Below are 68,945 nucleotides of genomic sequence, written 5' to 3'. Positions count from 1 at the left end.
GGACGGGCTGCGACAACGCTCAAGGAAAGAGCTGTCCCTGGCAAAGAGCTTTCTGCCCTCTGAGTCTTAAAGCAAACACAGACTCAGCTTTCTCTGCTTCGGAGACAACCCTGCCTCTGGGGATACAGCAGGCCTCAAAGGTGTCTCCTTCTCCTAGAGTTCTCCTCAATGAAACATCACTTGGGGTACTAATAATGGCAACAGTAATGACAACCATCTACTGCGTGCAGCTGATAGGTCAAGTTCCGTGCTAAGAGAATTGATTCATCCCATTGCACTCCTCCAAACGGTGGCTCCCACCATTATGCCCACTTTAAAGGTGAAGACTATGGGGCCTGGAGAGAGAAAGTAACTTGGCCAAGGCTAGAAAGTGGAAAGAGAGGGATTTCTAACACAGGTAGGCAGGGGGACTCCAGAGCCTGTGTTTGAACCCTCTTCCCATGCCAATCCTCCTCCGGGAAGCCTTCCTTGACACTCCCTCCACCCCTCCCCCACACAGCAGTCCTCTCTGTCCTCTTCACCTTGGTATCGAACAGAAAGTGCTGGTCCACCCGGCACTGACAGAGCCCAACACCGAGAACTGCAGTGGAGAATACGGGCTGTTTTGTTATGAATGGTGCCACCCAGGAAAGTGGAGGCTAACGCTCAAAAGCCCAAACCCCTGTAGGCATGTAGGTCGCAGATGATGTAGGGCTAAATCACAAGACACCGCGGGTGAGGCGTTTGGGGTTGTGCCGGGAGCGATGGTGAGGTGAGGGTGATGAATCCTTTCCTCGGGTCTTGAGGACAGTACTAAGGTCTGTTCCAGCATCTCTCCATCTGGTTTCATGGGAAAGTAGCCAGTGGGCCATTCCACCTGAGGGCTCAGGAGCTGAAGCCTAAGGTCAGGGAAAGGTGTTATCCCCAGCCTGCCAGAGGTCCCGACCATGTGACCCTTAGTCAGGCCCAAGCTACTGTCTTCTGCTGTCTCGTTGCCTGCTGATTGTCCAGGAAAAAGGCTAATTCTCTAAGAGCTATATATAAAGACACACGATCTCTCGAGCTAGGATTTCATGCTATATTTAATCAAAGTCATGAAGATCCTTAGTTTCGGTCTCACAGCATACCTTTTTATACCATTCTTTGGACATCTGGCTTCTACGACCCTCCTGGTGTCTCCCTGCCAGCCTTCCTGTGAGAGCTTAGTTGTTGTGATTAGGTGTGAGGGAAATGACCTACACTAAACAAACTCACAAGAGACTGACTGATAAACCTGGAATGCAATTTATTATTGACAATGAGAAATACCACCCAGCAGACAAGAATCCTGAGGTTGACTGGTCAGCACAATCTCTTTCAGGAACAATAGACTTTTGGGAAAGGAAATCAATACCAGAAGGTTCTTGGTTGAGCACAAAGTCAGAGTGAAGGAAGTTGATGGATTGACACTTAGGTGAAGCCTGACACGTCCTTCCAAAGCCTCCTACCTGCCAACAGGCCAACACGTCCAAGGCAGGGAGTTCTATGGGCGTCTTCCTCTCTGCATGGTGCTGGATTCTTCTGGATCCTGTGGAGAGCCCACCTTTCCGGCTGCTGGCGTTGCAACCACGGCTGACTAGTCGGTTGCTTATCTGTTTAGATTAATTTCTGCATATTTGATAAGACTGAAAGGCAATTTCCTATTGAGACCCGATAAAGAAGAGTCAATACGTACCAGCTGTACTGCCCTGTGTAAGGCCTTCACTCCCACGTTATCATGTCATTCTCACGCTCCTTGGCACAGGAGGAGTGGCAGGCAGAGGACACCAGGGAAGCCAGGCAGCCTGGGTTTCAGTCCCAGTGAGCAGTGCCCCCATCTCCAAATTAGAGATGACATTAACACCCACCTCATCATTGGTTGAGAGAATTCAATGAGTTAATACACACACAGTGCTTAGAACAGTGTCTGGCATCTGGTAAGCACACACTGCTTGTTAGCAGTGATTAATAATTCATTTTATAGATGAAAAAACTGGAGCCCACAAAGATGAAAAGTCAACTAAGATCACACAGCCAGTAAGCGGTGAAGATATAATCCCAAATCATCCTGCAAGTGCCAAGGTCTTTCCCTGAACCAGCTCCTTATCCTGGATCCTCCAGAGAAATCCAAAGGAGAGCTTGCTGAAGAATGGAGCTACCCCACCCCCGCTCCCGGGATGGCTAAAATTTTAAAGGATAAAAATAGGTAGATCTGGCAAGGATGCAGAACAACTGGAGGCAGTAAGTAGGAATAGCCACTTCGGAAATGTGCTTGGCTGCTTCTAATTGATTTACACAAACACCTACAATGTCAGCCAGGTTCACCCCGGGGGAAGCAGATTCACTGTGCCTGTGGGTTCGCCGTGGGGATTGGGCCTACCCGAGGTGGGAGCTGATTCGGCAGACGTGCAAGGGCGTCGTCTCCGCATCTCATACTGGAGCCTGAACTCCACAGGTCAGGCCATTCGTACAGAAGACGGACGGAACATGGGGCGCACAGAGAACAGGCTTGACCCTCGCTGTGTGGCTCAGTGGGTTGGGGCACTTTCCATGCACCGAAGGGTTGCCGGTGCAAATCCCGGTCAGAGAACATGTCTAGGTTGCGGCTTCCATCCCTGGTTAGGGTGTTGCGGGAAGCACCCAATCGGTGTTTCTCTCTCACATTGATGTTCCCCCCTACCCCTCTCTCTCCCATCAGTGGAAACATGTCATTGGGTGAGAATTAAAAGAACAGGCTGGACCCCACAAGCAGTAACTGGAGCGTCGCAAGGATAAACTGAATCCCTGAAATTCGCATCCGGGTTGGTTTGTTTGTTCAGGTGTTTTGTTGTTTTGTTTTGTTGGCCTCTGCCATTGACAATGTGGATGTTTGGCAGGACCCAGGATTTTTTACCTTAAAGACAAACAAACACACACCTGGCTCATCAGGAAAAGAAGCCAAGGAATGACCCAGCTGCTGCTTCCTGCCAATGGGGGGGGGGGGTCAGCCGATCAGCCACGCCCCGTAGGAGCCACAGCACGGCTTCTTGCTTCCCTTCTGCCCTCGAATCCCACAGAATCTCCCACGTGGCCAGCCCTAACCAGAAACAGGCCAGCCATGGAATTCAGCCTAGCGAAGTGGGCACATTCCTACAACCACACCTGCCCTGTGATCCGGCGATTCTGCCCTAGATAATGCCCCGAGGGAAATCAGTGCCTCTCTTAACCAGCACCTTGTACAAACATACTCACAGCAGCTCTACTCAGAACAGCCAAACACTGGAAGCAGCTCAAATTCCACCAGTAAGAATATGGATAAGCAAATTCTCCCGTGTTGACAGTGGAAAACTGCTCCACAATAAAAAGAACAAACCAGTGCCACACACAGCATAGTTAACTTCACAGACGTGAGGTGGAGAAAAATAACCGAACAAACAACAAAACAAAACACACGTGCCGAACATACTCAGAAAGAGTCAGGAGGCTTTAGGTGGGAATGAATGATAAAGATTGACTCAAGGGTCTTAGGGCTGCAAACCAGGAATGCAATTGGGCAATACCCAGAGTTCCAAAGAAGATAGGAAAGCGGAGCGTTCTTAGAGTAACAAGCACATTCTTGAGAAATTACCAGTCTTGGCCTCTGGGTGGGTCTGAGATGTTTCTTCTACATAACTGATGGTCTGGATAACGCCTGTCCGGCAGGCTGGCCGTGTACATTCTTTCCTCATTCCCTCAGGGGGCAACCAGAAGGTTATCTGCAGGTCTGATCTGTATCCAGGCATCAGCTCAGCACTGGAAAGTTCAAAGGCTGCAGTTCTCGGCTAGTGAAAACTAGAATAGAATTGGTGGGCGGGGAAGATAGAATTGTTTCCTCCCACCTCAACCGACTTGATTTTGGTAATTTGGCAGTTTGGCTAAAATGACTCCATTTTATTTCCTCGCTCTATTTCTCACAAGACACAAAGATTATATATACACACACACGCACACATATATACACACATACATATATTTGTATACATATATGTATGTACATATATATAAAACACAAATCCATTTGTGTGAAGTCCAAGAACAGCCAAAAAGAACTGATGAAAACCAGACCAGTGGCTGATGACCACCCGAAGGGAAGAGGAGAGTCCATCACCTCTATGGAGAAGAGGTCGGGCGGGGCCTCTGGGGCCCTGGGACGTGGCCTCTGTCTGGATCCCAGTGGTGGCTGTGCACCTCCATTCACGTGTGAAAACGCACTGACTGTTCACTCTTAAGGTTTAAGCCTCTTTCTGCAGGTGCGAGGCAGCTCCCCGGGTCCCAGCCCCAGACACACCTGATGGGGCTCTGGGGAAGACTCTGCCCTGCACCCAAGTTCTTCTTGGTCGGGCTCCCCATCTGTACAGGCAGGTATGTCTGAATTCCCCCCAAACCAACATTTGCTAGGACAGAGAACATCCAGCTTTAAGCCTACTTCTCTGGGATTTGAAAAAAGCAAATTCCTGGTGAAAATGTCACCTCAGCGTGGGACTTGAGACAAAGTTCCTTCCTGGTAATGGTGTTGGGGGTGTGTTAAAAATCTCTGAAGCTGGCCCTGGCTGGTGTAGCTCAGTGGATTGAGTGTGGACCTGAGAACTGAAGGATTGCAGTTCGATTCCCCAGTCAGGGCACATGCCTGGGTTGAAAGCCAGTTCCCAGCAGGGGATGCATGAGAGGCAACCATACATTGATATTTCTCTCCCTCTCTCCTTCCCTTCCCCTCTAAAGATAAATAAAAGTGTTTTTTTTTAAATCTCTGAAGTTGGATCACCCTTGGTTTGAAGACACCAAGTGGCTTCCTGGTTTCCCGCTTTCGTGGGCCATTCCTCTAGGAACTACTAGGAATTGGAGCTTCTTTGTTTTCATAATTCTGTCCCACATCCCAGACACCACTCAGCCACCCTCTCCTGTGTGAACAGGGCCAGGGCAGCACCCTCCTCGGGAGAGGCTGGGTCTGTTAGGCACTGGAGTCCCTTGCTCTCTAAGCCAAGGGAGGCCTATGAAAAGCTCTTGAAGGTCAGAAGGCTCCCGAACACACATGGCCCGAGTTTCTAAACAGCTCAACAGGAGCATCGCTCTCTTTCCTCCCACTGAGGACCCAGATGTACCTGGGGAGGAGATGACGGCACCAGTGTGACCCAAAGACCCTGCCCCTCTGTCTCCTTCCGCAGCCTGTTTCCACCCTCGTTAGCTGAGCAAGGGCCCTGGGATGCTGCTTGCTGATGGAGGAAAGGGCAGAATAATTATGCACTCACACAATTTGCCAAACAAAGCACTTCTCCAGGCCCTCCCTGAGCACCTGCCCCACCAGCCAGAAGGGATACAGGCAGAAACCTTGGGGAAGGGTTTGGTTTCACAGTCCCCAGTGAGAAGAGGATACCTCCCAGAGGTAACTGCGCACATGCTGTCATCTGTTCATCAGCGCACACCTGATAGGTATCGGAGCTCAGATTAAGTGATTGCGCTTAGGCCAAGGATCGGAGTAGGTGAGAGAGGCGGGGGGGTGGGGTGGTGATGCCCAGACTGCGTTTTGCAGCTGGTGGCCTGAGGCGTCTGCAAGAGCAGACCAGGCTAAGTTTGCTTTCTCTGCAATCTCCCCCTGCCGCCCACAGGTCAGCCACGGAACCTCCCTTCCACCTTCCCAAGCCAGGGCAGCCACGGCAGCCGGGGAGCTGAGATGGAGGCAGGAAGGGTGCCTCTCACACTCTCACCTCACCCACCTGTCTTCCTCCAGCTCACATTGCTCGCCATCTACTGGGGCTGCTGGGGCCGGCTGTAGCTGACCTGCCCCACCCTACAACTCATGTACCTCCAAGTCAGGGATCATCAAAGTGCCCCATATAGGGTCAGTCTTTAAGTCATATCGAGCTACAAAGGAGAGACCTCAGGTCAAACCTGAAAACAGGTCCAAAGTAAGTGATGGGCCTGGAGGAATGCAGATAAATGGGACCCGAGAGACCGGGCTGGCAGATCGATCCAGGAAGGGCAACTGGAGGGGACTGATCCCCACTGAGCTCTGCGCGTGGCCCGGTCTAGACCTGGTCGTGCTGACCCATTGGGTCCGGTCAGGGCCTGGGGTGTCCGCGGGGTTCCTGTGACTAGGGACCGGATGGGCCCAGAGCTGAGAAGAATCCAGGTCAGGCCCCAAGGCTGTGTGGAGTTAAAATGATCCTAAGGACGATGGAACCAAGGCTGACCAAGTGTGTTTGGCAGGGCCTTGCCCCGGGGGAGTTCGGGACAGGCCTCCCCAGGTTGTGCCAACCTGGCACGTGGATTATTTCGAGCCCAAAGCCCTCAAGACCCTGCAGCCCCACAGAAACGTTTACTTCTCCCTTCATGAATTTAAATTTGGCGCCTTGCCCATAATGAGTTATGACCAGGAATAACTTTTTACGACCTGTCTAAACAGCAGGGCAAGCATCTAATTACTGAATCTCTGTGCTTCTTATTGTCCTGCAATGCGCTTCCTTCTGTCTGAAGCGCCGAGGCGCCTTACCCATCCTTAGGGCAGAATTTTTAGATTGGTGTCTCTGAACCTCTCGTGTGAGAAGGGTTCCTGGATATACGTCGGTAATTCAGTTTGGTCATTTTTCTCTTGTGAATCTGCCTCATGTGAATTTAATTAGGAGGCCAGCCAGAAGGACCTCGAAGGGCACATAAAAACGCCTTCCTCCCCCACAGTCCCCACTAATTCTACAGAATCGAGGCTTAAGAGTCAGAGGTCACCGTGATGTGTCCAAGCCCCCGATGGCCGCCCCTCATCCGCAAGCCCTCCGTGGGCTCTGAGACACTCCCCCTGTGTATCCCTGAATGAGTCTTCCTCCTCGGAGCACCCTCCTCAAGCAGAGAAGAGGGCTGAGATTGCACTGAGCTCCCTCCCAGCGCTGGGCAAGCGTTGCCCACGACCTGGAAACCCTTGCTCCCCCAGGCCCTCCATCACCACCGTCATCCATCGTCAACGTCACGGCTGTGGGAGGCAGGTCCGAGAACAGCAGCCCTGAGCGAGGCTGCTGGCTGGGAGCAGCCGGGGTCTGAGACCCTGGGGCGCAGAGAGGGCCGGGAAGCGGCCACGGCCAGGGAGAGCCACCTGGCCCGGAGACAGGCTGCTGGGGCCCAGCACCCCACAGCTGCCTGGGCGTCATGGCGGAGCTCCCATGGCCCCATTCACTCTCCCTTCATTTAAGGGATCTGAAACCTCGGGGTGGGGGGGAGCAGTGCTCCTGGGCCCCCTTCTCCTCACCACTCTGCAGGAGAATCCCCTGGGCTCTCCGTGTACAGCCACCTCCTGCACGACGCCCCCTGCTCTGTCCTTCACTGCCTCACTCCCGGCCAACTCCTACTCACCCCTCAGAGCCTGACTCAAATGTCCCTTTCTGGAGAACACTGTCCCCGATCCCCAGGGTTGGTGTAAGTTCTCTCATCATGGCCCACACTCTCCCATCATAGAATTTATCCCTGCCTGTACCTACATATTTGTGTTTGGGATTCCTTGATGTCTGAGTTCTCTCCCTTCCTACCACACACATGGAAACACTCAAAGGCGCAGGGTGGGGACAGGGACTTTTGTAGTTACTTACCCAACAACCATTTATTGAGTGACTGCTGGGGGCTGGAAACTGCTCCCGGGGCTGCGTGGGTACATCTGTGAATAAAATGACAAAAATCCCTGTTCTCTTGGAATCTACATTTTATCTGGTAGGGAGAGACAGACAATCAACAATAAACAGAATAAATAAGTAACTCACATAGGGTGTTGGAAGATGGTGAGTGCTTTGGGGGAAAAGATAAAATAGAACCGAGTGTGGGAAGACATGAGAGCAAATGAGATCATGAGACACAGGGCAGCAGGTAGGCCCCGAGGAAATGGGGAGCATAGCAACACGCCGAAGGAAGCGAGCGCTTGGCCGAGAGCTGCAGTCGCCGCTAAACCTCCAGCCCCGGCCCCGTGCATGGCGCCCAGTGGTCATTTAATAAATTACCAAAGAGTCCTGGCTGGTGCAGCTCAGTGGATTTAGCACCAGCCTGCAAACTGAAAGGTCGCCAGTTACATTCCCAGTCAGGGCACATGTCTGAGTTGCAGGCCAGGTCCCCAGCAGGGGGCGTGTGAGAGGCAACCCATCAATATATCCCTGCACAATGATGTGTCCCTTTCTTTCTCCTTCCCTTCCCCTCTCTAATAGTAAATAAGTAAAATCTTAAAAAAATAAATTACTAAAGAGATAAATGGGTAAATGAATGGGTGGGTGGACGGTCTTCTTTTAGCTATGTTTAATGTACAGCTAAGATACCATTACCTAGACCTGGGGCGCTGGGGGGGGGCCATTGTGGTTGGCCCCGCCCCCCCGTTCAGCAGCAATGCGGCTCCCGTCTGATCTGATCCCATCCGCAGGGCTGCCCTGATGAGTCCGATAGAATCAGGGAGCTATCACGGTCTTGCCAGACTGACTTGGGAACCCCCCACTTAAGGCGATCGGGGTATGTTTTCCTCTGGGTGGCAGTGATTTGTCTCAAGTGGGGTCTGACCTCAGATTTCCCAGAGGGAAGGAAAAAACTTTTTTACCCCGTGGCTGGGGAGGCCAGCTTTCTCCTGAAGATAGACAAAGAGGCATGCTTAGGCCAGTCTGGGTGAGGGTGTCTATAACTTGCACCCCAAAATGCTGTAACTGCTGGGGGCGTCCCTCCCACTCTCACTGCGTGCTGGTTTGGCCTCTCATGGGTCAACTTCTCCCTTTTCCCCAAGGCCCTAGAGGCGCCCCTGCCCCAGCCTCTCCTATCTCTGTGCACCACCTACCACCGGCTCCTCCGCTGTCACAGCCTCCTGGGAGGTCCCTGCCTCCCCATCTCACGGACAAGGAAACACAGTCCTAGAGCAGAACGCCACTCAGGTTCAGTGAGGCTACTGAACCACACCTCGACCAAAAACCTGCCTCTGAAGCCATCACCAGCCACGGCTGGGGAAAGGAGAGGATAAAAGCTTCCGCCGAAAAGAGACCAAGAAACGAGAGAGGGTCCCCACAGGAGAGGCCGTCAGGCCCTGACATCTCAGCACCTCCACCTGGGTCCAGCTGCAGCCCAGACAGCCCCCACTCTTTAGGCGGGTTTTGCCTCAGGCAGGACATTCTTCTGTTTTTAAATTTTAAATATTAAATTATTAAAGAGGTAATGCATGCACGGGGCTTTAGTTTTTAAATAAACAGTACAAAAGGTTACAGAGTAAAAAATAAGTCTCCCAAGGTCTGGGGCAGAGTCTGGGGTGGCTGTTAGGGTACAGAGGTGGGAAAATCTCTGTAACTCACACCCCCAAACCCCTCACATTACCCTGAGACTGGAGTACAGTCTGCTGGATGGACAAACACTGTGGCAGAGCCAGCCGCCCCCTGTCATCTCAACCAGAGTCTTTCCAACCCAAAATTCTGCACAGCTACTACCGCCTGTTTGGCTTATGCCCTTTCAGAGAGTCTATATGCATGTTATCTGTGTGTGTGATTATATATATATATATATATGTGTGTGTGTGTGTGTGTGTGACCCCACAGGTTTTTGACCCAAATGGTAACGTACTATTACCCTGTTCTGTGTCTTGCTTTGCTTTCTTGGTGGCTTTGAGATTGTCCATGTAAGAACACATAGACCTGCACTCTTTCCATGGTTGTGCGTGGCTATGCTAACACTCACGTGACCACCACCCCCCCCCCCGACGATGTCTCGGTCATGTGTACCCTATCATGTGCTGCCACCAACAAGGCAACTTTGACCACCCATCGAACAACGTCTTTGTGTACAGGGACGATCGCAGACCATGTCCTAGAGAGGGGGCTAACCTGGCAGGGTCTCAGATCCCTAATCCGAAAAATGAGTGCGGTGCGAGTTTTCCCTCCCAGCGTCGTTTGTCACGAAGACCTAGTGAAATCGCGTCTGTACGTGACCCACCTCGCTGCGTGGAAAGCAACGAACACTTACAAATGCAGTCACCTAACTATCTAGCGAACTCAGGCTGGGGAGGTTTGACTATATCCCACAGACAATAAAAGAAGCTTTGTTTTTATAGAACTCGTTCTATCATGAAAATAATACTTCAACAGCACTAACAAGGAAGATTCTTGAACAAAAAGGGGACCCACTCATCATTCTCCCAACTTTCAGTACTTTTCATTTTTGCATATTCTCCTCCAGACTCTGTCAACGCGAATACTTTACTGTTCGTGGTTGCAATCACAGTATTCACGCAGATTTTGTGTTCTGCCTTTTCTCAACCAACGTGGTGCAATACACAGTTTGCATGCTTTTCCACAGTCTCTGTAATTGTTATTTTTGTGGCTGCATAATTATTATTTTTGTGACTGCGCTGACTAGATCAGCCCTGGATGCCGTAGCCACCTCGCTGCCCGGACACGTGTGTAGAAGGAACACACCAGCAGCACCCCTGAGGCTTTTCCCGTATTGAATTATGTTCTTGCGATCAATTCCTGGAAGTGAGATTAAGAGATCAAAAGGTAATATTTTCAAGGCTCTTGTTACTCCGCCCCGGACGGTTTGCACATCGCTTCCAGAGACGTGCCGAGCGCAGATTCCCTCCCGCCTTGCCAGTGCGGGGTGATGGTGTTCACGGGTCCTGCTAACGCAGTAAGTATGAAACGCTAGTCCCATGCTGCTGACACGTGTATCTCCTTGACCATGCGTGGGGAGGACTGTTTTCCAAGTGTTTGTTGACCCTCTGCTTACCCTCCCAGGCCGAGTCACTGCCCACATCTCTTACCTGGCTTTCTGTTGAGCCGTTTTCCAGGGGTGCGCTGACTCCCTGCTCATCCTGCTGAGTGAGGTACCCGTCCATGGCCTGCGCCTGTGTGTCTGTGGACGTCCTAAGGCTCCTCTTCAGTTTGAGTGAGCACTTCAGAGCCGACAGATACTGATCAGGGGCCGGCCAGATTCGGCCATTGGAGCCTTGTGAGCCAGAAGGTGCGTGATGAAAACTACACCTTGGGAAGATTAATTTCGAGATTAACTAAGGAAAATGGGCTGAGAGACAGAGAAATCTGTCATAGGCCACTGTGACTGGTCCCCTGGTGGGGTCTGAGTCGTACAGTGGAGGTGGGAGCGGGCAGGAGGGTCCATGTCCCCCGAAACAGAGCTTGTGATTCTCCACCTTACCCCTCACGGAAGTTCTCACTCGCCCTCGAAGACTCAGTGGCTTCATTCAGTCCATGGACTTTGAGGGGAGAGGGATTGTTTTCTCCTGTTCATTCACTATATGCACGAAAGGAATGCTGCCCTAAAGCCATAAAGGGTCATGCCACGAGGGGCTGCCACAGGTACCCCCTCTTCCCCTGAGGGACTTTACCTGGGCACTTCTTCATCTGGGGGTTGGAGAATTAGTGCGGCGGCAAAGCGGGAGTCGTCGGTCTTTCACTGTGTGGGAGAGGGAGAAACTTGCCTCCTCGTCTAATAACAATGTACATGAGACCGATCGCCAGGGGACAATGACAAGTTCAGTCACATATGCACATATGGGAACTCCACCTCCAGGAGGGCTTCAGAAACAGGAGTTGTTTAGCCCTGGCTGGGTGGCTCCGTTGGTGGGAACATCATCCCCTACACAAAAGGGTTGTGTGTTCCATTCCTGGTCGGGACACATGCCTGGGCTGTGGGGTCCATCCCCAGCTGGGGCGTGTGCAGGAGGCAACCGATCGATGTTTCTCTCCTCTCCCTTCCTCTCTCTCGGAAATTCATAAGTATGCCCTCAGGTGAGGATTTTCAAATAATGATAATAATCTACATGCCACTGAGGCACATCTTGGGGTGACTCATTCTGCATCTTTACAGCCCCATAAAATGGGTTCCCAAATGAATACGGTCAAAGGCAGCTCCTTTCATAGGCACCCACGGGCAATGCTCCCCAATACTTCTGCACACCCACCCCTCCGTTCAGACTTTCCATATCTGTTGGACATCCACACGACCCCAGCACCGGGTGCCACGATTGTTTGAGTAGCATCTTTCTTTCTAGATCATGGGTCCAGCAAGTCAGCATCGTTTGCCAAATGCCTACTCTGGGTCAAGGCTGGACCAGGTGCGTAAAACAAAAAAAAAGTCAAAGAAAATATGGGCTCTGTACTCAGTGAACTCACAGTCTAGGGAGAAACGGAAGCTCTCTTCTCTGGGAAGGAAATCCAAGCACCCCCAGCGTGACCCAGCTTTCTCACCAACAGACGTCCAGGGAGTCACAGTGCTGACCTTTGGCCAACACTGTCATGGACCCTCATAAAAGAAAGAAATATTCACAGAGACCTGGACTCAGAGCCTGGCTCTGCAGCCTCCTGGTCATGTCCCCTGTGATGAAGTCCCATGCATGGCTGGAGTGCAGACAGAGGGGCTGGTACCATGGGCTGGGAGGTTCCCCTCACCCCATCAGTTCACAGGGGGCCTCTCACTGCCTACTGCCCCTGCATTGCTCTCTTGTGTTCCTCAAAGAAACCTGACATTGAAAAGGTAGGTTCTGTTGTACTGTGGTCATACTCCTTGGAGTTCTCTACAGAAATACAGCCACCTCCTCTTCTCTTAACAAACGCAGCTCCATTCCAAACAACAAGGGGTCTCATGCAGATGCACGGGAATAGCTCACCGCCATGTCCAAACTTCAACGACACCCTCTCCAAACAGCTGCCCCTCCTCCACCCTTTGGCAAGGGGTGCACACACTGGCTGATGATGTCCACACAGGTCCTGGGTGTAGACCTGGACCATTTGAGCTGGAGAGTTCCATGACCTGGCTGCCCAAACTGCGGTCTTGAAAGAGAATGCACATTCCTGGAGAGCACATCCCCTTGGTCTCGGGGACCTCTCACCCGCCACGGGGTGGGGTGGGTGCTGGCCAAGACCCAGGCCAAGACCCAGGCCAAGACCCTCCCTGTCCAAATCTAACCATAGAAACACCTCTCCGAGTTTGCCTCTCCATCTATAAAAAGGGGATATGAATAGACCTTCCTCCACGGAGCCGTTCTGTTAAACGAGTCAACACGTAAGTTCATGACACGAAGTAAGTAGTTAATAAATGCCAGTTATTATTGTAAAGAATATAAATGGACAGAGACTAGAAACCAGGCCAGGAGGAGAAAACGTTTCTGACACCCTTGACCTTTAAACTAATCTAGGTTTAGGTTTGCTTCCCTGTTTTAGAAACAACCTGGAAAGGATCCAAGTCCCCATCAGGCTGGGCAAAGGAGGACACGGAACTCACTGAGGGAAGGGTTCTGGGTGCCAAGTACAGACCTTTCCCGAGTAGGGGCCACTGACAAGCTCGGGGCAGGCCTGCGGTGGGCACTGGGGGGGCTGTGGAACCCAGAGGGGGGTCTAGGAGATCCCTAGAAATTCTGACCTCCCCGAAGAACTCTCAGCACACCGTTAGAGCCGGGAGGGTAGGGACGTGGGGTCCGGCTGGGAGGCTCCATTTGGGGGCCCCCCAGTTCTGGACTGACAGAGAAACAAGGATATCACAACGTCACAGTTTTAGGAGACTTTCAAGAGCATCTAGTCCAAGGTCGTCCTTTCAATTAGGGGGAGGCTGAAACCCAGAGAAGGCAGGGTTCTGCCCCAGGTTACCCAGCCATTCAAAGGCAGAGTCCAGGCTAGAACGCGAGACTTCTAATTCAGGCAGAGAGTGCTTTCATCACACTGGGCAGCCTGGCCCGAGCCAGGGGAAGGCAGAGAAGTGGAGTCCAGCGAAGGGGTCAGACGCACAGAGGGTGGGAGGTTACAACTAGGAACTGACTCCCAGACCAGGCTCCGCCACTCACAGCTCACGAACTCTCAGGTCGTAACTGCACTTTCTTTCCCCAAACTGCAACATCTATTTCCATGGGTGCTGTTGGGCTAAAGGAGAAAATTAGTCATATTTTGATTAGTGTCTGTTGGGCACAGGGTCAGGCATTCTGTTGGGTTCTCTCATGCTTTACCTCGTTTCATCCTCAAGCAACTCTGTGGGGTGGGAACTAGTGTGGCCTGCCTCCCATTTTCTGGATGAGAAAGTTGGGCCTCAGAAAAGTTGAACACCTGGCCAGGCACGGAGCCATCAAAGCCTCTGCTCTTGACCTTTGAGCCACCCCACCTCATACACTACCTGCCAAGTGTCCTGCACAGTGAGGTTTCCAAATAGGTGTAGAAAAGGGCCAGGAGAGTCCTGTGGACTCACTGGATGGGGTCCCCAGAGGGAAGAGGGGCCTCGGGTGTCTCGCTGAGAGCAGGGTTCCTGTTAATAAGTGGACACTCAAGGGAGGACGAGACTCTTCTACTTTTTGCCAATATCCTGCTTCTCCTACATGACTTTCTTTCCACCGCTCTCCACGCAGCAGGTCCTCCCCCTTCTCAGGGAAAATCTGCCCATCAGCCAGCCCACTTCTGGAGATCCTTGGCTTTCCGTGGGGCTGCAGATCCACCTACCGCCACCAGAGGGCGGGCCAGCTCTGTGACCACGTCGTCAGGACCCAGTACTCCTCAGGAGGTAGCAAAGCGTCCAGCCGGGGATGGACCTAGATGCCCTATGGCACGGCCTTTCGTTACACTTTGCCATCAGCTTACTCCCTCAGGTCTCAGAACGTCTAACTGAAGTTCATGTTCATACATGGTGTCTGGTTCTACAGGGATAAGGATCTTAAGAGCCAACACCAAAAAAGTAATGACAACAGCCACCACCACGGACACTGGTCAGAACTTCATTTTACTGAGCACTTTCTCCTATTTTGAGTGACTGGAGATTCATCAAAGCCTTATGAGTGAGTGGCATATTCGCACTAACAGAAAAGGGAACTGAGGAACTCATCAGGAAGGGGAGTGACTTGTTTGGGAACCCTGGTCTTCAGACTCCAGGGAGAGCTGGTTCCAATCCCCTTGCCTGTCTGGAGGTGAGGGGGGGGGGCTGCAAATGTGGGTAGAAAGAGGAATGAGGGGTCAGAATATTCTACCCGGAAGACAAAATGCATTGTGGTATTTCGTGTGGACAGACCAGCCAGCCAGCCACCCAACCACCATCAGCCGGTCCCCCCCAAGTAGGCATTGAGCCCCGGCTGGGGACACAAAGATGGATGAGAGGAGGCTCCTGCCCTCAGAAAGCTGGCAGTCTAGTGGGGGAAAGTGGCGAGTCAGCAGATAACTACAGAAAACTGATGCCTGTATAATGGCATACGAGCAGGGGGGGTGACAAATGTCAGCAGCACACTCGAGTTGGGGGTGTCCCCAGGGGCACCCAGGCCCGAAGGAGAGGCCTAGAGTCAAGGACTGTTAGCGGGTGCACCCCTATCCCTGAAGATAACCGGGGATGGGGGCTCCCCTCCAGGCTTCTTGTTTCCACTTGTGTTGGGTACCCGGGGTCCCCTCACTCCTCTCTTAGGAGAGCGGGCCGGGGGGGGGGGGGGNCCTTCGGGGGGGGGGGGGGGGGGGGGGGGTGCTGATGACAGCGCACCTGAGTCAGCCCTCCGCCCACCCGCCCCTCAGCGTCTGTCTACGCATCTTGTGATATTTCGCTACCCGGGAGCCAGCCCCACTGCGCTCCGGAGGCAGCTCGGCAAACAAACCCAGCGACAGATTGTGCCGCGGCTCATAACGGGGAAGGACGCCAAATCCCACCCTGCTACCCCCAACACTCCCTCCCCGCCTCCCCCTCCGGGCCCTCTTCCCTGGCGCGGGCCCTCCGCTGGGTGGGTCCCGGGAAACGCAGGAGCCTATTCCTTCTAGAGGTGGGAGGGGGAGTAGAGCCCCAGAGATCCCCCCCCCCTTTCTGCTCCTACTCGACCTGATCGAGGGAGGGTGGGAGAGGAAATTAGGTGCCCAGAGGGCTGGGAGCCCGGGAAGAGCAAAGGATGGAGCCAGCAGGGGGCGCCAGAGCATCAAGGTGCAAGTGGGCCGGGAACCTGCTGGAGAACTGGGGTGGGAAGGAGATCGAAGGCCGAGACGGGGCACACGAGACACGGGGATGGAGGGACAGAGAGGCAGAAAGCCGCAAGGACCGGAGGGAAGCGACAGAGACACGGAGAGACGACGAGAGAGACAGGACAACAGAGAGACGGATGCATAAAGGGAGGAAATGACACGGAGGGCGGGGAGGAGGGAACAGAAAGACGGAGACCATAAAATAGAAATAAGAGTGGGGGGGGAATGGAATGAGAACGAGGGAAGAATGAGACCGTGGATGGAGAAGAGCATGAATGGGGGCACGAGACCAGCATTTACACAGCGCCGACTGTTTGCCGGGCGCGGCGTGGCAGTCGGACACGGACAGGACAGGAGGGGCAGGGCGAGGGGCTCCTTTCTCCGCCGCCGGGAGGGGCCGCCGGGGTTCCCGCGCGCAATGGCTCCGGCCCCGGCCGTGCGCGCCGCTCCGGCAGCCCCAGCCCCGCCAGCGCCGTTTGGCCACGATCCCCGAAGCGATTCTCCCCACGCCCCCACGCCTATCCCGTACCGGGAAGGCATCCAAGGGCCGGATGCCGGGCCCTCTGGGCCGGGTCAGAGCCCGGACGGTGGACAACGCCGCCTTTGTCAGGAAATGTTAGGTTAGGTCACTGGCTGGCTGGTATCGCCCGGAACGCGGCCTCCGAAGGCATAAGCGACCCCCATGAGATCAGAACGCACCTCTCTCTAAAAGGAAGCAGGAGCAGCTTGCGTGAAGCCAGCGCTCCCCTCCCCACCCCTGAGCCCTCTCCTATTTCCCCGCGGGAAATGAGATACCCCCTTCCATACACACTAACATACACAAACAATGCACACAGTCACACGCGCACCCAAACTTGCACCGGCTCGCGAAATGCATCGAGACGCACCCACTCCCGCACACACGCACCCCAGCCACCCATCCCCAAGTTCGCTCCGCCAAACTCTCGCACAGCCTCACGTTTCCTACCAGCGCGGACACGCTCGCGGGCGGGCACCCAACGGCTCACCCGTTGGCACACTCTCGTGCCCCCCGCTTCCCTGAGCCCATAAAAAATGTAGCGTGCAAGCACTCAAGAATCACACCTGCACCAGCGTCTGCGTGCGCGCCTGCACGTTCCTCTGCGCTCGATCGAGCAGCCCACAAACTCTTGCCTATACTGTTCTTACACACAGTTGCACACTCCCAGGGCTCGGGGTCCGAGAAACGAAGGGAATAGGGAGCCTTGACGCGCTCCCAGGGAAGAGGGATTTTGGAGGCCTGGACCTCGGCACCAGGGACGCCGCGAGGAGGTGGGGGTGACCAGGGAGCCCAGCCCATCTCCTCCGGGATAACTGGGAGGGGGGAACCGGGCAAGTCCACGGGGTTCCCATACACTACCGCACCCCCTCGGTAAGGGATGTCCCTGGAAGCTCGGCGCCGCGAAGGCGATCGAACACGCTCCTCCGGATCCTCCAAGGAGGGGAGGGGTCCGGGAGGGAGGGGGCTGAAGAGCCGCTCCCGCCTCCTAGTGGCCAGGAAAGGGTTAAATCGGCAAGCTCAGAAGCGAGGGAGGAGCCAGCGAGTGCGGGAAGGAGTGGGGGTGGTTGGGAAGAGCATCCTTGCCGTCCCCACTCTCCCTCGGCTCGCAGCCGGGGCGCGCGGACCCGAGGACTGACGGACCCGCACGCCGCCCGCGCTGCTGGGGGGCGCGGGCGCCCGGCGTCGACGGCCAGCTCCAGCCCTCCCCGCCCAGTCGCGCCCCGCCCCGTCCCGTCGGGGCCGATGGCTCCTCCCGAGGCCCGCAGCCCGGGGGGCGCAGGGTAGAGTGCTGCGGCCTGGCCTCGCCGCCCCGGGACTCCCGGGCCCTCCCGGAGCCCCGCGGAGTCCCCGCCGTCCGTCTGGCGGGCTCAGGGAGCGAGTGGGAGCGCCCCCCACCGCCGCCCCCTCCCCCGAGCGTCGAGACAAGATGCTGCCCGGGCTCAGGTGCTTGCTGCAAGGTAGGGACCCCAGCCCGCTGGGGAGCGGAGGCCACCCGGAGGAGGGGAGCTGGGCGCCCCCGCCCTCAGGGCTCGAGGGTGGGGCAGTTGCGGGAGGTGGGGGCAGCCTGGCGAGGAGGAAAGGGCCCCGCCCCCGCCCCCAGGGCTGCCGGCTGGAGGAGCGCACCCGACTGGGAGACTGCCCGGCTGTGTGGGGACCTCGTGACCGTAGGGGGACGCAGGGGCCAGGCGGACCGGCCTGCGGGGGGGGCGGGAGGGAGGCTCAGGTTCCGCTGTCCCAGCTCCACCTGCTCCTGGGGACGCTGAGGACTCGGGCCGGCTGGGGAAGCGCCGACTCAGCAACTTCTCGTGCCCAGTGCCTCAGCACTTTCCGGTCACCCGAGAGGACGAGGGATGTGGGTAGGGGGCAGTCGGTGAGGGTGGGGGTGCAGAGGGAAATCCAAGTGCCTCCCCCACCCCCACGTAGGGCAGATGGAGGGCGCTGGAGAGGGGATAGTTCCAAGGATTGAGTGACAGCCAAGGGTGTGGGCCAGAGACTGGGGGCGGGCGGGGGAGGGGGAGGGTGGGGGCGGGAGGATACGAGGGGGCTGTTATCGACGGGAGAAAGTGGTTAGGGGAGGAGGGAGACAAGCAGGAGGAAGAGGAGGACTAGGAGGAATAAAGGTTAGACGGGGAAAGCATGGCGGGAAGTGGGACCCAGGTTAGGACCGAGGAAGAGGGAAGGAGAAAAAACACCAAATGAAGGGAAGGGGGAAGAGAAGACTCGGATGAGCACCCAGAGTCTGGGGGCGGACGTCACGGGAAAGAGCCCGGGGCCTTCGGGGCCTGGAAGGAAGGGGAGTGGGAAGATCAGAAACCTGAAGATGAGGCTGGGGGGTGGAGATGGAGTCTCAGGAACCGGGGAGAGGGTCAAGGATGAGCACTAGGGTTGGAGACAGGAGCCATAGATGGAAGAGGGCTAGGAGTTGACGCCAGGGTGGGGAGGAGGGCTGGAAAGGAAGGAGGGGGAGGAGGAAGAGAAAGGGATGGAAGAGAGGGATGGGGTGGGGGTGGGGAAAGTTGCCAGAGATGAGACAAAGACGCTTCTGGTAACCACTTCCACGTGGGAAGCCCTCCCTTCCCAACGGGCCTGCCTGTCACATCTCTTCTTTCCGGGAGTGGTCGGCCGGGCAGACCCTGCTCTCAGGGCTTGGAGGGACGGCTGTGAGGAAGAGCAGGGAGGACATTTTAATGGAGTGGCGGCCTCCGAGGGTGGGCTTCCCGGCTGCCATTTATATCTGCAGGCCTCACGTCGGATCCTGCAGCCGCCGCCACTGCCGCGGTGACTGCTTATTTTGGGGTGTCACACTCTGGCAGAGTGAGAAGCTGCTTGCAGCAGTCTAAACCTCCGTGACCGTCAGTGCCTCCCCAGGCCCCTGCGTCACTGGCATTGCCACCACCTCCTCCGCCCCTGCACTCTTGAGCCCCCAGCCTTTTGGGGGTGGAGTTGTTGCTTCTCACCTGGGACCTTGGGACCTTCCTTCAGAGTCAAGGACCTTGACTCCAGAGAGCACCTTTGCTGGGGCCACTGTGCTCTGTGGGTCGGCACCCTGGCTCCAGCCCTTTAGTCTAGGGGTCCATCAGCCTCCTCTTCAAGTGTGTCCTTTCACTGGGGCCTCCGAACCACACAGTGGCTCCGGGGGGTGAGAACTTTGTTTCTGAGCTTGGTGCTCCAGGGTGATAGCCCAGAGTCCTTGACAGTGGTCCCTCAGTGAATGGATACTTTTGGCTCTGGGCACCTCCGCCTTCCAGGATCCATACCATGTTCTGGCCTCTCTCCATCCCTCCCCTGGTCAGTTCTGGCCATATCTCCTAGACACTGGTCATGTCTCCTTGACTCCCAATAGCGTCCCCCTGGAGTAGCCCCAAACTGGAGCCCAGGAGAGGAAAGTTGCAGAGAGAGCCTGGGCTCCTTCTTTGCCTGGACCCTGAACAGCCAAACAGACCCAGGATCATGGCTGGCCCAGCCCTGTGCACCTGGGCACAACTTCTTCCCTCCCTTTACCCGGAGGGCAGTGTCTCTCTCACTCAGGGGTGCTTTCTTTAGATGCCTCGAAATCTCCGGAAGAAAGACCAGAAATCCCTTTGGACATGTGCTTGTCCATTCTGGGTCCTTCCTGTACTCGCTGCGTGACCTGAGGCTACTCATTTCACGTTTCTGAGCCTCCTGCCCCTTTCCCGGGGCAAACCCGGGGCTGTAATATGGATCTCACGGGGTCGTGTTGCATGCTGTGTAAATAAAGACATGTACAGACCCATGGCCTGGCACACAGTAGGTGCTTAATAACATATGCTTTCTGCCCACCCCTGCTCTACACTCACCTGCAACTCTCGCCACTACTTGCTAACTTCAGAAAAAAAAGGAAAAGAGGAAAGAGAAAGGATGGGGTGGAGAGGGTGGGGACACTGCAGAAAGGGCCCTTATCAGAGGAGGGAGATGACATGAAGCCTTCGGGAAAGGTGCAGGAGGCAGGCTGTCGGAGACTCCGGTCAGGAGCCCCGGGCTGCTCACTCAGAAACCGAGCCTTCTCCTCTTCAGCCTTCAGTCCTGTGACCTGGGAAATAAGGGCTTTGCTCGGTGGTGTCTGAGGTGCCTCTTTCCAGCTCTGACACCCTGTGCCTCTGGCCCATCTTTGCCAGGGATTCACCAAACAAGGGCCGGAAGTGGGACTGTGGTCCCGGAGACAGAGGAGGACCCAGGCCAGGAGGGAAGGAGTGACAGTGAAGAGCCATGAGAAGCGGAGGGTAGGAAGGGGACTGTGGGGAGAAGGAAGAGGGCACACGCTGGGCAGGGACCGGAGCGGAGGGCGAGGGTGGAGGAGGGAGAGAGAGGCATGGCTCTCCAGCCCCCACTGCCTCAGCCCGGGAGCATCCAGCCAGGCCTGGGGGCAGAGAAACCCAGTGCCCCCCACCTTCCCCTCCTCCTAGCCTCCAGTGAGAGCTGCAGCCTGAATTATGGATGAGGCTCCTTGGGTTACAGCTGCTTTGCATGGCTGTGAGGGCCAGAAATGGCAACAGAGTCACTGCTACCCAGCAGCTGTCATGGAGGGGCCTGTGCTCAGGGCCCCTCCTCAGAGAGCCTGCCAGGACCAGGTCTCGGGCTTGGGGAGGTGGGCCAGGATGGGGGCGATATGGGGACAAGAGGGAGGGGGTGTAGGGAAAGAGGAGAGGAGCCCCTCAGGTGGACGGGTAGGGGGCCAGTTGTGAGTAGAGGGAGGCAGGCCCTGCTGAGCCGCTGAGCAGCCTCCAGGGAGGAAGAGACCCTGGAAACCAGGGAGTGGCCCCCTGACTCTGGGGTGCTCTGGGACGGCACATCCTTCCCTCCGTCTCCCCTGGGGTACCAGTCAGCCCTAGAGGCCGGGGGGAAGAGCTCTCGTCCTCCCCAGGAGTGTTGGCCTTCAAAGCTCACATTCCTGTGAGTTTGTAGATAAGGGGTGGGATTAAGAGACCAGAGAAGGATTTGGCTTTCGCTGGTGTCAAGTCCTTGGGGCAGCGAGCTTCGAAGGTGACTCTGTCAGGAAGGGAAGCGCCCTGGCCAGGCGTCAGGAGACTCCTTTCTGGCTCTTACCCTGCCAACCACTTTGCTGTGTGACCTTGGGCAAGTCGCTTGCCTTCCCTGAACCCGGATTGATTGTGACCTCAGTCGAACAAGAACTTGAACCAGATGAACCTAGAAAAATCTTTCTGACTCTGTAATCTCCTGTTCTAAGCCCCAAACCTCAGCCCTGGCTGAGAGACCTACCCAAGGTTCCCTGCAGGGTTCGGATGAGGGGTGAGAGACGTGCTCCTCCATCCCACGTGGCTCTGAAAAACTCAGGAGGAGAAAGTAATCGTGAAACGCCGCTCGGGGGAGGGGTGAGAAGGGCCGAGAAACGCGGAGGTGGTGTGAACGAATGGCACAGCAGCGCTGTGTCACTGAGTATTACATCACACCCAGCCTACACACGCAGGGGGCTGGCACGCACACACACACACACACACACACGCATGTGAGGACAGCCAGCACACGGTCTCACACGCGCACCCTGCAGGGTGGCTGCAGGGAGGGGTGGGGATGTGTGAGGTGGGGTCCCCCACCCTGCCTGTGTGTTCCCCCACGGAAGGAGGCTCACCGGAGCCCCGCGATGTCTACACCACACTGGGGGCCTGTGGGGTCCACGCGAACCCTGAGGCTCAGCAGCTCTTCATGTGCACTGGGCTCACACACAGGCATTCGCACCCAGCACTTACAGGGCGCCCAGTATCAGTCCTCCCCAGGGCCTCCGAGCCCCAGAGAGTCCCGGAGACAGAGACGAGGGCTTTGGGTCCAAGGCCCCGCGCCCTCCCCTCAGCCTTGATGGGCCTAGCACAGTGCCTGGGGCAGAAGGTGCCCAATGAATGTGTGCCCAGGGAATGACTTTCCAGCTTTGGGGGTGCTGGCTCCCCTTCTCCCCAGGCAAACCTCCCAGCAGAAAATCCCAGGAGTCAGGGGGAAGTCATGATAAAGAGCAGAGGTCAAGCCAGTCCTGGCCCAGACCTTTATCAGCTACGGTGAGGGTGGAAGTGGCTGAGCTCCCCAAGCCGGCACCAAAACGCTGGGGCTTAGACACACCCCTTTAGCCCCCAGGCTTTGGAGCCTCCCTAGACTTGCTTCTTCATCTGCATCTTAAGAAGGGTGGACCGTATCCAACCTTCAAAAGTTATTTTGAAAAAAAAATGTAAGTGACTTCAAATGAAAAGAGCCTGGGTGTGAAATGTAGATTTCCTGGCTCTCACCCAGAAATCCTGATTCCGCACAGGCAGGCCAAGGAAGCTGCATTCTTTCCGAATCTCTGCTGATTCCGGAGCTGCAGGCGCCGGTGCCCCATTATAGACCCATTGCCCCTGGTCCCTAAGGCCCTTCCCGCAGGAAGAGACTCAGGTTCTTCCAAGGTGAAAGCTGCAGGAAGGTAGGGGCTGTGGCCACCAGTGGGCTCAGCAAGGCCAGCCCCTTAGGGCAGCCAGAGGGCCCTTTTCCACCAGCCTGAGACTCACAGGAGACCTCAATTTAGTCCCAGCCAGTCTCCAGTGGGGGCGATTTTGCTCCTCAGGGGACATTTGGTAATGTCTGGAGGCATTTTGGTTGTCATAATCAGGGGGAAGGTGTTACTGGCATCTAGTGGGTAGAGGACAGGGATGCTGCTAAACACCCTAAATAGGACAGCACATAGGACTGTCCCCCACAACAAAGAGCGATCGGCCCAGCTCTCAACACTGAGGTTAAGAAGCCTGACAGGTAACCGCTCAGACCCATCACAGTGAAAACAAGGATGGAAAAGACGTCCACTCAGGAAACAACTCTCAACAGAGCACCGTGCTTTATGAAGGGTCCTCTCGGCATGTCTTCATTTCTTTATTATTTTTCTAATATACCAGATGTCTCAAAAAGTGGGAGTGGCCAGGGCCTCTGGCAACTAGGTTTCTTGCTCCCAGAACCCTCCCACCTGGGAGCGGCAGGCTCCTGGCCACTAGGGGTGGGTGGACTGGCCCCTGGCAGGCACTCCTGCCCTCACAGCCTGCCCAGAAAGGCCTGCCCCCCTCTCCCTACAGGTCCCGCCTCGGCCTGCCTCCTGCTGATGCTCCTGGCCCTGCCCCCAGCGGCCCCCAGCTGCCCCATGCTCTGTACCTGCTACGCGTCCCCACCCACCGTGAGCTGCCAGGCCAACAACTTCTCCTCGGTGCCGCTGTCCCTGCCGCCCAGCACCCAGCGACTCTTCCTCCAGAACAACCTTATCCGCACGCTGCGGCCGGGCACCTTCGGTCCCAACCTGCTCACCCTGTGGCTCTTCTCCAACAACCTCTCCACCATCTACCCGGGCACCTTCCGCCACCTGCAGGCCCTGGAGGAGCTGGACCTCGGGGACAACCGGCACCTGCGCTCCCTGGAGCCGGACACCTTCCAAGGCCTGGAGCGGCTGCAGTCGCTGCACCTGTACCGCTGCCAGCTCAGCAGCCTGCCCGGCAACATCTTCCGCGGCCTGGTGAGCCTGCAGTACCTCTACCTCCAGGAAAACAGCCTGCTCCACCTCCAGGTGAGCCGCCCCACCCAGCGCGCGCAAGGCGCAGGCGTGCGCGCGCACTGGCGCGCGCGCGCACACACTCCTGTTTCCCCCTCTGCTCCTCTGTCCCTGTGTGTCCCTCCTCTCTCCCCAGGACACCCTTCCTGCCTCAGCATCTCAGCATCTCAGCATCTCTCCCCATGTCTGTTCCGTTTCTAAGTGGGACTCTCTCACTTTCTCCAGGGGCTATTCTGCATGTCTTTTCCATTGGTCTGTCCGTCTGTCTGTCTAACCTATTTGGTTCCCTTGATACCCCCCACTCTCTCACTCCTCTAACCACCCCCACCCCGTGTGTCCCCCTCTGCCTCTGCCTTTCTGTCTGTCCCTTTCTGCCCCTCTCTGCCTCTCTCACTAACTTGCCTCCCCCGTCTGTCTTCTGTGTCTTCTGTCTGTCTTCCTTCACACGCCCACTCTACACGCACCCCCAGGTCTGTCTGGGAGATGCGTCTCTTTCTGTGATCTCCCCTTTCCCCCTTGTTTGCCTTGGGCGGGGGCTGCCTTTCCCCTGGCACCCGGGCCTTAGGTCTCCGTGGCTGCCTTTCTCCCCACCCCCAGCCCTTCCCACTGCCAGGGTGTCCCTTAGAAGTTCCACTTCCCTGCAACACACTGGGTAGTGGGACAAGGGGAAACGCCACCACCCAGTCTAGATTCCCATCGCCAAGCCTGCTGTCTCGCTGAAAGGGAAGAACGGGGGAAAAGGGTAAAGAGCCGTTAAGTAGCTGAAAGATGAATGCTCTGAAAACGGAAGGAATAACAGTAATTGCTATTTATTGTTATTATTATTGATCTAAATATTGTTTATTGTTGTTGTTAAGCTGACTGTTTGACAGTCAAATCCTCCCATTCTATTTCCCCAGGAAGTAATAACACACCCTCCAAACCACTCCGGGAGGAAACCCTCCCTGGGCGCCACAGCCCCTGGCTGGAGGGGCAAGAATAACCCACGTCCACCCCACCCCCACCCCTACCCCACCCCCCTCCCCCGCCGGCAGACTTGGAAGACAGGTCCTCCTCCCACCCAGCTTGGCGCCTAACTGGTCACCATTGGACTGATTTGAAAGTCAGGTCAGGTTGATGCTGATAAAGATAATAACAAGCAAAACAGAAGCAATAATAATTTAACCAAGTATTGTGCACCCACTATGTGCAAGGGGCTGAAAGTACAGCATTTAACAAAGCAGACAGCTCTTCCCTGCCTTCACAGAGATTGCATTCTAGGTGGGGGAGAGAGACAGAATAATACAGTACCCCCCCCCCAGCCCACCCCACTTTTCTGTGAGAGATACCGAACCTTATACATACTATGTTTTTGCCTCTACATACACACCTGTGATAAGGTTAATTTTAAAAATAGGCACAATAAAAGATTAACAGCAATAACTAATAATAGAACAATTATAACAACATACTGTAATAAAAGTAATGTGAGTGGCTTCGGGGCCATAATTAAGTGAAGTAAGGGTGACGTGACCGCAAGCTTGATGGTGCCGCCCGCCATACTTGCTCTGACAAGCAATAAGCGTGTCGGCTGCTGAGTGAGTGGCAGGCGGGCAACAGAGGCAGGGAGGGGGCACTGGATGAAGGGCTGACTCACATCCAGGCAGCGGGGTTGGACGCTCCACCACGCTAATTAGAACAGCACGCGATTTAAACTTATGGAATAGTTTGCTTCTGGAATTTTCTATTTCATATTTTTGGACCACGGTTGACCGTGGGTAACTGAAACCACGGAAAGCAAAGTCATGAGTCGGGGTGAGGGGCAAAGACTGCTCTGTGTAGCACATTGGAAAAAAATATGTTGTGGTTATTTTTTTGAGAGTTTACTTATTTATTTTTAGAGAGAGAGGAAAGGAAGGAGAAAGCGAAGGAGAGAAACATCAATGTGTGGTTGCCTCTCATGCACCCCGTACTGGGGACCTGGCCCTCAACCCAGGCATGTGCCCTGAGTGGGAATTGAACCAGCGACCTTTTGGTTCGCAGGCTGTCGCTCAGTCCACTGAGCCACACCAGCCAGGGCTGTTGTGGTTATTGTGATTGCATCAACGATGATAATGGCACCCACTATTTATTTAGCAGACACGCTATGCATGAGGTGCTGTGCAAAAGACTTTATGGGTATCAACTCTGCAGTTTGCGAGTGTGTGACATTTTTTTAATCCCTGTGGGCCTCAGTTTTTCTATCTGTAAAATGGAGGGAGCACCAGCACCGATGTCCTAGGGATTTCATGAATGTAAGTGCATGAATAATTTGTAAAGCACTTAGAATAGTGTTTGGCATATGATAAGCACTATATAAATGCTTGTTAAAATGCTATTTTAAGAGAGTGACAAGCCTCATTTAACATTGATCTTGGAGAAATGGCCCATCTTGGACCTCATCCTGGAGATGTGGGTCAACTTCAAGCGTGACACTGAGGCCACGGGTGGGTCCCAGAACACACCTCTCTTTTCTTTCCATCCTCAATTTGCCTAGCACCTCACAGTTTCCGAAGCATGCTCAGCCACCTCATCTCATTTTTACAGCCCTTTTGGGAGATGTTTGCACCTCCTCACAGGTGAGGAAGCTGAGGCCCAGGGTCCCAAGACTTTGTAGATGTAAGGCCTCTACACACGAAGTCCCCTAAACCATTGCCTGTTTGATTGGGGCTCACGGGTTCTCACCAGCACGCTTCACCTCACAACAGCCTGGCAGCGGGGACAGGGAGGGGCAGTAGGGACGTGGAATGAAGTTCCTGAGGCTGCCCAGCCAGGCAGAGCTGGTGATGCTTGAGCCTACATGGGCTGACCACATTTCAGGCCACTTTCATCATGTAGAACTCTCCACCAGGGTCTGTCTGGCAGTTGGAGTGGGGGGGGTACCCTGAACTACAGCCGTGTGGACTCATTTTTGAAGGCGTCTACCAGATGTAGGTTCAGATCCTAGCTCCTATGACTTTGGAGAGATTACTAACCCTCTCTGTCTCCATTTCCTCATCTGTAAAGTGGCAATCATGAGAGCTTCAGCACAGGGCCACACTCAGGTACTACCCCTGAAACCCCGGCCTCCTTCTCCATATTTATCGGCTGTTCACAACGAGAAATCTGGGGTCAGAGGGCCCGAGTTTGAATCCCTGCTCTGCTACTTTCTGACGCATTTAACTTTAGGCATGATGCCTCTCTTCTCTGGACCTCAGTTTCCTTACTTTTAAAGTGGAAATAATAAAAAAAAAAGAATACCTTCCACAAAGAACGGCTGTAGAGAGTAAATGAGTTACTGTATATACGCCACATAGCTCAGTGCTGAATAAATCAGGTCATTAGAACCCCATCCTCCACTGACTCCCAGGCCAGGAGCCAGGGACGGGTTCTGGGAAAAACCCGGACAAAGGGGATTTGGAGTGGACATGGGGATCTCCTGAAACGGGAAGTGTTTGTTTTGCACGTCCCCAGCATGAATGGTAGGGGCACCATGGGCAAGAGGTGCCTTCCTATCTGGTCCTTTATAGAAAAGAAAGGTCCTTTATAGACCGTATGGTCTATGGTTTATAGACCATACGCTCTATAAAGACAAGATCTGGTCTTGATAGAAGAGACAGCCCTGCCTATGAAATGCTGGGAGGAACTAGGCTGGGAGAGGCCACAGAAGGGTGAGGAAATGTGGGCTGGGTGACATCCACAGAATGCAAGTATGGCCCGAGATAAGGCTGGGCCTGCCCCAGGAGGCAAGCTTTGGAGGAGGCGAGAGGACCACAGCTTTTAAAGATGAGGAAGGTGGGAATGGAAATGGGTTGGGTTAGAGGTCCTCAAAGACTGTCTTCTGCATGCCAGGCACTGTGCCAGGCGGGTTCATTCATCAGTGGGTGTGTGCTGAGCACCTACGACACGCCAGGCGGTGTTCTGGGTGCCAGAGATTCAGGAGGGAACAACAGTAGTGTCCTTGCACGCCTGGAGTGTGGTTCCTACTTGAATGGAACCAGACAATAAGGACATCCATTCTCTCTTAATCATCACAGCAGCCTACATGGTGTATAAGAGCAGCCTCTGTACTCAAGCAAATCTGGGTTTGAATGCCAGCCCCACCTCCGACTTGCTCTGTGGCTTTGAGCAAATTGCTTCAGCACTTTAATCCTGAATGGACCCATCTGCAACATGGGGGGAAATACATCCAACCTCAGGGGTTTCTGGTGAGGATTAAAGGAGAGGCTACTAGAAAAGGGCTCAGCACCACGTGTGGGCAGAGCAAGCATCATTTCCCCCATTTAATAGCGAAGGACGCTGGGACTCAGTGAAGTCAAGGTGCTGGTCCAAGGTAACCCAGCTAGTAAAGGGCACAGCCTGGAACCGGCCCAGGCCTGACTCCAGTGGAGCTCTTCACAACTGCATTCCACTACCCGACAGCTGTTGAACCCCAGGCAAGTCGCTTGCCTCCTCTGAACCCCCCTTTGCTGATCTCTGAAAGGTGCAGGGGGCAGATAATAACAGTACCTGCTTCACAGGGTTGTGCAGGTCACTACATGGCACGTGTGTGGCACTGAGGTTGGCTCATAGTTGAAGCTCAGCTGCTTGCCCAGACAGTGATGCCAGACATGGATTGGTGAGCACGGGGAGGGGGGTGCCTGGCACAGTGCAGACACTCAATACAGTTTTGCTGAATGAATGAGGTGCATTCCAGGACTCACTCGCTCATTAATATCAGATGAGGATGGATCTTGATGATCATCTATCTCAAGTCCCTTGTTTCACAGATAAAAAAAAAAAAAAGCTGAGACTCAGAGAGGTACCTGGAGTGGCCCAAGGTCACACAGCTCAGCCACTAGTGCCAAAGAGTGGAGCTTGGGAGGCTGGAAGGAGGCAAGGTTAAGAACAGGCTGCTGTCCGGCGGTGGGGTGGGGGTGGGGGGCGGAGGGATGCTGCATTGAGATTCCATATGGATGCAGAGAGCTGTGAACTGGCTGGGGGAGGTGAGGGAAATGTGGTTTTGGAAATGGAAGATGACTTTAGCAGCCGCTCTCAGCCCAGGGGGGGTGGGGCGATAGGGAGGGTGGTGGGGGAGGGCGAGGGCTGTGAAAGTCAAGAGCTTATTAATGCACAGAGAACAGTTTTAACGACGGAGAGAGGAGGACCGGATTTGAGAGCTGCCGCGGGATTTGGCAACAGCTTGGATGGGGGGAGGGGAAATGGACCCCCTGGCTGAGGCTCAGAGAGGGAAGGGGCAGGGCTTTTGCAAACGGTAAAGAGGGAAAGACAGGTGGTTGGAATCCAGGAACTTTGTAGCCTAAAAATTAGGACTATGGGCCAAAGGTGCCTGAATTCCCTGGGGGCCCTGAGCCTTCAATCATCCCTTCCTAACTTCCCAAGTCCCAGAGGTCCATTACCTGTGCGCCCTCTACGCGCCTCCCACACTCATACATTGATCCTCTGACCAGGGATCTCAGGGCATGTCCCACTCTCGCTGACACTCCCTAATCAGGTATTTGAGTGGAAGGGACTCAGAGCCCACTCCCTGGTGGGCCGGAAAGAAGACGAGGGTACCCAGCCCAGCAGGGCCAGCCCAAGCCACAGAGGTTCAGGGAGCCCACTGGAGGCCTGACCTGGATGGTGGCACAGGGGGGTGAAGAACGTTCATGTCAAAGGCAGCCGAGAAGGTTGAGGGCGACGGATCTCAGTGTGGCCAAGAGGAGGGTTCTTGGCAAGCTCAGTTCCTGTAGCGGAGAGGGCGGAAGCCAGATGGGAGGGGGCGAGAACACGCAGGAGCACAGGAAGGTGGAGGCTGTGGGTGTGGGCTGGGAGTCAGTGCCCTCCCCCCACCTGAGAGCCTGTGACCAGGCTCCTGAGGAGGGGGGGGGGGGAGGGAATCATCTCCCCAGACAGGGAAGGGTGGGAGAGCCAGAGCCCAGAAACAGGCCCCCCAGGGTGCGCATAGAGGATGCCGGTGTCCCTGAGAGCTGGGCCTCCTGGACCTGCCGGCCACAGAGATGCCCTGCATCACTGGGGGAGGACCTCAGTCCCAGGGCCCTGGTCCCTGCTCTGGCAAGCCTTCCATCTCCCTGGGCGTCTTCCCTGTAACAAGCAGGCTGGGCTGGTGGACCCTGGAGCTGATCATCACCAATACCTTAGTGAGCTGGTTAAAATGCAGAATCGAGCCCTGGCCCCCTCCCACCTCCCACCCACAGAGCATGTCCACTCTCCACACCCACATCCCCATTCATTCTGAACCACAGTCCAAGATCCCCCCCAACACGAACACATCCTGCTTGGGCACCTCCAGCCTGGACAAGCGGGACAGCCCCTCTAAGGGGGGCCGTGATGCAAGACGTCAGGCAGCAGCCTCTTTTCCTTCCCCTGCTGCCTGGGGGGGGGGGGCTGACACATGGTCCCCTTAATACCTTGGCCCCTTAGCAGACCTTCTGGACCCCAGAGAGCTCCTCTGTTGGCAGGAAAGGGAGGTCAGTTATCTAACTGGGCCCCTATTGCCACAAGGACCATCAGTTCTTGATGGTGGTCCATGTGCCTACCAGGTGCTGAGCCCTTACAGCACGATCTCATCCAGCTCTCCCTCCACTTTGGGCGGGGAGGGGGCTGTTATCCCAGGTTCACAGACAGAGGAAACAGGCTCTGTGAGGCTGAGTAAGTCGCCCAAAGTCACATAGCTGGGAAGAGCGCAGGCCAGGTTGGCACCAGGGGCCAGGACTTCTGAGCCTGTGGGCTTTGTCAGTGGACTCGATCCTGCTGTGCCAGGCCCTGTGCCAGCACCTCACCATCTGAGCTTTATGTGCATCATCTTCTTTAATCCTCAGAACAAAGCCATGAGGAGGTACCTTCAACCCCTCTTTACAGATGAGGCCACAGGCTTAGAGAGATTACTGGCATGGCCAAGTTAACAATAATGGCCGCCTCGTAGAATGCCTTCCACAGGGAAGCCTTGTTCTAAGCACCTTAATACATGCAGCTCGATTTAATCTCCACAGCATACCGATAAAGAAACTGAGGCACAGAGATCCCGCGACTTGCCCAAGGTAGCACAGTCAGTTAATGATAGATCCAGGATTTGAAGTCAGGAAATCGGGGCCCCCGGCCTTAATGCTTAACCAGAGCTTCTTATTCTCCAAGTGTGATCTTCTGACCTGCAGAGTGAGTGCCCCCTGGGAACTCGTGAAAATAGGTAGATTCTCAGGCCAGGCCTCACGGGCTAAATCACAAACTCTGGGGGCAGCGTTTCGGGATCCACAGGGACTCTGATGCACCCAAGAGTTTAAGAACCACCGGGGTCAACTGTGTCACTTTTCCCACGTTAACCTCTATCCAGCTCAGAGAAGTCAGGATTCAAACCCAGGACTCCGAAAGGAAAGGTCAAATTCTTTGCCAAGGTGCTCCCCTTCTTTCCCCTCCTCCAGGCCCCGGGGGAGGAATCCCCACCTGTCTCAGGACCACTGTCTTCTTCTCCCCCGCAACCCACAGGATGACCTGTTTGCGGACCTGGCCAACTTGAGTCACCTCTTCCTGCACGGGAACCGCCTGCGGCTGCTGACGGAGCACGTGTTCCGAGGCCTGGGCGGCCTGGACCGGCTGCTGCTGCACGGGAACCGGCTGCAGGGCGTGCACCGCGCGGCCTTCCGTGGCCTCAGCCGCCTCACCATCCTCTACCTGTTCAACAACAGCCTGGCCTCACTGCCCGGCGAGGCGCTGGCCGACCTGCCGGCGCTCGAGTTCCTGCGGCTCAACGCCAACCCCTGGGCGTGCGACTGCCGCGCGCGGCCGCTCTGGGCCTGGTTCCAGCGCGCTCGCGTGTCCAGCTCCGACGTGACCTGCGCCACCCCGCCGGAGCGCCAGGGCCGGGACCTGCGCGCGCTCCGAGAGGCCGACTTCCAGTCCTGCCCGCCTGCGGCACCCACGCGGCCCGGCAGCCGCGCCCGCGGCAACAGCTCTTCTAACCACCTGTACGGGGTGGCGGAGGCTGGGGCGCCCCCCGCCGACCCTTCCACCCTCTACCGAGATCTGCCTGCCGAAGACCCGCGGGGACGCCAGGGTGGGGACTCACCCACAGAGGACGACTACTGGGGGGGTTACGGGGGAGAGGACCAGCGTGGGGAGCAGACGTGCCCGGGCGCGGCCTGCCAGGTGCCCCCGGACTCCCGCGGCCCCGCGCTCTCGGCCGGGCTCCCCACCCCTCTGCTCTGTCTCCTGCTCTTGGCGCCCCACCACCTCTGACTGCGGTGCTGAAACTGCAGAGGCTGGGGTAGCCCCCAGCCCCAGCCCTCGGCTGTGGCTCTGGCCCAGTCCCCGCCCCCGGCCTTGCTGTCTCTCCACCCCCTGCTCCTTTCTGCCCTAGGACCAGGCCACCTCTCCCTGCCTCCTGGGATGCTGGCTTAAGACCGGTCCCAAGAGGCTGTGTCTGGTGGCTCAGCCCGATTCTCCCCAACTCTGGCCATTAACTCGTTCCCATCCCAAGGCTGGGGTGGGGCATCCCAGGCAGGCGCTGCCCCCTTCTCCCAGTGCCCACGGCGGACTCGAAAGGAGCTTTTGTCTGCAAAGCATCTTCCACCAGCAGAGCCTTCGGAAGCTCGGGGAAGGAAGCCCCACCAAGAAGCCCTGCGGAGGGCCAGGCTGACCCTCGGGCCCTGCGTCTCTTTGGCCCCCTCAGCCTCCCGACACTGGAGGAACACTTTTCTCCTAAGTCTGCCCTGGACACTTTTTAAGGTGCCTGGAGAGAACTTGCCTCTCTACCATGGCCCCTGTGTGGTGAAGATCAACAGAAGTTGTTTGGGAAAAAGATTTATTAAAAAATTCTATTATTTTATCTTTTTCTGTAAGGTTTGTTGGCTCAGGACCTCAAAAGTGGGAGGAGGACTTAGAACCATCCAGATTTCAGGTCCAGGAGGGTCAGAGAAAGGGGAGTCGATTGTGCCATTGAAGAGCTTCTTGCTCACCCTAGGATAAGAAGCACAGCCTGAGGAAGAGGGGTGTGACAGGCCCAGACACGTGTCCCCAGCAGTGCCAAGGGCACCTGAGCTCCTCATTTGTCCAGGAGGGGCAGCTACAGCCTGGCCCTCCTGGGCACTGCTGGCACCCCAGGAGCTAAGCCAGGGCAACGCCTGCAGGTGACTCCCTCCCAGTTCCCACCCTCCCCTGCAGGGAGGAGTCCCGTTGCCATCCGAGGTCACAGCCAGCGCAAACACGGCTTTGAGCAAATCCGGAAAAGGCAGCTCTTCCTCAGGGGAGCTCAGCCCTACACCAGAGCAAACACTCAGCAAGCAGAGCCCAAGGCCCAGATTCCAGCTCCCACTTGCTGCACGGCTGTACACCACAACCTTGGCTCCTGTGAGGTAGAATCAGCGATGGACCACGTCAGAGAAACAGTTCTTCGGGTTAGAGGAGAGAGCAAGGGGCTGGGGTGTCCAGAGAGACAAGACTCCCATGTTGGGGTGCCTTGCTGGCTTGGAGCATGATCAGAAGCTTCGTCTCTCCAGCGTGTGGAGGAGAGGCTGGCCGGGGAGAGCCTGGGCTAAGAAGGACCTAGGATGGAAGTTAGGGGTGAGTCTCGTCAGACAGAAGCAGTTGGGGAGAGGTTTGATGGTTTAAATTTAGGGTTAGGAATCTAACTTGGGAGGTGGGAATGAAAAGAGAGGGGACCTGGTTGCCAGGGTTCATGCAGGAGGGATGTGGAGATTCTGTGACTCCTCCCAGGCAAGTCAGAAGGATGGTGGGAAGGAGGTAGAAACAGAAGGCGTTAACATCCAAGGCCTGAGCCAGGTGGGCTTTGGGGAAGGGTGTGGGATAGGTATGGGGATAATGACAGCAACCAGCTAGTCAGGATGCAGGGGGGCTCTGAAACTGGAGTCTTAACAGGGACCTGTGTCAGCCTCGCTTGGTGAGGCTAATGGGTGGGACTAAGAAGCCAGCCAGGGGAGAGCTCTGATGGAGGAGGGGCTGCTGGGTCCTGGGCAGGGGAGGGAGGATGCTGGTAAATCAGCAGCAGGCTGTCCAGGTCACAGAATTATCGTTGTGAAATATTCATAGGCCTTCGGTCCAGATGCTATTTCAGAACAGTGAAAGCAAGAGGAGTGTGTGAGCCTCAGGAAGAAGCCTACAGCAATGCCACTTCCCCCACCGCCCCCCCCCCAGCCCAGACAGACCGACGGACGCCTATCACGTGCACACCCACGTTCACACGCTCTTTCACACACATTCCCACAAAGTGGAGCTACAGAGCACATGCAGGCACGCCAACACCCACACGTTCTACAAAGGGGCAGACGCACCCCCGAGACTGACATGCACACACAGCCGCTCAAACAGGACCCCACGCAGAGACCACCCACCCACAGGAATGTCTCTCACACACACCATCCCCCAGCCTCTCCAAACCACCCAGATTCACAGCCTTCAGCCACACACCCTGAAATGGGAGGGACTTTCGAGGCCATCCAGTCTAATGCTCTGTTGGGGAAACTGAGGCCCAGAGAGGGGAGGGGCCTTGCCCAAGACCGCCCACTCTTGACAGAAACAAAACATCCACCTCTCTAATTCTGCCGGTGTGCCCACAGCCTGCATGCTCCTGCCTGCCTGCCTCCCAGCCTAAATGCAATTAACCCCTCCCTTCTCTGATCTCTAGTGTCTCCTCCCCAGGCCCCTCTGCAGCCCCTGCCCATCCCTTCCTTTCCGTTCCCCCTGCCACCTCCCTGCTCCATCTTCTCATTACCTCATGTCTAGAATGCGGGAGAAAATAGCACTAACCTCCTCTCCAGCTTTCCTACATTCAGTCTTTCCCTCCCACCCAGCCTGCCCATGGTGGCCGGATTCAGACTCACCAAAATTTGCATTTATGTGGGTTTCTCACACAGGAACCTACCCCTGCCCCCTATTGCCTACAGGTTAAAGATAAAAGACCAGAGCAAAGCATCAGCGATCCTTCAGAGTCTGGTATCAATGGCCTTTCTTGTTTTTTCTCTCATGGCCCTGTCCCAAACCTCCTAAACCTCCACTCCAGCTAGAATGATTGTACCCTGGTGACCGTCGGTTATTATGCACTTAAACCCTGTAACTTACCTTGAACTCTCCCTTAAGTCCTTCACTCTCCCCGAAACTAGGAACCCTCTCCCACTCTCGTCAGATGACAGGCTCCAGAGCCCTTGCCCAAGGCCAACACTGCATCTAACCTTATCAATAGGGATTCTTTCACTGTCCTTCAAGGTGCAGGTACAGGCTCATGCTCAGGCTGCCTCCCACTGGCCACCTTGGGAATTGCAGCCACGCTTCAGCCATCCTAACCGGAGAGTGAGCATCTATCTAGCTGGGGAGATGAATACAAGGGCGTGAGATGACAAGGTTTATAAGCCCTTAAGCCTCTAAGGTTCTTACACTAGGAGTGTCAGGAGGGTTCTCAGCGCTGCTTTCTGAGCTACTGGATCCTGACTTAAGCTCCCTGAGCCATGAGAGAGCCCCTCTCCTGTGGAATACAAAGACTAGGGGGTCCCAGGGCACTGCTGAAGGGAAACTCACCCACCTGGCTCTGAGAGGTCACGAGGCCAGCAACTGTCCAGGTGGCAGGCCCAAGGTCCAGCTGGGGTCAAGTTTCTACATGAATTTTTAATGCTTCCAGCCAGACCTGTCAGATGTTCCGAAACCTGAGCATCTCCTTTCATCTCTGTGCATGATGCCCTTCCCCGTCCATTGCCCCTGGGGAGGGTCAGGGAGGGCAGGCCTGGGACAGCTTACCCAGTGGCCTCTGGGGAAATGATTCAGGGGAAGCAGAAAGGTGAATGACCTAGTTATTCTCCCATTTACTGTGTGACCTTGGACAAGTTACTGAACCTCTCTGAACATCCCTTGTGTTTTTTAATTTTTTTATTTGTAACCTGGGGGCAATAGTGCTAGTCTAAATTGAGTTGCTGTGTTAACTAAGGTGACCTACATGTGGCCTTGTTAGAAGCTTTGGATGAGGAGAAGGAGGAGGAAGGCATGTGAAGAGAAGCAAGGCTAGTGGAGTGAGAGGAAGATGGAAAAACTGAGGCCACGATGGGCAAGGAAGCAGGCAGTAAGACTGAGGAAGGGTAGGACCCTGCTCAGAGACACAAGAGCTAGGTGCAGACTCTCTTTCTCCTCCCCTCCTTCCTGGCAACCTCCAGGCCTTGTCCTATCACACCGGAAGCAGAGGGCCACTCTGGGCAGAGGTGAAGATGGATGGAGGAAGGATAGGGAGTTGGGGGCAGGGCTCTCGAAGGAAGTGTGCCCAGTCTTTCCAGCCCGCCAGTTCCCTGCACCATGTTTCAAAAAGCGAGAGCCTTTTACTTCTGACTGAGGTGGGAAGCTGCTAAATGCAGGTTCCTGAGCCCCCCAGACCTGCTGAATCCCATCTCTAAGGGGGCCCTGGAAACTGCATTTTAACAAGTGGGGATGGGTTACAAAGCATTAAAGACAGAAATATCTCCTTAAATGTAGGTGGTCCGTGGCCGGGTGGGGGTGGGGGTAGACAGGAGAAAGCAAAGGAAGAAATGTTAGATCCCGCCCCACCTCCACGCAGACTTATTGGGAAGTTACAAACAATACTCCTGCGTGGCGAGGTGGTATCAGTGATGGGGAAGAGAGAAGGGAGAGGCAGAGAGACCACGGAGACAGAAGGGGGTGGGGGCATAGAGAAGGCGACACCCAGAGGAAGCATCCACGGAGGAAACAGGTTCGCAGGGAGCAGGCCCCTCCTCCCGACCCCCTGCGAGGCTGCACTTCTGGCCCCGGGATGTGGGGACCCTGGGGGAGGCCCCCACTCCGTCTCTGGGCGCAGTGTCAGGGAGGGAACCTCCCAACCGCAAGTCTCCACGCTGCGCTGGAAGTTCAGCGCACTAGTGAACGGAGACACACCTGCCGCGCTCAGGCCGGGGCCCTCGTGTCCTCCACTCGAACTGGCTCGGGTGCGGCGCGGGTCTCACCCCCTCCCTCTATCCCCAGCCCCAGATCCCAGCTCATCTGCATAAAGTTCCAATTAACACTTGAATCTCCTACAGCCATCTACAGTCCCAGAACACGCCCCGAGCTCAGGAGCCCTCTCCCCATCGCCCCCGGATTGCGGCCTGGTCAACCCACGCGACCCCGCCGCTCCCCGCGGCCTCGACCCCGCCGGCCTGGCCAGCGCCCGGGTCGGGGGCGGGGGGGTCTAGGGAGTCGGGGGCACGCCGACTGCGCAGCGGGGTCTGCCACGGGCCGGAGGCCGAGCTCTCCGGGAGAGAGCCAGGTGCTGCTGTCCTCCCTCTTTCTGGGGAGAGATGGGGAGGGGGGCTTCTCCCGGGAGACTCGGGGCGTCGAGATTCTTAGTTCCTCATCCGCCGGCCCCCGCACCCCTCCTCCTCCCGCCACGTACCCTCTCCCTTCCCCAGCCATCTGTTCCACTCGGCAGCGCCGCGACAAACACGGCTCCAGCTCGCTTCCGCCCCTGCCCAGCCCCCTCCCCAGGCTCCCCACCCGGGTCGGGGGAGTGAGACGACGCCCTCCCCCGGAGGCCGAGGCTTCGGCCTGCGCTGCCCGTCGGGTCCCAAGCCCTAAGCTGGCAGGGCCCGGCGCCCAGGTCCCCTCCTCCCGTCCGGGGGTCGGTGGGGCTGGAGGCACCACCGCTCGAAAGAGTGGGGATCAGGCAGGGGGCGGGGAGATCTCAAAGGAGAGCCGAGCCAGCCAGGGTAGGGGGCTGGATGTCGAGACCGAGACCTCGGGGGAACAGACTCGCGGTGGGGGGGGGGGCTGGGGGGGGGGTGCGGGTGCAGGGGCGCGGCCGCTCTCCTCCTGGCTCGCTGTCCCCCTCCGCCGCGCCCCCAGCCCCGCCCCCTCCCCATCCAGTCCCAGCTGCAGCCCCGCAGCGCCACCTGCCGGGCACCCCGCGGACCGGCGCACACGCCGGCTTCCTCTGCCTGCAGGCCAGTGGAATCCCACCGCTGGAGCAGTCAGCCTCCGCCAGACTCCGGCGAGTAGAGGACCCGGACAGAAAGTGCAGCGAGACCCGAGAAGGCCCTCTGGGAACCACGGCACCCGCTGCGGGGCGCTGTCCAATTCTGATTTTGGTATTTTGCCAAAAGGGCAGTGTTGGAATCTAGGAGGCTGCGCTCAGATCTGCTGTGCGATTTTGCCAAGTCTCCAGACCCCTCTGGACGTTTTCCCATCGGTAAAATGGGTGGGTGAGTCTTTTCATGAATGTCTGAAGAGAGTCAAAGACAAAGGGATGGCTTATCTGTGATACAGTCTGCTAGGTTCTAACCTTCTCCAAGGTTTGCTGAGGGAGGGGGCGTGGGTAAGGCCTTTAAGGTCATTCTCAGCCCTGAGCAGGCAGCTGGAGAGCTGGGCTGGGAAGCTGGAGACCTCCCTTCTGCCGCTGACTGCCCTGGCAGGCCTGTGCTTGGGACTCAGCAGCCAGACCGCCCAGAGTTCCAGGCTCATCTCCACCGCCTGTGCCCTAAACTTTCAGCATGACGTCGAGGACCCCTTGGGCTGTAGTTAGGATGACATGAGACACCTGTGCAGACAGGCATACCCTCAACAAATGACAGTGCCCCTTCCTGCCCCCTGCCTCTTAACTCTAGCCTCTAAGACTTGCGTCCCAGGGACCCAAACAGGTGTAACTAGTGGGATAAATAAGGTGTGTCTTCTGGAATATCACATGTCCTCAAAGACCGTGCAGACCCTTGGTGCAGGTAATGTTAAAGCCTCACTTTAATGCTAAGAGTAAATATAAATATAGTGTAAAATAAAGCTCAAAATTTGCGTGACATTTTAGCAGATGATCAAAAAGCTACTTTCAACAGGCCCCCAGGGATGCTTTGGTGGGAAAAGGTGAGAGCCTTCCATTGTTTCCAAAGCATCCTGCCCTGACTCCTGTAGGGAGAAAGACCAGCCTCTTGGATGTACCCCAAATGCTGGGAAGTGGGGGTAGGAGTGGAGGGCAGGGTCTGATCCAGACTCTAAGGACAAGGCATGACCAAGGACAGGGAAGGGAGCCAGCCGGCCGGCAGTGGACATACTGGCACCTTGGGCGTCCTACTTAATGCCCAGCAAAATTTGAGTGAAGAGGGTGGGTGGGGGTGTGGGAAGACACAGGCACACACAAGCCAGTCTCTCACTTCCCTTTTTATTTCCTCTGAGATCTGCAAGAAGCAGCACCAGGGAGGGAACCTGCCCTCCAAACCCCTGAAAGGGGCTTACCCCCACACCCCCGACACAGCCAGCACCTCAGGCCCTTTTCCTCTAGGGAAAGGTTGGTTCGGACACACACACACACACACACAAGTGCACACACTTGCATGCACGCTCTGAGCCCTACACAGCTGGGGCTTGTTTGCTAATCCCACAAGCCCCAGGAGGCACCAGGAGGCTAAAGGCCCAGAGAAAGGGCAGCTCCACACCCTGGTCTCCTCCAGTGTAGGAGGAAGACACCCCATCCTTCTAGAGCACAGAGGCTGTCTTCAGTCAAGGGTGCATTGCTTTGGGGGAATTTTTTTAGGGATTTTTTTTCTTTTAGCAAGTCCCTACAAAAATAGAACTTCTCTTGGTATTTATAAATCCACATCCCCTGGCTCTGTGCGGATTACAGGTAGAAAAGCTATACAAGGCATTCCCTTTGGTTGCTCAGGCCTCAGTGGCCCATCACCCAGGTCCCTTGGCCTCGGAGGTCTATGCTGTCACCTCGGAGCTGCCCAGCGCCTTCAGTGGGCCCTCCCAGTCAGTGGCGTACTCCCTCCGGAGCCGAGCACGGTAGTAGAAGAGGTAGGAAGGTAGCAGGAATCCCAGGAATGAGAAGAGCAAGAGGCCCAGATTCACCTTGAGGGTGCAGAGAAAGACACAGTCAAGGAGGTTCCCATTCTCCCTCACCTTCCTCAGGGACCCACCACAGCCTCCATAAAGGGAGAAGAAAGCAGCCATTTTGCTCCAGGTCCTGGGCCAGAATGACGAATATAGCTAGCACTTACTGCATTCAGTCACTGTTCTAGTAGTATCTCATTTAATGCTGAGTGGCCTTGTGAGTGGCCTTGTAACAGAGCAGAGCCTGGTTTGAATCCTGACTAACCTCAGTGCCCACAGAGTCTAGTGCCCTCCAAGTGGACATGAGAAAGGGCAGAACCCAGCCAGGCTGCTCCTGAACCTCTGAGGACAAGACAGGGAGAACATTTGGGGTGGTGAGAGGCTCCCAGGCAGCCAAAGGAGCTGGGGTGCACAGCCTGAAGGACGGAAGGCTCGGGAGGCCCAGCACTGTGGCCTCCTGCAGGCTTGGACCCCATTCACGTCCCATTCTGCATTACTCTGGGCATTTGACTCTGGGCAAGTCATCTCGACCCTTACAAGAGCCTCTGATCCAGTACGCTGGAGAATGTGTGTTCTTAACTCTCTGCGAGGAGTTCTGACAGGCAGCCAGCTTAGGAACCCCCAGATATGAGACTTCCAAGGCACTTCCTGGCTGAGGTGGGGGGAGGGAGGGCCTCTATCACACACAAGCCCCCCACCCCCAACTCCTGGGCTGCACCCAGGAAGGGGGCTCCTGCTTCCCCCACTCCCCCCCAGTTCTCACCCAGAAGGGGTCCCCTTTCAAGGGTTTCACCATGGCCATGAACAGCAGCTGCTGCAGCAGGGCGAACAGGGCGCTGATGAGGGACTGCAGACCCGTCAGCGTCCCAAAGTGGTTGGATGGGAACCTGTCGAGGAGACGGGCCGAGCATGAAGGGCCGGCGGCCTTCTCCTGCCCGGCACCCTTCCGGTCCCCTTCCCCAGACACCGCTCTCTGCTTTCCAGGCAGCAGAGAGCCTTAGAGTTCAGACTCTGTGTGTGCTCTTTGCTTCCCGACCTGGAGGGTGTATGCCGTGACTTCAGGGCCACCAGACTGGCTTCTGACACCTCCTGTCCACGTGATAACAGCAAGTAACTCAAGCTCTCTGAGCCTTACTTCGTCCATAGGAAACAAGGCTGGCCCCAACCTCCCTGGGATGTTCATTATTCTTTTAACACCTTTTTATTGAGTTCCTACTACGTGCCAGCTGCCAGTCTAGGCGGGTGGAGATTCCCACGGAGGCGGGGGGTAGTGAACCAGTAAGCAGGAGATGGCATGGTGTGTTCGATGGTAATAAGAGCCAAGGAGAACAGTTAAGCAGGGAGGCAGGGGAGGGTGTGGAGGGGCTGTGTTGTAGATAGGATGGCCGGGGGATATGTGTCTGAGAAGAGGACAGCTAGGTAAAGACCTGGGGAAAGGGAGACAGCCGTGAGCCTTGGAGGAAGGATGTTCTGGGAAGAGGGAACATGCTTGGAGTTTATGAGGCACCAGGGTTTATGAGGTCATGGGAGGGGGGGCACGTGAGCAAGCAGGGGAGGGGAAGGAGGAGGGCAAAGAGGTCCCACGGCCAGATCTCGTGGGGCCTTTTAAGCCATAACAAAGCCTTCGGCTTTTTATCTTAGGGAGACAAGATGGGCAGCCATGCAGTGCCATGAAGAGACTTATGTCCCAACAGGTGCCTGCAGCCCTTGAGTTAAAAATAGCCCGAGGGCAGCCAGGACAGGGGTGGCAGCAGCTGGGGGTGGGGACAATGAGGACTGACTGTGGAGGGGCTGGATGGTTGCTGGACTGCATGTGGGGTATGAGGAAGGGAAGAACCAAGAGCGACCCCCCAGTTGTGGCCTGAAGCAGTGAAGAAGGACACGGAGCTGAGGTGGCTGTAGGGAGGTTCCAGCCAGGGAGTGCTGGGCCAGTGGCCCACAGTGTGCCTGCCGGGGATATGCGGACTCAGTAACGGTTACGCTTCCGCCACCAGCACTGTGACATCCTGCATCACTGCATCACACAGGCCCAGGGGTCACACGGCAGGGCCTGGCAGTGGGAATCAGAAGAGAAAGAGGGGGACCGGGGGCTATTCAAAAGGAAACAGGGAAGGTAAAAGGCAAACAAGGCTGCAGTCTGGAAGTTTCTACGGGGCTGACACGGGGATGGAGGCCACTTGGGAAACCATTCCAGAGATCTGACGTGGGACCCAGGTGTCATCAAATCAAGGATTTCAGCTTCCTGTGAGGGAAGACCTTCTGAGGGTGGGCTTGTCCTGCAGTGGGGTGGGCTGCCTCTGAGGGAGGGAGCTCCTCATCACTAGAGGGGCTCAGAAGGGGCAGTGGACCAACCCGCTCCATCCATCCCATCCTCGGAGACGCCACCATGCCAGGCAGGCTGGGGAGGCCATGCATGCCTACCAGGGCCGGGAGGGGTGCCGGGAGGGCTGCCTTAAGGGGTGCCTAGGGCCCTTCTGTCTCTGCTGGGGGATCCTTTGGGGATGGGGGGAAACTCAGGAAGGCAGTCCAGCCCAGGCCGACTCACACAGCAGCGTAGAGGCCGCCACAGGCCGAGTGGTAGAAACCTCGAATCACAGTGTGCAGGACGAAGGTCGCAAACTGAAACCAAAAGGGACAGGGAACAGGTTAAGAGCACAATGAAAGCAGGGCAGAGGGGAGACAGCAAGAGGGAGCCTCACCGAGCCCACCTACACACGCCGACCTTCTCCACAGCCCAACCAACTAGAGATGCTCCCTGGAAAACCCAGAAAATAGACCCAGAGCACGACCACCTCATCTCCTGGAGGCAGGGGCCAGGGGAGCAGTCCAGAACGGTCCCTTTGGAGGAGTCCCGGGAGGCAGAGAGCGTGGGGAGAGCGGAGAGAGGTACCTGGAGGTGCAAGCTGCGGATCAGGCAGGTGATGCCAAAAGCCACGAGCAGAAGGTTGGTCAGAGTGAAGGCGTTAATGGCGTTGGTGAGCTTCTGGATCTTGCGGTAGCGTGGCCTGGCAGACTTGGTGGCAACCCCGTCCCTGATGAGGACAGAGTGTCACTGGCCACCGTAGCCGCCTCCACCTCCCCTGAAGCTCTCTGGTGCTCAGCCCAGCCCCTCCCCCTTCTGCTGTGCCTTTGCTACTCCAGCCCTGGTTTCTCACAGTGTGGCTTCCCCACCGACTGCACCAGCATTACCCAGGGAATGCTGAACTGTGGGGCCCTTCCTGAAATGCAGGGTCCAGGGATCTGGCCCAGATCTCAGACTCTTGGAAGTGGGGCCCAGGAACCTGCATTTGGACAGAGACTCCAGGTATTTCACATGCACACTGAAGTCTGAGATTCAAGGATCTCTTCACCCGAGTTACTCTGTGTGACCAGTAGGACGTGACGGGAATGATGGCAGGGCACCTCTGAGATTACATTACAAAAGACGCTCTAGCTTCTCTCTTGGTCTCCCCCCACTCAGACCAAGCTCTGGGGAAGCCAGTGGCCCTGTCGTGGGCAGCCCAGTGGAGAAGCCCTGGTAGGGGATGGAGCCCTGTGCCCAGCAGCACATGGGTAAGTGCAGGAGCAGACTCCCCAGCCCCAGTAAACCCTTCAGTTGACTGCAGGCCTGGCTGACAGCTTACCTGTAAGCTTATGAGTCTGACTGAATGTTTCTTTCCCCCTAAAATTCACCCATTGAAATCATAGTGCCCAACATGACCATATTAGGAGGTGGGGCTTCTGGGAGCTGATTAGGTCACAAGGGCAGAGACCTCATCATAGGATCAGTGCCCTTAGGAAAGAGGCCCCACCAAGCTCCCTGGTTCCTTCTGCCCTGTGAGGACACAGTGGGAAATCTGCAGCCCAGAAGAGGGGCCTCACTCAACCATGCCAACACCCTGATCTCAGGCTTCCAGCCTCCAGAACTGTAAAAACGAAATTTGTTTTTCACAAACTGCCTAGTCTGTGGATTTGTTATGGCAGCCGGAACAGACTCAGAGAAACTCTGAGAACCACTCAGCTAAGACATTCCTAGATTCCTGACTCTTGGAAACTATATGAGATCAATGTTTCTTGTTTAAAGACGCCAAGTTTGGAGGTAATCTATTACCCAGCAATAGGCAACTAAGACAACCAGTCTTTATAACATAGGTTCGGGAGCCCGCTACTAAAAGCTGTGTGACCCTGGGTGAGCTACTTAACCTTTCTGTGTCTCAGCCTCCTCACCTGTGAAATGAGGAGAACGTACCTACCTCAGAGAGCTGCTGCAGGACTAAGTAAGACAGTGCCTCTCACACAGTCAGCAGCTCTACTGATCAAGCAGGCCATGTCCCTGCACAGCTGTCCCTATTCCTGTGTGGCTCACCTGGCGTCTCCGCGGGCAAAGCCCTCAGCGGGGGTGTCCACACAGTCCTTGATCCGCCAGTCCATGATGTAGCCAATGAGAGGGCAGGTGAGAAGACACAGCAGCTGCATGGCCCCAAAGATGGAGGAGTAGAACTCCACTGGCAGGGCAGGAAGGAAGCGGGGTCAGGAGATGGCAGGAGGGACGCCAGCAGCCCGGTGGGGCACAGGGACTGTCAACACGGCCTCCCTATGACCCCACATTCTCAGACCTCCCAAATGCCCAAGGTGATGGGGTAGGTCCAGGCTCCCTGCCAAGTGGGCAGTGGAGGGGTGGGTGCAGGCCAGGGTCCCGGCTTTCGCCCCCCTACCTGTCTCTTTTGCCCTTTGTTTCAGGTCAGCGGTCTCTGTTGGGGGTAGCAGGAGGAGAAGCCGGGTGAGAGGAGCTCAACCAGGGGGACCCTCCTGTGCCCCCCAGTGACCTCAGCAGCACCTCACCATGCTCCTGGCCACCGGTCACAAGGAACTCCAGCATCTTGTTCATAGCAGCCATGTAAAAGATGACCCGAAGCTGGGTTATGCCCATGGTGAGGAGGCTCCACAGGAAAATGGGGGAGCAGAGACTCTTGCGGAAGGGGACAGACTCTGGGGAGACAGCAGGGGGCGCCCCTGAGCCCCAGATCTTCCATTTCCCTCTGAATGTCCCATCCCATGCAGTTCCAGTGAAGGCTCTGACACTATGTGACTCTGGAAAGAAACTAGTTTCTTCAAAAACAAGGGTTCAGACCCACAGGCCTCCAAGTTCTTGCCCAGCTGTGTAACTATCTCAACAGAACATTTTTAGGTGATCTCTGGATATAACACCATATGTTTGGTGTGGTAATAACTCTAACTGCTATTTATTAAACAGCTACTATGTGCTGCACACTCAACACATATTATCCTATTTAATCCAACTGGACAACAGCCTTATCTTTGCCACATATTATATAGATGGGGAGACTGCAGCTCAGGGAGTCACTGAGCTCACGGGGCTGGGAGCTGCAGGCCAGCCAGACTCAGCTCACACCCAAAACTTGGCCATGGGAGAGCCAGCAGGGGGGATCCCACCCTGATAACTGCAGTGTTCTGCGCTGTACAAAGGGCTTCTGCATCCACGGCTTCATTCAATCCTCACAACTAACTTCAACTTCCCTGCGAAATGGGTATTGTCAGTGCTAGTGTAAGAGACAGGACAGCGAGAGCAGGGCTAAGTGATCTAACCCAAGTCAGGCGTGTAAGTGGGGAGCGGGACTCAAACCCCCATCTCCTGACTCCGGGGCGGGTCATCCTGCCACTAATCTGAACTGACAGCTTGGGGAGTGGCCCAGGCAGAAGGCGGGCTGCTGCTCCTCCTGAAGCCAGCAGGGGGCGATGGCCAGCCAGGTGTTGGAGGACCCCTCTCACCTGATGCAGAAGGCTCAGAGGTTGCAGGGAGCCCTCATGAAACCAGGGAAACCAGTTTCCCTACAGGCCTGGAGACGCTGCCCCATTCTCTCTCCAACCCCCAGGAATCCAGTAGAGTACCCCCAAATCTGAACTTGATAGAATTCTCTGAGCTCTGATTCCTGCTCCTTCCATTCTGTAAATGGGGATTGCCCACCTGCATCATGGGGTGTTGTGAGAATTGGAGAGGAGAGAGATGGGCCCGTGGGCGTGAGTGCTCGCTGAGCATGTGGACCCGCCTTCCCCAGCCCCCCCCNGCTGGCACCTCGCGCAGACACTCACTCTCATGAGGGTTTTCTGAGCTGCCAAGAGCGTCCGGAGAGGAGATGTCATCCCCCTCCAGGCTGGAGGTCCTCTGGCTCAGCTTCTGGCCCACGATAGTCACATGGGTGTAGAAGCGGTCACCTGTCACCTTGTGATCCAGGGCCAGCCCAGTAAGCTTGATCTTCTTCCTGCCGGCAGCCAGGCCGGAGCAAATAGGAACCAGCCTTGCAGAGCCCACCCCAATACCCTGCCTCCAGGTCCCAGTCACCCTTGGGGTGCTGAGCACCCCTCTGCCCAGCACTAACATGCCCCTTGATGAGCTCCACAGTGCAGGGTGCACCCCGAGTCCCTCGGAGCCTGGCCCAGGGACCCGGTAAATGAAGATTAGATGACTCATTTCCCACTGGGGCTGTTGCCTTGGAAGCTGCATTAAGAATTCAAACTGGAGTCAGAAAGCCTGGTTCACAACCCCCGCCCCCCTTTTGAAGGTATGACCTTGGGGAAGTCACTTTGTTCCCTACACCTTTGCTGCTGATGGAGTTAAGGGCTGTTGATAATGGTAGGAGAGCTAAACACAGTGCCTGGCTTAGGAGGCACTCAATATACACCAGCTGTGTGATGGGCACCCTGTGTGCTTGTGGAGCGCCACACACACACACATACACACAGACACCCATCCCCTGGTGAACTGACAGGGAGCCGGGGAAAGCTGGCATTCACGGCTGCACACAAAGGGCAGTATATTTGATTCCTCTGTGCCCCCTCCTGGGTCTTCATGGCTATTGCTGGGGTCCCCCTACTCTGATCCTGTCCTCCAAACCAAGAAGGAATACTAATAATGACAGCCACCAGGTCTTGACGGCCTGTTATGAGCCAGGTCTATCCCAAACACTTGTGGGTCTATTCCACTTGGGTGGACTAAGGCCCATAATAAGGATGAGAGTCGGACCGCTCAGGTGGTTTGCAAACCCAGGTCTCTCTGACTCCAAAGCTCACTCTCTCCATCACACCACCACACCCCTGGCCTCCCCCTCTGCAGGCAGGAGCCCCCCTCCCCCCAGCACCCCCACAGGGCCACTCACGTGTAGCTGCCTTCCTCGGGGGCAGGAAAGGGCTCGCTGGGCCAGTTGAGCGCACAGTTCAGAAAGATGAGGCAGGCTAGGCCCGACCAGGTGAACATGATGACCATAAAGGAGACGCCGGTGTCATAGATCAGCTGTGGGAGAGGGGGACGACTCATGGGGAGGCTGCCCGGCCCCAGACACAGTTCGGTGCCCGGCTCTTCCAGGCACAGAAGCCTCAGAGAAGGTCTCTTCTACCCCCTTCCCAGGGTCCAATTTGAAGAGGAGGAAGCCAAGCCCGGAAGTTGAGTCCTAGAAGACAGTCACCCTCCATCCCTTTCTCACCGCTTCACCCTAGAGTGGGGTGCAGTAGGTCCCCACTGCAGTAAGTAAGTGGGGACCTACTGCACCTCCAGTAAGTGCTGGAGCTGCTGAAGCTCAGAATGTCTTTGAAATCTCAATTGTCATTTTTAAAAGACACACATATTGCCAATGACTCCATACATGTTTGTTTTACACAAAACTGTCATTTCATTGCATGTACAAAAAAAAAAAGGAGAATTAAGGCTCTAGATTTACAAGGCCTAACCATGTTTATCCTGCCCCTTCCTGGCCTGTTCCCCAGGGGAAAAACAAACCCAAGCTGATGAGTCTTATCTCACCTTTCTCTGGTAGTCCCAGGTGCCAACAATGAGCGGGAGGGGTGGTGTGCAAGTGCCTTGCCCAAGGCCTCCTAACCCAGGACAAGTAGGCTTTGAATTGACTGGGATTCTGTGCCAATGTGTCAGCCCCTCTACTGGGGAGGCCAGGTGTGCGAGGTGTCTCGTTCTGCCAGCCACCCTCTGCCTGGAATTGTGAGCCTCTGCCCTCCCCACCCTCAGGCTCCACTGCTGCCCAGGGAAGCTGCTGCTGCTGCTGAGGCTGCTGCTGGAGTCCTTGACCTGGGAGCTCTTTCTTCCCTGGGGGCAGGACAGAGCTTCAAAGGGCCAAATCCCAAATGAGTGGAGATAAGATCTGGCTCCTCAGACCCCACTGCCTCAGTTGGAGAGAAGGGAGAACCACCACCTTCCATGACTGCTGCTACCTGACCAACTGGCAGCCACCTCACCAGTGGACACTTTCAAATTCCTTTGGGCATGCTGGGCAAGTTTAGATACCTTCTAAACTAACAAATTAACTGCCTAAGGCAGAATCTGAGGGTCACACTGTGGCCCATTTGAAAGGGTGCTTTGTTACCATTTGATATCAGAGGAAGAAACGAGGCCCAAGCTTGTCCAGAACCAGAACTCAGTCCTTCCAACTCTAGGTCCACCTTGCTGACCTGTCTAGGATCTGGCCTGGCATAGATTAGCTTTCTGACCTTGACTCCAAGTCACCCAGCCTCTCCAGGGCAGGGAGAGGAGACGTGGCTGGAAAAATTGGGTGAGGGCAGAGAACCAAGAGCTTTGAATGCATGCGAACAGGTTGGACTTGATTCTGCAGGCACAGCCAAGGGGCGGTGTGAGTGAGCTCTCCATCTAAGATCATTCTGTAGGTCATGTGAATGACAGATGGTAGCGGGAAACCATCACAGGCAAGGGGACCAGCTGAGAAATCCTACACTGGCCCAGGAGAGAGGATGAGGGCCTGGACTGGAACAATGGTAAAGGAAAAAAGGAGAGAAGAGAAATCAGACCCACTGGTAGGCAACAGTGCCTGAACTCTTCCCATTATGCTCCTGTGCTTTTGCCAGAGGTGGTGGGAACTGACCTGGGTCACCAGACACCACTGAGTGGTCACCAGACACCACTATGTACCCAGCCCCACCCAATTCTTGTGCAAAGGCAAAAAGAAAAGTGACCTCGCTGTCCCCCCAGACAGTTCCAAACCTTGATTCCTGGGAACGTGATGGCAGAAGAGGCGTAGGAGCCGATCATGAGGGCCATGATGGTGGAGCGCAGGTTCCCGAACATGTTGGGCAGCTGCAAGAGAACAGTGCCAGTGAGGGGGGGGGGATCCTGACAGCAGCACCAGCCTCCCCTTTCCCAGCCCCGCCTGAGAAACCGGGAAGCCTCCAGCCCAGCGTCCTCACAGTGAGCTCCATGAACATTAGCCCCATGAGACAGCCACAGAAAAGCTCCAAGGCAAATCGATGTCAGAAACTGCTCTAACCCTCTCCCACAGGCTCCCAAGGCACTTTAGCATCCAAAAGCCTCCCAAAGGCACCCTCAAGGGAAATGCTGTCAATTTTGTTTAATCCCAGGGTTTCCCAAGTTAGTTCCTTACGGAGCCCCTTTATCCCGTGATGCCTCTTAACCCATGAAATGAATGTTTAAGAAACACTGATCTACTTCATGCCCTGACTGGTGTGGCTGGGGAGCACCAGCCTGCGAACCAAAGGGTCCCCGGTTCGATTCCCAGTCCGGGCACACACCAGGGCACAGGCCAGGTCCCCAGTAGGGGGAGTGCAAGAGGCAACAAATCAATGTTTCTCTCACTCTCTCCCTACCTTCCCCTCTCTAAAACAAATAAATAAAATCTTGAAGAAAATAAAAGTAAATAAATTAAATTTAAAAAGAAACACTGATCTGCTTCCTAAGTTAAATAAATGTTAAACCACTATGTTGTACCTCTGAAACTAATGTAATATGTCAACTGTAATTGGAAGAAAATTTGTTATGTCAACTGTAATTGGAAAAAAATTAACTTTTTAAAAGTTTTCTTTAGGCCCTGGCTGGTGTAGCTCAGTGGATTGAGCATGGGCCTGCAAACCAGATGATCGCAGTTCGATTCCCAGTCAGGACACATGCCTGGGTTGCAGGCCAGTTCCCAGCAGGGGACGCACGAGAGGCAACCATACATTGATATTTCTCTCCCTCCTTCCTTCCTTTCCCCTCTAAAGATAAATAAAATCTTTCAAAAAAGATTTTATGTACGTTTAAAGAGAGGGACAGGGAGTGAGAGAGGGAGAGAAAGAACAATGTGCAAGAGCTACATGAACCGGTTGCCTCTCACACACCTGCAACTGACCTGCCCAGCAACCCAGGGATGTGCCCTGACCAAGAATCAAACCATCGACTTTCCAGTCAATCCACTGAACCACCCCAGACAATGATTTAATCCAATTTATTTGACAGATGAGAAAACTGAGCCCAGAGAGGCAAAGCAATCTCCTCAAGTTCACAGAGCAAGTTAATGACATTCTCCTGTCTGGCCATTCTAGTTCTATTCATTCCAGACCCCAAGGCTGTGACCACAGCTGGCTCTGTAATGAGACGGTGGCCCCAAGCCTTCTGGCGACCCAAAGGCCCTAGTCCACAGTTTCTGCTGAGCCAGGAGGAGTCTTGGTAGGGAAAGCTGGGGAGGGGAGGGTGGGGCTACAGCAGCCAGGTGTCTGCAGGCCCAGAACTCCTACCAGTAGAGAATTAACTGACAGTCTGTTCTGCTCACTGGCCTCAGCCAGGCCCTCAGGGTAGGGGAAAGTGAAGTCACACCCCACTCTGGCCCCACCACCCTCCCCAGATCTCAACAGATTCCACAGTTGGGAAGGGCTTTAAAGGCTTTAAACCCTCTCAACAGAGGGGGAAACCAAAGCGGAGAAGGCAACCTGAAATAGCGCTAGAAAGGAAAGTGAATGGAGTCCTCCATCAACCTCCAAGTACCTAGGAAAGGGGTGTCGGGCCAGGCCGACCCCTACTCCCTGGCAACTACCTGTCTGGCAAGGCATGCTGCCAAGGCCACCAGGGAAATTGTCAGGACCGGCTAGGCCCTTGGCGCCGCCCCCAAGCCAAGGGTCCCAGGGCGCAGTCTCCACCCAGCACGGCCCAAGGCCAGCCCCGCTAACCCCGGCTGGCCTGACAGGCTGGGCAGCACTGGATGTCCTGGCTGGGATCTGTCCAGGCTGGATCAGAGCTCCAGCGGAAGCCCGGGGGGCGGGGCGGGGTGGGCCGGGCTGGGGGCGGGCCTGCCATTGGCTGGAGATTACGGGTGGGCGGGGGAGGAGCTCTGGGAGGTCCTCGGGCAGAGCCCCCGAAAGCCTGCACCCCGCAGTGGGCCAGGACCGGGTCCAAGGTTAGGATCCCCGCTACGCCGAGCTGCGGCAGGGCGGCAGAAAAGGGATTTAGGGCCCTGAGCCAAGATGCACCGAGTGGAGAAAGGGTGCGAAGGGGAGCGGGGAGGAAGAGATTTGCTTCCTTAGAGAATTGTGAAATGTCCCAGGCTGAGGTGAAATTCAGCCAAAAACACCCAGTTTGGTGGTCAGGCAGCTCTCGTCCGAGATAAACAGCCAGCTGCTGCCAGAAACCGCTCCCCTCGCCACACACTCGTAAGCCTCGAACCCTTATGATCGCTCACCCACATACAAAAACATATATATATACACTTAAAGTAACGCAAGCAAAACTCCCACACATGTGTAAGAGGCCGAGCCGAGCCACGTGATGGGGCCGTTTTTGTAGGCAGAGCACGGCCGAGCGCTGGCAGTTCCATACGGTGCAAACGCACGCGCGGATACCTGTGCCTTCCCAGACCCTTTGCCAAGGACAGGCCCCGAGCACAGGCTGCGGCAAACACCCGCTGTCCCAAGCTGCCCCAAGCTGCCCCTCCTCTGTCACTATCACATTACCTAGTTGTATTTTCCAGCACTTAGGACTACAGACAAAACGTGTTAGTTTCCTTGTCTGGGGGTTGCCTGTTCCCCCAACTCTCCCCCACCCCCCTGCAAGCTCTGGGAAGCTGAGGAAGTTCAGTTCTGTTTGGGCTGGAGCCGCAAGTGCCTAGACCAGAGCTCAATAGACCACATGGGCTCCGGACACACACACACATGCACACACACACACACACACACACTTGATCTGTGTCCACTGGCCACTCTCACCTTCACTCACTCCTACTACTCCCCCCCTCCCCTGGGTGCCCTGCTGCCAAGCCAGAGCCTGTCATACTCACCGTGAGTGAAGAGAACGTTAGGCAGATGCCACCAAAGCCGTTCAGGGACAGTGCCAGGAATATCAATGGAGACAGAACTGGGAAGGGGAAAGGATGGAATGAGGGCATCTGGGAGCTGTGGGAGGCCAAGGGCAGAAGCTGGGGTAAACATCCACCTTCATCCCACTCATTCTTTCTCCTGGGGGCACAAGAAACTAGGCCTCTCACCTCTGCTGTCCCGAGAGGCCAGCGCCATGAGGGTGCAGGATGCAGCGAAGCTGGCACTGTGGAAATGGACAGGGGAAGAGGGGGGCGGTGATGGTGAAGACTGAGCCTCCCCTTCTGCTGCAGCACCAGCCCCCGCCCTCCAGCTCCCTGAGGCCTGGCCCGACCACCTCACCTGCCAACCAGGCGTGTGGGCCGGGGGCCAAAGCGGTCCATGAGGATCCCCAGGGGCAGAGTGGTGGCGCTGAGCACGAAGGAGCCAATGGTGAAGCCCAGGATGAGCATCTCTTCTTGGTCGTCACAGCTGGGCCACCCGAACTGTGCGCCTTGAGTGGTGTTAGTGGTGTTCTTAGCTGAGGAGGAGGAAGGGAGGACTCAGCACAGGCCAGCAGGAGCGGCTGGGCACAGGAGAGAGCGGCCTGGGGCCACGGGCCCCATGCTTAAGTCCCATGCCTCTGGTTTACTTCCAGCCAGGCGACCTTGGGGGGCGGGGCCTAGAGTCATATCCACGCTGTCAGGGAAGGGATTCCATGAATGGCAGCAGCTAGTACCTTACTCAAAGGGAGAGTCGCAAACCTAATCGGAGGCCCCAACCAGTTCAAACATGATCACAGATATCAAGTTATTTACCAAGTTGTAAGAGTCACTCAATGTCCAAGCTGAGGGTGTGCAGACCTCTCAACAGGAAGCACCCCCAAATCTGGGGACAAAGTCAGTAAGTGATGCTTAGCTGATGTAACAAGAATTCACTTAAAACGGAGAGGAAGCTTTCCCCATAAATGACATTCTGATAAAAAAGAACAGCCAGTATTTATAGAACACTCAACTATGTCCTAGGCACTGTTCTCAACAGCCCCTGAGTTAACCCAATACAGCCCCCAGGAGTCAGCTAATAAAGTATCTCCATTCTTCAGATGGTAAAACTGAGGCACAGACCCTGGACCATGGCCCTCCCCGCACCCCTTGGAAGTTCACCTGAAGGACTTGTCCCCCAGGTAAACGGCCAGCTTGGAGTTGTGACAAGTTATGAAAAAAGACCTGTAGTGCTTGTGTTGGGGGAAGGAGGGTGACCTCACTACACTCAGTGCTCAGTGAGCCAGGAGATGGCAGCTCCCCTGCCTGTTTGTTACTTAGGCACCATTGCTAAGGGCAAACTCATGGTGTACCCGGAAGGCAGACAGACCAGGGTCTGAATTCCCACCACCGTCCTTGCTTAGCTGTGCAACCTTAGACAAGTAACTGCCTGTCTCTGAGCCTCAGGCCCCTGGCCTGTTAAAAGGGGGCAGGAAATGCCTAGGCCACAGGCTCCTTAGGAGACTCAGTTGGAGAAGGTGAACAGGACCAATGCACAGGGCCGGGCCCACAGAAGATGCTCCTGAAATAGCTGATGAAAGGGAAATGATGTCCCCCACCCTCCGCTCCCGGGAGAGTCGAGATGTGGTCAGCCTCTTCTCTAGGTGGCTCCCACGGTGAATAAAACAGGAAGTTCTCAGCTCCCATGGGGCTTGCATTAGATAATAAACTAGAGAATGCTGACTTAAAGACTGGCAGGTGCTGTGATGCGAGGATGTGATAGTGCCTGGACGCAGGGGGCAGGGGTGGGAGGAGTACCTGCTCTCAGTGGTGACAAGGACCCCTGACTTCAGATATCTGATGGCCTTGCAGGTGGCAGAAGGGTGAAGTGATCTGAGTGCTAACATAAGGAAGCATGTCGAGAATTTTCAGACCATGAGTGCTGGCCAACCAGGCCAGGAAGCACCTCTGACCTTGGGGAGTTTCCCATCGGCAGGTACCTACTGCTGGGGAAGCTGGGGAGGGTGCTCAGGCCCCTGCAAGAACCAGTTAGGGGTTTAGACCACACAGCTTTTGGGGTTCAGGATGACCCCACAATTTAGTGATTTTTACAATCACTGTTCATTTCTCCACCAGCTTTGTCGGCAACTGTTTATTCAATCTGCACTCACTTACAGGACAGCTGAGTGACAGGCACTCTATTGGGACAGCGGGTGAATGCAGTGGGAATTTAGGCTAGAGACTGCCGACCGGGGACCAGCAGTGGCCCACACACAAATTTTGCTTAGCTTGGAAAGTGAGTGCCAGTTTAACATCAGGAGTTATCACATGAAAACCCAAAATTCTGGCTTCTCTGTAAGAAGTCAGAAGACCCGGCCACTGCAGGGGCCGAGGGGAGGTTACCCCCTGCCCAGGTCCACTCGGCCCCGAGTCCTTGCCCTCTCTAAGTCACCCAGGTCCTCATCTCACTTTTAGCTCTTAAACATTAGCCATCTTACACCTGCCCTGATTTGCTGATTGTTGACTAGCTGGCCTCTGTTGACATTTGACACTGTCCCTGCTGCTACGTCTTTGACGAGGAAAAGGCACTTTCTCCCACAAACCGTCCCACTGGCTCTAAATTAATGAACACCAACTTTGTGCCAGGTTTTCTCACGTATTTCTTTTTTTAAGACTTTATTTTTTTAGGAGGGGAAATGAGGGAGAAAAAGAGGGAGAGAAACATCAATGTGTGGTTGTCTCTCATGCATCCCCCACTGGGGACCTGGCCTGCAACCCAGGCATGTGCCCTGGACTGGGAATCGAACCGCTGACTCTTCAGCTCTCAGGCCAGCACTCAATCCACTGAGCCACACCAGCCAGGGCTCACATAGTGTTTCATTTAATCCTTACCACAACCATAAAAAAGTGAGTAGATAAACCCCGTTTTATAGATGATGAGGGTCCAAGAAGCAAAGCAACTTACAGCCTCACAGCTTCTCCCAGGCAGGCTCAGCGTGAGAGTGAAGACAACCCCCAGAGCCCGTGCTTTCCCGTTGCACGGCAAGGACGCTGCACCCTGAAGAGGGCAGCTTAGCTAGTCTCCCCAGCCCAAGCACCTGCTGCCAAGTACGGGCGTTCTTCCACTGGTGCAGAGTTCCAGCCCCATGGTAGCTAATAGCTCCAGGTCAATTAATGCATTCATTTCTCTGGTTCATTGATCAGCCTCTTGTGAGTTGGACTAATCCGAGCTAGTTCCTGAGACCTGATCACTCTGCGTGGTTGGAGAAAGCCAGACTTCTGAAGCAAGTGGGAAGCAGGCCAAGATGCAAAGACCTCGTAGACCTCTATCCATGGCAAGACAACAGGAGACGTCTTCGAAGTCTAACCCAGCTGCCCACTTCTCTGGACAAGTCAAGTGAGGCCTGGGGAGTGGGCCAGGGAAAACACACCCACTAAGTTAGTAATGAAGTGGGGCTTAGAAGCCAAGGAAAGCAGTGTCTCCCCAAGTGTGGTGTGCGTAGTAGGCAGGGTGCTCACGGTGGGTTTAGGAGGCACGTGGAAGCTATTTAAATAGGTACCAACATACACATATGTACACATACATACACATATGTGTGTGCACATACAGAAACATGTATGCACATGCATGTCTGCTAGAACCACTTGTGTGCACATGTATGTATTTGAAACATGTGTGTGCAGCATGTGTGTGCATGTGTGTAAGTAATACCAAACCCAAGACTCCAAGGATAGTACACTTGAAAACGAGGCCAGTTACTTTTTCAAGTGGGTTGATTTAAAAGGAAGTATTAAGTAAATAACAGCACCTCTGGCACACAGAACCGGTAAAACCACAAAGGCTGCAAAGGACTGGATCTGAGAAACACTGGAAAAACGGGACCAGGGTTAAGCACTCTGCCGCTGGAGTCCAGGGCAGAGCTCGGTCCTGGCTCCATGAGCTGCGTGGCTGAAACCCACAGGTGTGGTGTCCCACCTGGGAAAGGCGGGTAATGGCGGCAGCACCTGAGAGGCTGGCTCTGAGGATTGCCGCGCACACAAACCCCCACAGAATGATCCCGTTTTCTTTGTCTCCCAGGCAGGGAGCCCTTCCTGCTCTGCCGCTTCACGCTCCTGCGGCTGACAGACACTTTCTCCCAAACTCCTACAGGACTGGGCTCCAATGGGGCCGTCTTGTCTATACCTGGACTCCTGCAGGAGAACTCGAAACTGAAGTTGGTCAGGGACACATGTCTAGGATAAAGGTTCCTGAGTCAGATCTAGGGCTGAATCCTCACTCTGCTTAGTATTAGCTGTGTGACCTCAGGCAAGTTACTTAGCATCTCTGAGCTTCAGTTGTCTCTGCTATAAATGGGATTAATAACACATCACACCATTAACTTACCTCACAGATTCGTTGTGAGGACTAATGATCTAACTAGCAAATAGTAATTGCTTGATGAACTTCAGCCATTGTTTTCTTATCTGGGCACTTAGGCAGGATTCAGAGTAGCCGAAACGAAACTGCTGCTGCCTAAATTCTGAGCAACAAAATCCTCTTTGGCTGTGACACCCCTACAGGTGGGTCAACCACAGGGGACACCTCAACAGAGGGACAGCAGAAAGCACTGAGAAGACAGAGGGTGTGGCCAGGAAACCCCAAAGCCAACACTAAGGAAGACCTCAGTAATGAGCTCCACAATGGTTAAAGCAGGTCCCCAACCTCCGGGCCACAGACCGGTACTGGTCTGGGCCTGTTAGGAACTGGGCCACACAGCAGGGGGTGAGTGTGAATGTAATGCGTTTGATTCTTCCTGAAACCATCCTCCTAATCCGCGCCCCGCCCTTCCCCCCCCCCCTGCCCCGTCCATGGAAAAGCTGTCTTCCATGAAACTGATCCCCAGTGCCAAAAAGATTAGAGACCGCTGTCAGTTAAATGACATCATCTGGTGCTCACATCATTGTACAGAGTTAGACGTGGAAATCCAGAGAGGGTAGGTGACTTGCCTAAGGTCACACAGCAAATGCTGGCAAATTGGGGTCCAGAACAGAATAACAACCCCCACCGGTTGTCTTGAATTCTGTAATCCTGCTCTCATTTCATTTTCACAACAGCCCTGGAATAAGGCGTGTCGGTGGCTTCTTACAGATGGAGTGGCTGAGGTATTAAGAAGTTAGGTAACCGGCTCACATCAGCCGATGAGCCCAGAGCAGAGTTGGAAGTGAAGCCACCTGCCTGTTTCCACACACCATGGGGACACAGATTCCTGGGCTGATCCTGTGTTCACAGGACCCTGTAGAGAGAGAGACTCAGACCACAGTGAATGTGGCTTCGAGGAGCAGAAAATAGGCATTTCTCATAGGGCAGCATGTCTAAGGCCAAATAGGATATAGCTCCCCCAGTCTGATGTCTCAAGGATTGAGTTTGGAGCCCCTAGAATGAAAGGGAGGTGAGGGCAGAGAGACACGTTCCGGGCCTTCAGAGAGTAGACCAGTAAGTTCTGAGACTAACAGGAGTGTTCACTTCGGTCACCTCCAGTGTGATCCCAAATAACCAGGCTCCGATGGCCACTCACTCTGGGCAACTCAAAAGACCAGGCGGACATCTCGCACCGCACACAAAAACTAACTCTGATTGGGCCACCGATCTAAATGTAAGCGCTTAAACTATAAAACTCTTTGGAGGAAACACAGGTGTAAATCTCTGTGACCTCAGATCAGACAAGGGTTCCTCAAACATGACACCAGAACAGAAATGGCAAAGGAAAAACTACATGGATTGGACTTCATCGATACTGAAAACTTTTGTGCTCCAAGGACGCCATGAAAGCATGAGGACGACACACAGCAGGAGGACAATTTCGCAAACCACGATCTCATAGAGGACTTGTCTCTGGAATACAAAGAACTCTTTCCACTCAGTAATAAAAAGGCAAATGATGCGGTTAAAAATGGGCAAAGGATCTGAATAGATGTTTCTCCAAAGAAGATCTGCCCGTGACCAAGAAGCACACAAAAACGATTCCCAGCACCACTTGCCACCAGGGAAATGCAGGTCAAAACCACAAACAGTAACACTTCATGTCCACCAGCACGGCTACGATAAAAAAGATGAGCAATAGCAAGCGGCGAGGACGTGGAGGACTGAAACCCTCACACACCACCAGCTGGGAATGCAGGCTCCTGCAGCCACTTTGAAAAACAGTCTAGTGATTCCTCAAAAGGTTCAACACAGAGGTACCCAACAGCCCAGCGATTCCACTCCCAGGTATACACCTAAGGGGAACGAAAGCGTATGTCCAAACGAAAACTTGCACACAAACAGGAGCATTATTCACAAAAGCCGCAAGGTGGAAACAACCCACAAGGCCGTCCGCCGACAACTGCATCAGGATAAGGCGAGGCAGACCCACACGATGAAGTATTAGTCGCCACGGGAAGAAACCACGCCAGCTCTAATCTCCACTCCTCCAGCCCCAACACCGTGTGACTGGGGCCATGCCTTCACGCCACCTGCTGCTTTCTTACAGATAACCACGGCAGGGGTGGAGCAGCCCCTGGGAGAGCCTGGGCTGCACAGAGCAGAGTCGAGACCTCCCCGGTGCCACCCCAAGACCTCAGCTCTCTCCCACAGTCAAGGCTGGTGCCCGGAAGGAATTGAATTGAGGGGCCAAGTAAGGCCGAGAAGACACAAACATTTATCAAGCACCACGGACTCCCACAGCCCTCCCGTGGGATAAAGATTATGACTCTTCCCATCTTGCAGACCAGGCCATTGAACCTCAGTGTTTTAAGAAACTCACTGATGTCACCCAGATGGTAAAGTGGTAGAAGCTGGAATTCAAACCCAAGCTGGTCTTCCTCCAAGAGCCTGTTTCGCAATGTGGAGGCTGGAGGAAGAGAATGAGGGGAAGGGGGAGACTCCACGTGCATCCAGGTCCTTTGGTTGAGCTCCTGGGGTACAGCCCCCCTTCTCAGAAAAGGAAGATGCCCTTCCAGCAGTTTTCTTAGAAACGGAGAGTTAGAATTCCTTACTCTCCAGTCACACAAAGTCAAGGTTATTGAAATGGAAAATAGGAACTATCCGAAATGCCTCCACCAGAGGAAATAAGGCTATTGTTAACTTTGTACAAATGGGTGATTTGAAGACCTGGGGGCTCAAAGGTCCTGAAAAAGGAGTGCAGGTCCTTTAAGGTCGATCCGCTCTGCAGGCTCTCCAGTGCCTATTGGGCCTCCCAACAGCCCTCGTCAGAAGTCCCTGGCCAGTTAGCCACAGCACTTCCCTTTCTAAAAGGCTCCATCTTGCTCTAGACCTGAGGCTGCTGGAGACCTAGGACTCTGCCAGTCAGTCCAGGAACTGGATGCCCAGCAGGGTATCGGCATTCAGTGAAAACCGGATCAGATGAACCAGGCGGAGTGGGCAGAATGCCGCCCATTCTCTAGATGAAGTTGGAAGAGGTCAGGAGGTGGACGGTCCAACTTGCTGTTCAGTGCTCCAGTTTAAGGAGCCCTGCTTTCTGCCCACTCAGCCACCTGTCCTTCCCCAGTGTCCACCATCCCTCCTCTGCTGCTCCTCTCCCAGCCCCACCGGCCCCTTCTTGGGCATACCTGGGCACAGGCTGGAATAAAATCCCTCGTTCTTGAGCATGATCAGCAGGGAGCCCCAGCCCAGGAGTACGGCAGAGAAGAAGAGATTCTCCAGCACAGCCGTGCAGGCCATCCACCAGCGCCTCCGGTACGCCTGCTGCAGCGTGGGGGCCATGCTGGCCGCGAGCCTGCACAGGAACAGAGCGCTGAGTGAAGGGCCCCCCAGCGGCCCCTGGCTAGGGTCCTCCATCGTGGTGGCTCCTGAGACCCCCTCGAGCCAGCCCACGAAGGGGCCTTCAGGGAGGCCCCATAGATCCCTGAGTTTCCCAGAGGGGACGGCCGAGCTAGCTCTGGGCGCGCTGGCAGTGCCAGGGGCGCGCGCAGCACTGAGCTCCCGCCAGGCCACTATCGGAAACAAGAAAGGTCCTGTCTGCGCGCAACAGCTTCCTGGCACGCTGCCAGGCTCTTCCACCCAGGACAGGACGCTCAGAGCCCCGCTCCCAGGGGCCGAGCCCTCACTATCCCAAGTCCCCACGGGTCAGCAAAAGGCGAAGCGCACTCTGAAGCCACAGTGGCCAGTATCCGGCCTCCCGCGCTAGGAAGGACCCCCAGAAGCAGCGGGAGAAGGAAGGGGAAGTCTGCAGCTGGCCTAAGACACCCCTCTTCCTGTTGCCCCTGTGAGACCATTCCTCTCCTCTGGGACGGGGCGACAGCTAGCCCTCCCCTACTCCGCACCAGGCGATCCCGTCCCTACAGTCTCTCAGTTCAAGCCAACAGCTGCCACGTGGACCAAGACCCAGGGCGGGCCCAGCTGCGCCCTTGGCGCCCTGGCGCGCCCCTCACTCACTCGGGGCGCGGAGCCCCACGCTTCGCGCCTCGGAAACCGCCCTCCGGCTCCTGCCCCGGGAGGGGGCTCGGCTCCGGCAGGAAGTCCGGCGTCCGCTGACTTTATAAGGGCAGTGGCGGCTGATGGGCTGGCGAGCGGGCGGGCGTGTTTACCAGAGGAAGGGAAGAAGCCCGAGCTCCCCCCGCCTCGGCCGCGGCTGCCACCGCGGGAGGAGAGGGGACTCGGGCAGCGCGGGGGCGGGGAACGGCCAGCGGGGTAGGACCGGGGGCGGCGGAGAGAAGTGGGACAGGGAAGGGCAAGGGGTGGGGGAGGAAAGCACGAGTGGCTTCTCTGGGGACCTCAGTACCTTCATCCGAGAAATGGGACTTTAGATCCGGGCGCCTTGGCAGGTCGGTTCAATCCCCAAGAGAGTCGCTCAGGGCAGAGGAAGTGCGGCCCGAAGGGGCCCGGAGGCGGAGGGCACGGGAGGGAGCGGAGCGCGGGGCGGGACGCGCCGGAGGAGAGCGAGCGAGGCGCCGCGAGACCCCAGGGCTCGGGTAACGGGCTTGTCTTGGGGAGCCCGGGAGCATCGGCGGCAGCCGCCCCGGTGGCTCTCAGCAGACGCACGGCCGGGGACCCCGGAGCCCTCCCCGCTGCTCACCTCAGGTGGGGGGCAAACGCCCCTCCTGCAGCCGCGGACGCCCTTGGGGCGCAGCGCCTTAGCGGCGCGTGCACGCTCTCGGGGTCCCGTGTCCGGCGGGCCCAGCCCGGGCCAGCACGAGCGCCCCTCGCCTCTCGGCGTGCCGGGCCCCGGCCGCCTCGGGGGCTCAGCCCCGCAGCTTGGTGCGCTCACCCGCTGTGCCCTTTCGGAACCAGTCGCGGAGCTGGGAGCCGTCCGCGGACAGCGGTCCGCGAAGAGGGGCAGGGACGAAGTGGAGCCGAGGCGTCGGTACTTGTATTTATACCCGTCTGGGGCTGCACCCTGAGGTAGGGGCGGGGGCTCCCTTCCCTTCCCCTCCTCCTAGGTCGAGTTTCACACACACGTGACTCGCGCTCTGGTCCCCGGCACCTAAAATTTCCACGGTCACCTCCCCCCTCGCCCCCCGCCCCGAGACCAATCAGGCAGCGCCCTCTCTATCCTTGATCAAAACAACCAGAGGTTTGGCTGAAGCAGACAGGCCGGGACGCTGGACAGGCTTGGGTGGGGCTTTCAACTGTGCAGCTGGAAGTCGTGTTTTTCAAGACGCAGACCGACACCGGTTTCTTTGGAGTTAGATGGAGGTCTGAGTTTGGAAACTGGTTGGCCTGGATTACCTTGGGCCACTTGCTTTACCTGTCTGAGCCTTGGGTTCCTCCTCTGTAAATTCGAATAACAACATAGTAGTACCTGCCTACCTGCCTACCTTCGGGAAAATGGCAGATGGAATTGGGGGTTCTGGTACAGGTGAAATACTCAGCACAGTGCTGGGTACCTAGTAAGCATAAAAAATGTTCATTGCCGCTGCTGCTGCTGCTGTCATTATAATTTTTCAGAAGGCCTAGTGATGGGATGCTTCTAGGCACTTATTAACTGATCAATTCCTAATAAATTTCTCAACTTCCTGGGCCTATTTCCTCATCTGTAAAAGGAAAGGTGTCACTACCTGGACTGGCGTGTGGATTGATGAGATAACAGAGGCAAATCAATAGAGAGCTGAGCTTCATGCGGTGTGTCGAAAGCAACACTGGTGCTAGCCACAGAGCGCTTGGCCATGTGAGCAGCTGCGCAGGACGTTCCCAGAAGACGTCAGGCAAGAGGGCATCTCTGAACAGCTGAATCACCAGGCCAAGAGAGGAACTCAGATTTGCTGAGTGACTACTATACACTGGGCACCTCCCAAACAAACATTGTCATCAAATCTCAAAACATCGTGGTCTCGTTGAAGCCTCACAGCTTTTCGCAGATGGAGAAGACGGGTGGCTGGCAGGTGGCACACGGTGGGCAAAGGCAGGCTGCAGACTCAGACCTGTGCGGCTTCTGCGTGTGGCCCTTGCCACTCCTCCAAGTCGGGAGGGCGGAGAAAGCTAAGGCCTCGCAGCGGAAAAGGCACAAGGAGTTCTCTCTAGCAAGAGCACGGGGTCAGGTGCCGATGGTTTCAGTTCTTAAAATTCATTGCTGGCTCCCTGAACTTCCAGATCAAGGTCAAACTCCTTAGCTTGGCCCAAGGAGCCCTAGAATAAGGGTCCTAACCCAAGGTGGTCATGGATCCCTTGGAGAAGAAAATAAAATGTTGGGTGTAAACTTGAGCACACATACAGTCTTCCACTCAGATTTCGCTTTCCACAGGCTCTGGGAGTCCATGGACCCCCTAGGCCCATCACACTCGACCTTCCCCAACCCACAGATCAGTGTTTTCCCTCTGTGGACTGTCAGCTCCCTGAGGGCAAGGGCCTGGTCTGTTGCGTTCACTGCTGTGTCTCTAGCTCCTAGAACAGCGCTTGGCATCTAGAAGGCACTTAGTGAGCACCTGTGGAATGGAGTGCGGCGCCTCCTGGTTTCACACCTCCGTGCCTTTGCACCTGTTCTTCCTGCGGGGATGACAGAGTCCCTTCTTCATTTCTTAGGTCCTCATCCTTTACAACGCAGCTCAAGTTTCACCTCCTTCTGGAATTTGCCTGATCTCTAAGACTGGCTTAGGGACCCTCCCCCAACACTGTTCTAATCTGGACTGAAGCCCTCACTCCCTCTGATGGAGAACCAGCATTGCCTGCCGCCCTCCCCACGATGTGTGTCTCTCAGGGGCAGGAACCACACTGTAGGTGTTTGCGAGCCTTTCCCGGGACCTTGTGTGTCACAAGCCCATGGCAAACATTTGTTAAACAAATACAACAGGGTGGTGGGAAGTGGAGCTGAAAAAGCAGGCTGAGGTCAGTTTGGAATGACCTGTGTGAGGCCAAGGACTCCCAGTGCTGTGAGACAGGTGATCTTGGATTTTGTTCTCTCGTTTTCTTTGGCTCTGTTTGCTTTTAAGGAAGGGGATAGACACAGTGGGCTTGTGCGTTTAATGAATGGGGGAGGGGACGTTGGAACGGAGAGACTCAGAGTCCCCGGACAGGACCCGCAGCCTGAGGAGAATGGCGCTATCGCCTTGGATCTCCTGTGGGCTCCTGGCTCGCAGCTGCTCCGAGGCCCAGGACACAGCAGCACTAGCTCAGGGGTGACATGGGCCGGGCCCTGGCTCTGCAGTTGATTCGTTGAGCAATTCTGCCCAAGGCACTGGCGTCCAGAGACACCCTCTTCTGGTCTGTTAAGTGCCAAAAATAATAGCGAACTGGGTTCCTGGACCCCATTCCAACACTGGGGGAACCCCCACACTAACAAACAATTCTCAGACACCAGCAGGGTTAGAAGAATTCAACTCAAGTCTGACATTATCTACACAGAGATAACATCAGATTCCACAGGTTAAGGGTTCAGTCCCACAAGATCTCCCGGCTCCAAGCACACAGACTTTAGACGCCAGCCCTAAGCCCAGGCACTCTGTGCGTCTGACCAACTGGCTATAGCCTGGAGGTTCCAGTGACCTCCTCCAACTCAGAATGCCAGTCACAAGTCCGGGTTGTCACCTGTGCCTCTGACCCAACTGGCTGTAAATCGTAGATTCTACATCCCCTCCCCGGGTTCTATTACTTTGTTCAAACAGTTCACAGAATTTAGAAAAACATGTTACTTGCTAGATCACTGGTGCATCGCACTATGACTCAGGAACAGCCAGATGGAAGAGATGGATAGGGTAAGGTATGTGGAAAAGGGCACAAAGTGTTCACGCCCCCTCCAGACCTGCTTCTCTGCCCGAGTCTTCATGCGGTCACCACCCAGAAGCTCCCCAAACCCCATCCTCTTTTTGTGTGGAGGCCTCATTACATAGAAATGATTGATTAAATCGTTGAGCATAGGCAGTTGATTCAACCTCCAGCCTCTCTCCCCTCTCCAGGAATCAGGGGGTCAGGTCAGAGGAGGAAGGAGGGTGGGACTGAAAGTTCCAACCCTCCAATCACGTGGTTGGTTCTCCTAGCAAACAGCCCCCATCCTGCAGAACTGCAGAATGGAATTCACCTCACTCACATGGCAGGAGACACCTGTTTCATTCTCCACACTTAGGAAATCCCAGTGGTTTGGGCTTGCTGGGAGCCAGGAACTGTGGCTGAAGTCCAAATATACTGGGAAATATAGTTTGGTCATCTGAATGACCACACATATATTTCTTACAATATCTCAAATATCAGCCCATTTACTATGTAAGACATTATTTATTCAGCCTAACAAATAGTTGTTATGCATCTTTGCATGAGGAATGTAAATAGAATGGACACACTGCTTTGGAAAAGTTTGGCAGTTCCCCCAGATAATTAAACATAGAGCCATTCTGACCCAGCAGTTCCACTCCTAGGTATATACCAGAGAGAATGGAGAACACACAGCAATACAAAAACCCAGACACGGATATGCATAGCCACGTTATTTATAGCAGCCTAAAAGTGCAAACAACCCAATTGCCTGTCAGCTGATGAGTAAACAAAAGGTGTGAATGATAATACACAGCATATCATTTGGTCATAAAAAAAAGAGTGAAGGACTGATACATGTTACAAGATAGATGAACCTTGAAAACACGATGCTCGGTGAAAAAAGCCGGACCCCAAAAAGCCCACATACAGCGTGAAGTGCCCAGAACAGGCGGATGCAGCACACTAGTGATTGCCGCGAACTGAGCGAGGAGGGAAAATGGGATGAGATTGCCAATGGGTATGCGGCTTCTTCCAGGGGAAGTGAGAACGGTGTGCCATTGGATGGTGGGGATGGTTGCACCACTTTGTGGATATACTAAAATCCACTGAATTTCACACTTTGCAAGAGTGACATTTTATGACATTTATATCTCGATTTTTTAAAATGTTAAACTTCTGCATGTCAGGCCCTAGAGATTCCATGGTGAATAAGTCACAGATCCTCCCCTCGAAGAACAAAAAGTCCATGGCAGAGAGGCTTAGCTGGGTGGCGTGGTCACCTATGAAGTGCAAGTGCTCCTAAAGGAAGCACCATGGAGGGGACAGGTGTGGTGCCATGAGAACGAAGGTGGGGGCGGGGTGATCTAGACTGGGGGTCAGGGAGGACTTCTTAAGGATGCTGCTTGCCCTTAAACCTGAAGCTTTCCATGTCTGAATCAGTCACTTATCATTCCCTGAGACAAAGACCCAGCACAGGCAGGGGTTCCCCCACAGGAAAATGCCTGAGACATTCGGGGAAATGAACCAGAGAGTGGATGACACCCACAGAAGCGAGGACGGAGGCGGGGCACTGCTGTGAGTTTGCAGCTGGAAAAGTAGATACAGAGCAATCCTATTGGATCTACTTAAACAGTAAGAAGTGCTCAGTAATGACGGAAATGACTTTCCTCCTCCCTGGCTCGCTCCTTCTCGGCGGGCACCTCTGCCAGCTGCTTGCGCCACAAAATTGGAGTTATTCTAGATTTTACTCCCAACTGCACCTTTCACACTCAAACCTGTGGCTTCTGTGGTTAAGACCTCTCATCTCTGTCCCCTGCTGTTCCCCAAGCCCAGGTCAGCATCTGCTCCCAGCTGGATTCCTGCAACCCCTTCCACCGGCCCTTTCTGACTCCACCTGTGCACAGGATCCCTCCATGCAGTCAGAACACTCTACTGAAAGCCCAGAGTCCATCAGGCCACTCCGCTTGAGAGCTTCTCATAACAGTTGGAGAAATGTACAAAGGCCCAACAATGCCCATGAGTCTGTCCGGGCTCCACCTACTGTCCCCAGCCTCCCTCCAGCCTCCCTGCTCTCTATACGTGTGCCTTGGTGACCTCTTCCACCTGAAATCCCTCCTGGCCATGGAACAGTCCCTCACCCTGGCCTATCCACTCATTCAGATTTTTGCTTAACAGTTACTTCCTTAGGGAAAGCTCCTTGCCTGACCCCAGCGATACAGCCCTTTGCTGGGTGTCCTACAGAACATCTGGATTTCCCTTTGATAAAACTCACCACAGTGTGTCTACTTCCTCTGATGGACTACATGGGCCGGAGGGCAGGGACCTGTGCCTACCTTCCTCGCAGCTCTCCTCCTGCAAGGTAATACAAACCATCCCCTACCGTGCCCCCCCCCCCCCGGCAAATTCCTACTCATCCTTCAAATCTCACTTGCCTGTGACTTACAGCCCCCCGCCGAGNAAGACCTCTCATCTCTGTCCCCTGCTGTTCCCCAAGCCCAGGTCAGCATCTGCTCCCAGCTGGATTCCTGCAACCCCTTCCACCGGCCCTTTCTGACTCCACCTGTGCACAGGATCCCTCCATGCAGTCAGAACACTCTACTGAAAGCCCAGAGTCCATCAGGCCACTCCGCTTGAGAGCTTCTCATAACAGTTGGAGAAATGTACAAAGGCCCAACAATGCCCATGAGTCTGTCCGGGCTCCACCTACTGTCCCCAGCCTCCCTCCAGCCTCCCTGCTGTCTATACGTGTGCCTTGGTGACCTCTTCCACCTGAAATCCCTCCTGGCCATGGAACAGTCCCTCACCCTGGCCTATCCACTCATTCAGATTTTTGCTTAACAGTTACTTCCTTAGGGAAAGCTCCTTGCCTGACCCCAGCGATACAGCCCTTTGCTGGGTGTCCTACAGAACATCTGGATTTCCCTTTGATAAAACTCACCACAGTGTGTCTACTTCCTCTGATGGACTACATGGGCCGGAGGGCAGGGACCTGTGCCTACCTTCCTCGCAGCTCTCTTCCTGCAAGGTAATACAAACCATCCCCTACCGTGCCCCACCCCCCGGCAAATTCCTACTCATCCTTCAAATCTCACTTGCCTGTGACTTACAGCCCCCCGCCGCCGAGCACACAGACCTGGGGTACATCTCGCCACGGAGCCGCTCAGCTCCCTGGACATCCCTCATCGACTTAGCTCGACGGCACAAGCCACCGATTTCGATGTCTTCCCCTTTACACTGTCCCTCTCGTCTCTCTTTGCCCCGGCACCTACAACAATGCTTATCACAAGACTCCTCTCAGGTCAGACCACAAGAATTCTTATGAAAATCCCTAAATTTGCATGTAAAAGTGTGTGCGCATGTGCATTTTTCTAAAAAACAGGGTGTGGCTGGTGTGGCGTTTCAGACGTGACTAGGACCAGAGGGAGATTAAGGACCTCTCCCCAGGAGCTGCAGGAAGTGATCTTTCCTTCAGAACAGCATCGCCAACCCCAACCTCCACTGCGTGAAACCATCCCCACTCGAACATGGGCTCCGAGAGGGCAAGGATCCTTTTCTGTTTTGCCCACTAATGTGTCCCAAATGCCTGGAATAGCGCCTGGCTGGTCCTGCATGTAGGTGTGGCATGGACAATCGTAACAGCTGTGAGAACTGTGCATGCGTGCGTCACTAATGGCTACATAGCAAATTACCCCAAAATGTAACAGTTCGACATTTGTTATCTTAGTTTCTCTAGGTTAGGGTGCAGCTTCCATGGGCTTCAGGGTCTCTCACAAAGCTGCAAAGCGTTGGCCGGGGCTGACGTCACCTGAAAGCTTGACTGGAGGGGATCTGCTTCTGAGCTCTCCAGGCGGTTGTGGGCAGGATTCAGTTTCTCCCTGGCTGGAACCTGACCCTCAGTTCCTTACCACCTGGGCCTCTCCACAGGGCAGCTCCCCAGATGGGAGCTTGCTTCGCCAGAGTAAGAGGGGAAAGAGAAAAAGAGAGAGAACTAACAAGATGGCCACTACAATCCTGCGTGTCTTAGTCTCAGAAGTGGCATCCCTCACCTGTGCTGTGTTGTTAGAAGCAAATCCCCAAGGCCTTGAGGCACGAAGGGAAAGGAGTTAGACGAGGGGTGAATGGCAGTGAGCAGAGCGTGAGGGGCCCCTTAGAGACAGCCGGCAACACATTTTCCCATAGGGCGTCCGGCTCATCAGACCACCCAGAGCAGAAGGCGCAGGCCCAATGCCTACAGGTCGAGCAGATGATGGTGGGGAAGAAACAAGTGGCAGGAGGGGTGGTGGACAGCCCCGCCTCTGCCCAGACTCCAGCAGGCCGCTGCAAAAGCAGGAATGTAGGCTGACTTGTTAGGTCTTCTAAATGTTCAAAAGCAGTGACAGTCCAGATTTTCATGCGATATTTCCTGATTTTTAAAACGGTGCTAATCTAGCAAAAGCACATCTGAGGATCAGTTCCGGACTCTTCTCTATGGCCCAAAGAGCCAGCTATTCTAATACCCTTCGCATGTCTGTTCCATCTCTCCTGTACCCGCCCCTCCCACCCCCTGCACGCATTCACTGAGGGCAGGGACCCAGCTGGTTCATTTGGGGCAAGTTCTGTACTCCTTTGCATGTAACCGGCCAACAGTTAACATTGTTGGATGAAATATGAAATCGCTGTCCCTTTGAGGAGCTCCCCCACCCCACCCCAATTCCAGAGGACTGGTTAGAACGTGGTATTGGTGTCTGAATACATTGTAATCCTGGCTCTGCAACTTGTTTACTGTGTGACCTTTAGCAACTTACTAACTGTTTGGAGGCTCCGTTTCTTCATCTATGAAATGAGAATAATTGTGCCTGCCTCACAGTCGTTGTACGGATTAACTGTAACAAATATACTTATTAGCACACTGTAGCAACTCAATAGCTGCTCTTACATCATGCCCCTTCTTTCCTCTTGGCTTCATCCGATTAATCCAGCA

The 68,945-nt window shown here is 55.2% G+C and overlaps 2 protein-coding genes and 1 long non-coding RNA gene across 8 annotated transcripts; 2 read left to right on the top strand and 1 right to left on the bottom strand.

The window, feature by feature from the left end:
- The first annotated feature begins 17,414 nt into the window (after positions 1-17,414).
- Positions 17,415-32,792, top strand: RTN4RL2 (reticulon 4 receptor like 2). Of its 2 annotated transcripts, none has more exons than XM_037039962.1 (3): positions 17,415-17,900; positions 23,508-23,989; positions 31,454-32,792. In XM_037039962.1, exons 1-3 carry the CDS (start codon positions 17,870-17,872, stop codon positions 32,201-32,203), a joined length of 1,263 nt encoding a protein of 420 aa, XP_036895857.1. In that variant the 5' UTR covers positions 17,415-17,869; the 3' UTR covers positions 32,204-32,792. The 2 variants fall into 2 exon arrangements, with proteins under 2 accessions (XP_036895857.1, XP_036895858.1); XM_037039963.1 differs by lacking the exon at positions 17,415-17,900 and adding an exon at positions 20,362-20,684.
- Positions 32,793-39,079: 6,287 nt separating this feature from the next.
- On the bottom strand, positions 39,080-61,269 carry SLC43A1 (solute carrier family 43 member 1). Of its 5 annotated transcripts, XR_005065605.1 has the most exons (17): positions 60,879-61,269; positions 59,413-59,579; positions 58,608-58,694; positions 52,208-52,385; positions 52,036-52,091; positions 51,829-51,905; positions 48,771-48,863; positions 46,924-47,057; positions 45,860-46,029; positions 44,591-44,737; positions 44,464-44,499; positions 44,115-44,253; positions 42,660-42,801; positions 42,315-42,388; positions 40,533-40,656; positions 39,937-40,111; positions 39,715-39,787 (listed from the first exon to the last, which is right to left on the bottom strand). XR_005065605.1 is itself a non-coding variant. In XM_037039957.1 (16 exons), the coding sequence occupies exons 2-16, from the start codon at positions 59,564-59,566 to the stop codon at positions 39,641-39,643; spliced, it is 1,758 nt and encodes a 585-aa protein (XP_036895852.1). In that variant the 5' UTR covers positions 59,567-59,579; positions 60,879-61,266; the 3' UTR covers positions 39,080-39,640. The 5 variants fall into 5 exon arrangements, 4 of the variants coding, with proteins under 4 accessions (XP_036895852.1, XP_036895854.1, XP_036895856.1 ...); XM_037039957.1 differs by lacking the exon at positions 39,937-40,111 and having other exon boundaries at positions 39,080-39,787; positions 60,879-61,266; XM_037039959.1 differs by lacking the exons at positions 39,937-40,111; positions 60,879-61,269 and adding an exon at positions 60,585-60,652 and having other exon boundaries at positions 39,080-39,787.
- LOC118982790 (uncharacterized) lies at positions 48,573-56,577 on the top strand. Its single transcript, XR_005065606.1, has 3 exons — positions 48,573-48,655; positions 53,576-53,583; positions 56,566-56,577. It is a non-coding gene; the product is annotated as an uncharacterized LOC118982790 (long non-coding RNA).
- Positions 61,270-68,945: the final 7,676 nt, after the last annotated feature.

The sequence above is a fragment of the Sturnira hondurensis genome, unplaced genomic scaffold, assembly GCF_014824575.4.
Source record: "Sturnira hondurensis isolate 20B ecotype Veracruz unplaced genomic scaffold, ASM1482457v3 Scaffold0002101, whole genome shotgun sequence".
Taxonomy (NCBI): domain Eukaryota; kingdom Metazoa; phylum Chordata; class Mammalia; order Chiroptera; family Phyllostomidae; genus Sturnira; species Sturnira hondurensis.
The sequence above is the reverse complement of the archived record's forward strand: the minus strand, read 5'-3'. Positions and strand labels throughout refer to the sequence as shown.

Coding starts and splice junctions, on each gene's coding strand:
- RTN4RL2 (XM_037039962.1), top strand. CDS start 17,870: ATGCTGCCCGGGCTCAGGTGCTTGCTGCAAG. Junction 17,901..23,507: donor GCTCAGGTGCTTGCTGCAAG/GTAGGGACCCCA, acceptor CTCTCCCTACAG/GTCCCGCCTCGGCCTGCCTC. Junction 23,990..31,453: donor ACAGCCTGCTCCACCTCCAG/GTGAGCCGCCCC, acceptor CGCAACCCACAG/GATGACCTGTTTGCGGACCT.
- SLC43A1 (XM_037039957.1), bottom strand. CDS start 59,566: ATGGCCCCCACGCTGCAGCAGGCGTACCGGAGGCGCTGGTGGATGGCC. Junction 52,386..58,607: donor TTACCATCTGGGTGACATCA/GTGAGTTTCTTA, acceptor CCTCCTCCTCAG/CTAAGAACACCACTAACACC. Junction 44,500..44,590: donor GACCGGTGGCCAGGAGCATG/GTGAGGTGCTGC, acceptor TACCCCCAACAG/AGACCGCTGACCTGAAACAA.